The 71,358-nt window shown below is 37.9% G+C and overlaps 7 protein-coding genes and 1 long non-coding RNA gene across 9 annotated transcripts; 3 read left to right on the plus strand and 5 right to left on the minus strand.

Annotated features, from left to right (window-relative positions):
• The first annotated feature begins 946 nt into the window (after window positions 1-946).
• On the plus strand, window positions 947-1,890 carry LOC147481736 (protein DETOXIFICATION 12-like). 2 transcript variants are annotated; one of them, XM_086580644.1, is made up of 4 exons: window positions 947-1,200; window positions 1,284-1,402; window positions 1,540-1,586; window positions 1,674-1,890. In XM_086580644.1, exons 1-4 carry the CDS (start codon window positions 1,143-1,145, stop codon window positions 1,696-1,698), a joined length of 249 nt encoding a protein of 82 aa, XP_086436770.1. In that variant the 5' UTR covers window positions 947-1,142; the 3' UTR covers window positions 1,699-1,890. The 2 variants fall into 2 exon arrangements, with proteins under 2 accessions (XP_086436770.1, XP_086436771.1); XM_086580645.1 differs by having other exon boundaries at window positions 966-1,018.
• Window positions 1,891-7,568: 5,678 nt separating this feature from the next.
• LOC147481737 (uncharacterized) lies at window positions 7,569-8,510 on the minus strand. The gene has a single exon (XM_086579022.1). It carries the CDS (start codon window positions 8,508-8,510, stop codon window positions 7,569-7,571), a length of 942 nt encoding a protein of 313 aa, XP_086435148.1.
• Window positions 8,511-18,776: 10,266 nt separating this feature from the next.
• LOC147481738 (uncharacterized) lies at window positions 18,777-19,301 on the plus strand. The gene has a single exon (XM_086579023.1). The coding sequence runs from the start codon at window positions 18,777-18,779 to the stop codon at window positions 19,299-19,301; it is 525 nt and encodes a 174-aa protein (XP_086435149.1).
• A 20,813-nt stretch (window positions 19,302-40,114) lies between these two features.
• Window positions 40,115-42,902, minus strand: LOC147481739 (uncharacterized). The gene is made up of 2 exons (XR_015206744.1): window positions 42,651-42,902; window positions 40,115-40,871 (listed from the first exon to the last, which is right to left on the minus strand). It is a non-coding gene; the product is annotated as an uncharacterized LOC147481739 (long non-coding RNA).
• A 1,510-nt stretch (window positions 42,903-44,412) lies between these two features.
• On the plus strand, window positions 44,413-47,653 carry LOC147481740 (protein C-terminal S-isoprenylcysteine carboxyl O-methyltransferase). The gene is made up of 2 exons (XM_086580057.1): window positions 44,413-45,705; window positions 46,887-47,653. The coding sequence occupies exons 1-2, from the start codon at window positions 44,611-44,613 to the stop codon at window positions 46,989-46,991; spliced, it is 1,200 nt and encodes a 399-aa protein (XP_086436183.1). The 5' UTR covers window positions 44,413-44,610; the 3' UTR covers window positions 46,992-47,653.
• A 675-nt stretch (window positions 47,654-48,328) lies between these two features.
• Window positions 48,329-49,981, minus strand: WRKY49 (WRKY DNA-binding protein 49). Its single transcript, XM_086580058.1, has 3 exons — window positions 49,501-49,981; window positions 49,247-49,396; window positions 48,329-48,868 (listed from the first exon to the last, which is right to left on the minus strand). The coding sequence occupies exons 1-3, from the start codon at window positions 49,734-49,736 to the stop codon at window positions 48,367-48,369; spliced, it is 888 nt and encodes a 295-aa protein (XP_086436184.1). The 5' UTR covers window positions 49,737-49,981; the 3' UTR covers window positions 48,329-48,366.
• Window positions 49,982-53,638: 3,657 nt separating this feature from the next.
• Window positions 53,639-56,341, minus strand: LOC147481742 (laccase-17-like). The gene is made up of 6 exons (XM_086580055.1): window positions 56,148-56,341; window positions 55,900-56,051; window positions 55,474-55,718; window positions 55,250-55,378; window positions 54,173-55,150; window positions 53,639-54,041 (listed from the first exon to the last, which is right to left on the minus strand). Exons 1-6 carry the CDS (start codon window positions 56,274-56,276, stop codon window positions 53,911-53,913), a joined length of 1,764 nt encoding a protein of 587 aa, XP_086436181.1. The 5' UTR covers window positions 56,277-56,341; the 3' UTR covers window positions 53,639-53,910.
• Window positions 56,342-66,200: 9,859 nt separating this feature from the next.
• On the minus strand, window positions 66,201-66,994 carry LOC147481743 (uncharacterized). Its single transcript, XM_086577390.1, has one exon. It carries the CDS (start codon window positions 66,747-66,749, stop codon window positions 66,462-66,464), a length of 288 nt encoding a protein of 95 aa, XP_086433516.1. The 5' UTR covers window positions 66,750-66,994; the 3' UTR covers window positions 66,201-66,461.
• Window positions 66,995-71,358: the final 4,364 nt, after the last annotated feature.

A 71,358-nucleotide genomic window follows, 5' to 3' on the forward strand; every position in this document is an offset into this window, starting at 1 on the left:
GCTTATTTGTTGACTATGCTTACTGTTTTTTCAAATATTTTGTATATTATTGGAACTGCTTGTTCCTTGTGCAGGTTGTTAACTCCCTCAATAGCTGAGATGTTCAAGAATATCGCCATTGGCATTTAATGTTGGACTTGCTTATGTCTTAGTTTATTGCACTGCTCTTGGTTTCAAGAGAGCAAAGATTATCACCGCTTAGGCTTATCATTGTGGATCTCGGTAATTATGTTAGTTCTATGTGAATTATTCTGAGAAGTTCAAGAATACATGGGAAGGACTTTCGATGGAATGCTTCAAACATGTACTTCCAAGCATGAAGTTGGCAATCCCATCAGCCGTGATGGTCTGGTATGTGACATTGTGATATCTACATTTTTTATCTCACATAGTCATTGTTTACCGAGAAAAAAAAGAAACAAAGAAAAAAAATAAAATAAAATAGTACAGTCATAGGCTTAATAGTCTACTCTGTTGTCACTCTATCAAAGGTTGAGTAATCATATAGCATATGACGAAGTCCATAGTTGACTTCCTTTTAAAAAGCAAGATTCTTTTCGAGATAACAGAGTACTCTATTTATATTTTCATTTTCCACTAGGGATAAGTACAAACTTTGTTTTATTTGGTATTCATACTATCACAGTTTGGAGTACCTGGGCCTTTGAACTTCTGGTGTTATTATCGGGGTTGATGTCGAATTCAGAAAATAGTACCTCATTGATTGCCATGTGGTAAGGTTGCTTCACTCTTCACTCACGAGAACTTGTTGAGCTTAGTTGGATGATCACTTTTGTAACCTCTACAATGTGAACACGTATCGCCACGCTTATGATTACATATGGTTTCATCTTCTTTGTAAGGTATGTTGAGTAGTTTCTTAGGTATATAGCATTTTCAACAGATAAAAACTTACCCTTACTATTAGATAGTGTACTAAAGTATAGACTTACTGTGACAGCACACGAGTTTCAAATGAGTTGGGAGCGGGGAATGCTGATAGAGCGAAGAATGTTGTGTCAGTGACACTCAAGCTTTCAATCTTTCTTGCTCTTGTAGTTGTTCTATCTCTTATCTTTGATCATAATCTCTAGGCCAGTGCTTTTAGTAACAGCCCTGTAATTAAGAAAGACTTCGCTTCAATGACTCCTCTACTAGCGATTTCCATATTATTTGATTCTACACAAGGAGTTTTATCAGGTGAGAGTAATATGCAAGTGGTATATGGTAAATTCTTTTCTTCCACTCTAATTGTTTCTGATGCACAATATTTGACTTTGCAGGGGTGTCAAGAGGATGTGGGTGGCAACACTTGGCCGCATGGACTAATTTGGCAGCCTTCTATGTTATTGGCATGCCAATCGCGATTCTCTTAGGATTCAAGGTCCATCTGTATACTAAGGTCTGCTACTCATCCAATTGATGAGTTTGTTGTAATTTGTTTACATGATTTCTTTAAAACGATCTCCTTCAGCAATTTCATCTTTTGGAATCGCGATTTTAACTTTTGTTATTTCTTGGATCTCATTCTTTTGCAAGGTTGGGGATAATGGCTATGGTTCATATTCATCAAAGCCATATGCAGGGTATGTATTTTATGCTTATTTGTTGACTATGCTTACTATTTTTTCAAATATTTTGTATATTATTGGAACTGCTCGTTCCTTGTTCAGGTTGCTAACTTCCCTCAACAGCTGAGATGTTGATTCCTGCAAATGTTGTTGGTAAAGTGATGGGAAGAGGTGGAGGAAACTTGGCCAATATTCGTAAGGTGAGTTGTTTTATTAACAATTACAAAACATTGCCTCTTTTAAAGGGAGCTCTACTGATGATAGTTCCTCACTTTCAACTATCTCACGCCTCCACTCCAGCGCTCTAAGTCTTCTCTCCACTCTCTTCTTCTCCTGTCTCTCTCCAGTACAGGTGGCCCATATTTTTTTTATACAATGAAAATTAGTTAGTAACGGATACAGACCGTTAGCAACAGAATTTTTTTTATACAAAGAAACTTCATTAGTAACGGATAAATAACCGTTAGTAACAGAATCATTAGTAACGTATAAAAACCGTTAGCAACAATTTTTTTTTTAACAATGACAATTTGTTAGTAACGGATAATTAACCGTTAGCAATAGAAAAACAAAGTGACGCTTAAACAAATTAGGTAATCGTTACTAATAAATTATAACGGTTAGATATCCGTTACTGAAATTAATTTTAGTAACACTTTATAACCGTAGTAAAATTTGTAACGGTTAATAAACGTTACAACTATCTGTTACTAATATTTGTCACGCTTTTGTGTCGACGGAAAATAACCGTTACTAATATTTTTTGTAACGGATGTATATCCGTTACAAATAGGCTATTATGGTATAGTAATAAATCCTACATGACACTAGATTAAGTCTAGGTGCATTCTCTCTCCTTAACTTTTAGTTTATAGACCTCTACTTTATGTCAATGACTGATTTGCCCTTCTCCATTACATTTGAGACACCTCACACTTTACATTATGTTTTTGCTTTTTTCTTTTGCTTTTTGATTTCTTCTTTATCAAGATAGGTTTTAGAGAATGCCATATTTTATGCTAAGGACCTCCATCTCTGGTCTTCTGAGTTAAGGATTTTGACCTTTGACTTTTTCAGCACTTTTTCATAGCAGCTTCTGGTCTTCATAATAAGTGTGATTAAGGCTCCTTTTGGTGCTAAGATGCAGCTTTCATGATAAATGGTCTAAAATTCTCTATAACCTAAAAAAGGCAAAAAAAGTTATGAGTTGTCTTTTCATTAAACATAAGAAGGGTTGTAATGCAATAATATAAGGATAATAAAATGCACATTTGGGAGCTAATCACCACCCCCACATAGCATCTTGTTTGTCCTCGAGCAAGGATGAGAGAAAAAACTAAGATCACAAATGAGTGATTTATTATAAGTTATACTAATCTCGTTTCGCGGAGTGCGATTGCATTGACCATATGCAATAAGGCCTTAAACCACTAGAAATTCCCTAGTGGATGAGCTTAAGCCTCATGAGAGTTTTCCAGCGAAGGTACTCACAAACTTCTTCTATTTAGCACAAAGGATCTTGTTTCCTTATTTATTCTCAGAAGTCTATACATCTCATTAGCGGGGAATAAGGACAAGTTTCTTTGAACTTAGAATAACATATATACAGTAATTTAATCATCTAAAGATAAATGCTCAAAACATGAACAATGAAATGCAAAAGCAGAGTTGTTTCCGAGAATTTTGAAGAGCGTCCTTAAAGTGGGTTCTCACAGGGGGTGTGTTGCAATCACAACTCTCTGATAGATTCACTTAAGGTTCATTCTCTCAAGTGCAGTGGGCACTTATATTCCTCGCATACTCAAATGGCGTCCAAAGAAACTGAGGTCGATTGATCACGCTTGCCACTTACTATTACACCATCCTATTCCTAATTGAGCTAGAGGTCTTTTATCAGGAGTTACAGAGCTAGGGTGATGGTTTAGAAAGAAAAAGAAATGGATAAACAAATTATGATAAGTTGAGAAACTGGGTCTTCAAGATACTTGTTAACTAAAGAAGAACCTCATTTTGTTCTTTGCTTCTGAATTGTGATCTTTTAGCCCTTTGGCTTTATGACTCCATATGATTTTGAATTTTTGGGAGTTCTAACTTTGCTTTTGTTTCTGATATCATCTCCTTTTGATTTTAAACTTTTTGGAGATTTGATTTTTGACTCCTTTGATTTTTTTGGAGTTTTGATTTTTGATGGGTCTTTTTTTTCTTCTCTTTCTTTTCTTTTCAAAGCAACTAACTGATCTGTTTTAGTACAAGGTCTTCTCTTCTCTTTTTTTGATATCCATCCAGTTCTTAACTCATCAGCTGGGTAAGTTTTTTGTTGTGTGTTGTAACGGGTTAGGAATTTATGGCTAAAAATAAAAAGGCTTTTAGAAAATAGTGAAGGCTCAAGGGGGGTAACTAGAGGAAAAACTATCTTTTTAAGTTTTTAGCGTTAATTTGGCTGTATCGATCCAAAAAGGGCCTAAATTCTCTCTTAGGATATGGCGTGGTGATCAAACAAGTGGACGTGTGGTCTTTCTATCTGGATATCTTTTGTGTCATCATTCAATAATCATTCAGATGAGGCTTTCGGCTAGATTCTCACAAGATATGGAACTTAATTGTTATAACCTTGGTCTCGAAAGCTCACTGCTATATACAAACAAATGCTGATGCATGCCATTCATGAAAAGATGCAGAAACTATTGTGCGTATATTAGTCTGAGTTCGAAGAATGAATCTTTACTCTATTGCTATAAAGAGACTTCTAAACTTTTTATTCATCATAGAAAAGAGAAACAAGACTTTTTAATACTAAACAAAAAAATATTTTTGGTCTTTTTCGAAATTTTTAAATCTTGCATGACTCTTAGCATGAATTGTTAACTTTATAACCAAAATATGGTAAATTGAGCTATGGTTTATGATCTTTTTATAGCAAGTTTTACACATTGTCAATCTAATGAGACTGACTTCCCATTGTCAAGGGGAGGAAACCAATAGTTTCTCTAAGGATCGACATGAAGTAACATGGATTGATAATCAATAGTTTTATGATTTTATTCTTTTGAGTCCAAAGTCCGTAAAATGTCCGACTAGTCAAGTTACCTTACTCACGTGGGTTTGTAGCATAGATCTAGTAAGGGATCGTCCAAATCTTAGGACTAAGCAAGGTTCACAACTAAATTACAACTTCAAGAAAATTAGTTAGTAGAATTTTAGGTTATTTCTTAGGTTGCTCAATTAAAACTTGGAATGCAAGTTAACATAACATTACAAGGATTGATTTCTTAGTAAACTAGATAAAGACATACAAGAAAAGGGTTAATCATAATCATGCAAGGTCAGTTACAAATTTTTAGAGTACCTTATCACTACAGCTCTAATCTGTCTCGAGTTCATAGACAAACCCGAAACAGCGTTGAGTATCGATCCCTAGTAAAATGTACTCATCTCTGAGTTAATCTTACTAGCCTGACTAGTTGAATTAACATTCCATCTCTAGAATATCACTTCAACTCCTGGTTTAATTATACACCAGCTGGGCAAACCAGAGGGCTAATGCTACTATAGGGTCTCGCACAAGACTGGACCTAGTGTTAACTGGGTCTCCCACGAGACTGGACCTAGTGTTAACTGGGTCTCCCACGAGACTGGTCTGGAGTATTAGCACTCCAAACTTGGTCAGACTCAGCCATTTTGGGACCGGATGTATAATCAAAACCTATTTTCCTAAGTAGTGATTCTGGACTACTAAAATACAGCCTGATCCTCACATGAGCATCATTAACCCTCCCCTTGGGAGGGTTTTAGCTCATGGTCCTTGGATGGATTTTATGTCTTGCATGTATGAAATGAAAAGGTGAAAAGAAGTAAAGGAAGAACTGTAAATTTAACTTGAAGAAAATAGATTTTATTTGAAGTTCAAGACTTCCTGTACCAACCTAATACAAAAGCTTCAAAGAAAGGAAAATACTATACATGAAATGTAAACACAAAATGGAATGCAAGAAGAGAACCCTCTCCTTTCTCCAACATCCAAAATATATACCCCCCTCTCTCACGTGAAGCCTTCCCCCCATTTATTATAAGTTTGTCTTTTCCTTTTTCAAAACATCCAAACTTTTTTTCACAAAGTTTGTCTTTTTCTTTTCAAAACATCCAAACTTTTTTTCACCCTTTTCTAATCAACAATCTAGTCATGCATTTATTGTTTTGTCTTTTCTTTTCTTGCAAGGTGTCACAAAAGTGTCCATCACTTGCCACTTGTCTATGCATGATGACTCATCATTTCTTGTGAGCCCACAGAGTGGGTCCACGTGCTATGTCCAGTGGCGGCCCGAATTTTGGCATTTTTACAACTTTCTGTCTTTGCATAGATCTCGTTGCCCTAGTCATTCTGGCAGTTCACTTATCAAAATCGGAGTCCAGGTTTGAATGATGTGAGCTTCGGAAGTTTACTGCTTCTTTACACTTGATCCCATTCTGCACTGGTTTTGTCCTTTTGGAATCTTCGGCTCTAGTCAAGCTTTGTTGGGCTTCACTGGGCTAAGTGGGAAGACTTCAAGTATGCACAATATTCTCATACTTTGATGCAGGTTTTATCATCATATTCACGTTAACTGTGAAAACCTGCAAAAGTACAAAAATATAATTATTTCATGATTATTAAACACATAATTAACCAAAATGTTATGTCTCTATAGGGTTTAATATTACAGTTTGGGGTGCTTATCACATCACCCCCCAAATAGCACTTTGCTTGTCCTCAAGCAAAGAAGAGACATTAAAACGATAAGTGGCAAAAAATGTGTTGTCCTAAAAGTCTTATTTCGCAGAGTGTGGTTGCATTGACCATATGCAACAAAGCCTTAAACCACTAGGAATTCCCTAGTGGACGAGATATAGCCTCGTGATAGTTTTCCAGAGAAGATACTCACAAACTTCATCTATACTACAACGACTCAGTAACAAAGGTTTGTTCCCTTAATTAATCTCAAATATCTATATATCTCACTAGTGGAGGAACAAGGATTAATTCCTTTGAAATTCAAATTAATATACATACAATAATCAAAACATCTACATATGAACATGCATGCAGTGATCTTTACAATGAAATTTACGAGCAGGGATGCTTCTGGATCCTTTGGATAGTGTCCTTAAGTAGGTTCTCACAGGTATGTGTCGAATCACAAATTCTCTCATATTTTTCCACTCAAGTTTTGCTAACTCCAGTGTGCAGTGGGCACACGTTTCCTCACATACTCAATGATAGTCAGAGGAGCCGAGGTCGAGAATTCACATTTACTACTTATTATCACACCATCCTACTCCTAATTGAGCTAGAGGTCTTTATTAGGTGTTATGGGGCTTAGGTGGTAATGTAGAAGAAAATGGAATGGAAAATTAAAAAATGATTAGTATGAGAGAATAAGGTCTTCGAGATATTTACACTAGAGAAATCCTTATTTTCTTTCCTACTTCTAACATTTTTTTTTTAAACGATTAGGGGTTCAGCAAACCCCAACCTATATTCACTCAAACTCTTGGATACATCTGACCTTGAGCATCTTCCTCCACTATTACATAAAGATCAACCATTAGTGGGGGGAATGCTATAGAAGGTTACATCTTGATTTAAAAAACTATCCTGATTAGTACTTATTTTGGCTAAGAGGTCAGCTGCTCTATTCCATTCCCTATACACATAGGAAATTCTAATCGACTCAAACTTGGTCATGAGTCCCCAAATAGCCTCAACAAGGTCCAAGCAATACTAAAGACAGAGTCCGACTCCAGCAAGATCTTGATACAATCTACACTGAGTGCTGCAAGCAGTCCCGCCTTAATACCTTTCAACTATTGAATAATCACAGAGCAAAGGTTAGAACGGCCCATATACATGAGTATAGGAGTACCTTCATGGTTTCGCAAGATACCACCATAACCAGCTCCCCTTTCATTCACCGATCCATCAGTATTGATTTTGACCTAGTCTACTGGAGGCTTTGTCCACTATACGAATTCTAAAATTTTTTGCGTTACCTTTAATTCAATACCAAGCCTTGCCATCATGCTTTTGGCCTCAAGGGAATCATCATCAGTCTCTTTGAGAACTCGTTGGAGGTAGGTTCTCATAGAATCAATAATATGTATGCTAATCAAATCGGCAGTGTGAGCTTTATCTCTGAACCTCCTGCTATTACGTTCGTTCCATATCCCATACACAGTAGCACATATCATAGTTCTTGCAATCTCGCTGGTGATGGAGTTCTTTCTGGTGAATCTCAGTATAAACTTCCATTCTGTCGATGACTCATGCACTATAGCACCTAATCTCATCCTATCCTTAACAGATTCATATATCCTCTTAGAGAAGTCACAATTGAAGAAGAGGTGTTGGGAATTTTTTGGGTATGAATCACAAAGACAGCATTTAGAGACAGACAGTACCTTTCTGTGAATTAACCGATCTTGAGTACCAAGGCATCCAACAAACAGTTGCCAGGTGATGAACGAGTGCTTTGGAACATTAAACTTACCCCATAGCATTTTATACCAGCTGACCTTCTCTCTCATTTTCTTGATAGCCATATACGCATACTTTGTAGAGAATTTTCCAGAGCTAGTAACTAACCATACTACCAAATCCTGACCAAGGTTCACATTGATGGGAATATGCAGAATATTCAATTTTAACTCTCCCTCTGGCAGATTGTGAACAAGCTCGTTCCATGCACCATTTGTAATATAGCTACTAACTGTGGCATCATCTAGAACAAGCAGAAGATTTTTAGCTTGGGAATTGTGGATAAGTAACTTTGATGACAGCCAAGGATCATGCCATAAACTTGTTCCTTCCCCATTTGACACCAAGCATTTGATATACTTACGGGCAATCTTCCTATGTTTCAAAATACACCGCCAAACCCAAGAGCAATCAAGAGGCACCTTCATAGTCCAAAAGTGCTTCCCTTTAATGTTATACTCTCAAGTCCATTTTGTCCAGAGGGTATCCTCTTTACTGGCTACCTTGAACATCAACAGTAAGCCGCTTTGTTCCATACCCTAGGATTAATAATACTCAACCCTCCTTCCATTTTATGTAATCTCAGAGTTTCATGACTTGCTTTATGCATCTTAGCTTGCATACTAGCTCCAGCCCAAAAAATTCTGATGCAAAGCTTGGCAACTTTGTCCAATACACCCACAGGAAGGATGAAAGTCTTCGCCCAGTAAATGTGAAACGAAGAGAGTATAGATTGAATAAGTTGTAGCCTTCCTGCATAAGATAAGGACCTATTCTTCCAATTAGACATACGGATAGTGATTCTCTCAAGCAAAGGAAGACAATCCTTGATACTGAGTCTAGCAGCAAAAAGAGGTAGACCCAAATATTTTATCGGGGGAGTAACGAGCTGAATGACTAGTAACCCTGCTAGAGCCATCCCATCATCTCTTGACATATTGCCTATGAGGATCGTAGTCTTCAGGATGTTGATCTTCAGCCCAGTGAGAGAAGAGAAATAATCAAGAACATAATTTACTGCTGCAATAGACCCTGATTCCCCTTTGCAAAACAACAGGACATCATCGGGGAAACTTAGGTGAGTAATAGCAAGTCTCTTGCATTTAGAATGAGGGAGTATGCTTTTGGATTGTAGACCTTTCTTGAGCAATCCACCCATAATTTCCATAACCAGATCAAAAAGGTACGGAGACAGAAGGTCACCTTGCCTTAGCCCCATTTTCCCTTCAAAGTAACCATAGGGGCTCCCATTGACAAGGATAGAATAACTCGGAGAAGTGAAGCACATAGATAGCCATGAAATAAACTTCTCAGGAAACTTGAATCTTTTGAGAACTTGAATAAGAGAATCCCAGTTGACCATGTCATAAGCTTTTTGGATATCTACTTTGATAGTACATCTCTGTGGCCCATGTTTCCTATTGTGGCCTCTGAGAAGTTCATGAGCTAATAGAAGGTTGTCTTGGATACATCTCCCTGGGACAAAAGCTGATTGATTGAGACCAATTAACTGATCCATATAAGGCTTCATCCTATTACTAAGAACCTTGGCAATGCATTTGTAAGTAATATTACAACAAGCAATTGGTCAAAACTCATCAACTTGAGTGACAACAGGCTTTTTAGGAACTAGGCACAGAAACGTAGCGTTTGTACCTTTATGGATTTTGTTGAGTATGAAAATGGCTTTGCCAACTCTCAAAAAATCTCCTCCCATAGTGTCCCAGTAATTTTTGAAAAAGAATGTTATGAACCCATCAGGTCCTGGAGCTTTAGAATCATCCATAGAGAACAAAGCATGAATAATCTCCTCATTCGTAACATCTTCAGAGAGTTTACTACATCTCTAACTGGAATCTCTTCTAGCAAATATGTACTATTGGCTGGAGACTAAACACCTAGCAGCTCTTGGTAAAAACTAATAAAAACATTTGAGACTTGGCCTATTCCTTCATGCTTAACCCCATTAAGATCTGATACAGTCCACACAAAGTTTTTATTCTTCCTTTCTTTTATGGCCTGATGGAAGAAAGCATTACCTTTGTCACCATAGTCCAGCCTAATCATTGTTAGCCTTTGTCTTTAGTTCCATATAGTCCATCTCAATCAGCTTACACAATCTAGTCCTCACTTCTCTTTCCTTTTCACATAATATTCCATCGTTAGGAGCATTCTGCAACTCTTTTTGTACCCTGCTAAGTTCTACCATTGATGCCTCAGTGTTGATGTGAATGTCCGACATATGTACCCGAGCCCATCCTCTCAGCTTGTTCTTAAGTAACTTAAGTTTATGCACCATGATGTATAGCGCACTGCCCATCACTTCTGTGTTCCAGACTTGCTGAACCACCGCTTTATAGTTGTCATGGAGAGCCCAGAAACTACAAAACCGGAAAGAGATTCTACCTCTTTCAGAATCTACCAAATGAACCACCATGGGAGAGTGATCAGATATTCCTTGGGGAAAGAACTCAGCGGAAGCATTGCCAAATACATAAAAGACCACTGAATATTGATAAGGACTCTATCAATCTTTGACCATTTCCTGTTAATACCAACTCCATAGTTTGTCCATGTATAATAGCACCTTGAAGCTTTGAGATCAAACAACCCTGTATCAGCTAGGTAGTCCCCAAAAGGAATCATTTCTCTAGGATGCACCAGCTCACCAATCCTTTAATGAGAATGTAAAACATTATTGAAGTCCCCATGAACATACCAAGGCCCAGAGATGCTTTGGTGGAGGTGTCGGAAATCCATCCATAGCCCCATTCTATCCTAACTACTATTACTAGCATAGATAATAGTAGACAAAAAACTGGTAGACTTCAGGAGCATTGTCACCTTTAAGTGGATAAACTGAGAAGTTTCATGCAGTTTACATACGTCCACAAAACTTGGGTCCCATAGGATCCAGATTCTCCCCCTCGGATTACTATAGTAGTTGCTTTCAAAATTCCAACTCGGAGCACATATACCACTCATGAGTTTACTCTTGGTCTCCTTAACTTTAGTTCCAAAAGGCCCATAAGGCAAACTTTATTCTTCACAATGAACTTATTTATTTCCTTTGCTTTTTTTAGATCATTTAGACCCCTAATGTTCCATGTGCAAAACTTCACCATTACTGATTAATGTTTCTTACTCCCTGACCCCTTAGGCCTACCTCTCTTCTTCTTCTCAGAAACATGAGCATCTTTATTATGCTCTTTCTTTCGGAACCAAGATTCTCCTCAGTGCTAGTTGCTCGCTTTTGTGCCCTTGTTTTAGCTTTGACTACCACTTCCTTCAGGGGCTTATGATCAGTGAAGTATTCGACAGGAACTCCCTCAGAAATGTCATCCTCAATATCTTCCTCACTATCTGCAAAGACCTGAAAAGAATTCTACTTATTGAGGAACTGCTCCTTAAGGTTGTTACCAACATTAGAATGTGTGGTGACTGTTTGGGATGGCTCACTTCCTGGCACTTGTTCTTGAGGAACCACACTAATCTCCAAAGGAGTCAGGACTGAGGTCTTCCTCGGATTCACTGGCAGAAAGCTTCGCAAAGCCACTAGCTGATTTGGTACTGATACACCCTCTATAGAATGAACAAATGGAACTAACTCCATCCCACATGCTTGAATATCCATATACTCCCCATCCTCACATTCTGTGTAATTTGAGCCACCATCTATAACATCATCTTGTCCATGAGCCTCTTCTGGCTCAATATTGGTGTTAATAACAGGTTTGACTCTCCAAACTTGTTTGGGTCCCAAGGGGCAATTTGACACCTTATGCCCAAACTTGTTACACCTAGTACAGGAGCTAGGCACCCAAGGATACTCTAGAGCAGGATCAATAACTTCATCTCCCATCTTCACTAGAATAGAACTCTAATACGAATAGTCTATTGGTACTACCACACAAATCTTAGCAAATGTTAGCCTGGTTCTTGCCCTTGTGGCTTCATCCATATTCAATGGGTTGCCAATTAAACATGCTATATAGCCCAGACCATCATCAGTCCATAACTCCTTTGGCAAATCCATGAGCTTTACCCAGATGGGGATGCTAGTAATTTTATGTCTTTGAGCTTCAACTTCTCGAGACCATTGGCGGACCACAAACAATCACCCAGCAATAAAGATAGGGTCTGCTTCCAACACTTGCTTTCTATCATCATCAAGATGGAATTTAAAATAGAACAGCTCCCTATCAGTGGAAATAGTATAGTTTCCTTTTATCTTCCATGTTTTAGCCAGAGAAGCTTTAACTAGAGGGAATGGAAGCCTTTTCTCTACAAAGAACCCAACTACATAGTCTTTCCACATAGAAATACCTTTCTCCAGGATATTAGCTGGTATTTCTACTACACCATCAACATGGTGAGTTTCAAATCTTCGTAGGGAAGTATTGTTACTGCTCGAGCCATCTTGAAAGAGGGAACTCCAAGATCCTTGAGTCCCAAACCCAGAGGACCCAATTTGATTTGTGGGGGGTGGGGGTGTTATGGAAGAAAATGGAAGGTCAGCCATTTGTCTGGGTAGAAAATGGTGGCTGAAAAGTTGCATGAAAAGGAAAGAAAAATAGGGAACAAACGGATAAGATCTTAGACCCTAGATTTAAAAGCTAAAAAGGGATAGAAATGGAGCACTCGATCATGGAATTAGAATAGTGTTAAGTTACCATGTTGCTCCAAAAAGAGGCCTCCATTTCATACTTAGCTTTTTTAAGCTTTTGTATTCCCTTTTGATTTGATTTTGGGGAAATTCTAACTTTGATTTTTCTTTTGATTTTTGGAAACATATTTCTATTTCTATTTTTCTTTTTCTTTTCTTTCTGAAGCAGGTAACTAATTTTGATTTGTAACAAGTTTTTCTCTTCATTTTTCCACACTTCATCCTATTTCTCATACTCATCATCTAGGTGGGCATATTTATTTGTGGTTAATAGATGGGTAAGGATTTTTTTGGTGAAAATGAAAGGGTTAATGAAATGTTACGTGGGGCAACTAGCGGTAAATTTTTTACAAGTATGAATTTTTGGCTATATCCATCCAAAGAAGGCCTAGATTCTCGCCTAGGATTTGGGTAGTGATCAAGTAAGTAGACGCGTGATTTTCTCTATTTGGAAAAGGAACTCCTCTGTATCATTACTCATATATCACACATGTTGAGGCTTTTTGGTTAGATTCTTACAGGATATGGAAATTAAGTTGTCTAACCGTGGGTCCCAAAAACTTGCTGCTATGTACATTCAATGACAGTCAGTGCATGAATGCTCATGAAAAGATGTAAAAACTATTGCATACCTATTAACTTACGTTTCTAAGATCAAATCCTAATTCTAATGCTAGGGTGAGATTTCTAGATATTTTTCATCACAGAAAAAGAAACGAGACTTTGTCACTAAATACACTTATTTAGACATAAAATAAAACTATATACAACCTATAATTGTTTAATTTTTGCAAAAGGTTTTAACCACCCCCAAATAGTAGAACGTTGTGTCCTCAAAGTGTCAAGAGGAAGAAAGAATATACTTGAGAGGCTTGAGCAAAAATAGAGCTTATATCTTCAACATAAAATTATGCTAACACAACATATGTTATACAAAAATAAAAGGGAAATGGCACATCAAGAACTAAAACAACAAATATGCACATCAACTTACACTGCCCTAATTAAGAATTAGGGGTATGTCCATTCTAGCTTCATCTCTATCAAAGTGTCATTCTTTGGCGTCACGCCAGTTTATCATGGTCTACCGAACTTTGCTCCACTTTCTCTTTTTAGAAGTGTCCAAATGAGCTATCATGTCTTTGTCTTTGGGGACACAACAAACGTACTTTAAGTACTTTGAAGAGCGCCGACGCCAGACCCGAAATCTCAAAGAATGAATTATCCTGTTCACCAGACACATAAAATCTACTTGTATCCAGTCTTGAAAAGTGGCCGAAAACTGTGGGAAGAATGCCCTCATTATCTGGCATGCGGTAACGGGCAAGGTGAAATAATGGTGTCAAAAATGACGAGCCCTTTTCAGGTTCTCAATTACTAGGTTTGTAATGTCGAAGAAGGTATGTTGCTGAGCGAGAGCATGGAAAGTCTTGCAAGTTGATTCAGTAGTAGTGGAAAAATGTCAATCCCTCATGATGTTCAGAAGGATAAATAACATGGCAATCCCGACATTCATTATCATACTTGCTAGGGGAATTGTTTTGTCCGGCCATCAACCAGGTTCTTTACATTCAACGACATATGTGAAGCCATCGCCATAGAGGCCAGTGAAATCTTCCCAAAAGTAGTGGCGATGGCCGGCGAAATCTTCCCAAAAGTAGTGATTAAAAGAGTTATGTATGATGTATTGAATGGTGGGGGTGAGCTCATGATAGGGAAGGTCCAAAGTCATAGCAACTGTTGGCTCATAAAAGAGATGTATGGTGTTACCCATACGGATTGTGAATCTGTTCAAAAAGAAACCATGTGCACCATTAAATGTTGTTGTATCCTCCATATGATCATAAAAATAAGCCGCTAAACGTAGAGAGTATGTCTACTTAGGTTGCAGAATGAGGGATGACTAACCAGCTTGGGTGATAAGGTCTCTAAAATGAAGTCCATACGAAGGAGGATCCAACAAAGCCTGGAAGGATTGTTTAGGGATGATCTTTGGAGGTTCCATTATTGGAGATGCAGAAGATGTGTGATGAAAGACACCACCTGTAGACAAAGATAAACCAATTTTTAGAATATGATAGAAATGACTAAGTAAAAACAAATGACATTGATTACAACAGGAAAATTGCACTATACTTAATTAGGGTTATTAAAGAAAAAACTTAAAAACAAAAAATGACAAAGGACAGAAATTCTAACGAAAATTTGCGAAAATTTAATTTGTGTCATGGCCTGGGTAACGTCGAGGATCCTTAGGTGAGAGAAATCCATTTATAAGATTCTCGATGAAGTCAATCCGTGCAACAGCCCGTTGCAACAGGGCGCTCTGTATCTGGTAAATCTCGGATTGGTTCTCCATTATGAGATTGTGATTTGCCAAGAACTGGTTGTGGATGTGCAAGAATTGTGCATGTTCCTCGTTGTGCATTGTCTGAAGGTCGTGAAATTCAAGAAGACTAGTGATGATGATGTTCTGACGTGTGTATAATGTCATTAGTCCTTGGTGAATTAAACGAAGGTCTGCCATAGGATTAAATACGTTGTGTATTGCATTGTCAGCGAAGATGTTGACAGAGGAAAAAGCTTCGCTGATTTCTGCACCGGCATGGTTCTTTGCAACGTACGGAGTCTAAAAACCATTCAGACAAACGGAGTGAATGGTGAGAATATTAGCTGTTATGAGATGGGTAGTAGGAGTAGTGTCACAATGGTTGGCAAATGAGATAACTTTTTCCTGTCACGTGCAATCGCATTCCAGAGAAATTAAATTATGCACAAATCATTGCTTTTAGTCTGCAGGACCCAGAGTAGATGGAGGAGGTTATTTTGGAAGTCTTAGATGTGTTGAGCACATTATAGGCTAGCCATTGGATCACAGCTAATTGGTTCTTTTGCAAGGATCGCTGATAAATAATGCGGTTTTTCCGATTGTATTCGCCGTAAAGGATAGTTGCAAACATTATATGCCTTATATTGTCGAATGGTGAATCCTGAAAGTGTACCCCAGGGTTCGTTATGGGTATTTGAAGTACCTCAGATATGATTTCCGGAGTCAATTCGCACTCGCATCCGTTTGCACGGACAAAGAATTGTCCGTTTTGGAAATAACCGTGTGTATAGAAATGCAGAACCAACTCTCTGGAATAAACTGCCTCCTTATGATGTAATAGAGGGAACCATCCGCGACGTAAAATTTCAGTGTCAAAATATGGTTGAAATAAACCGCTCTAAAAATTTTCCATAAAGTTTTGCTCGGGCACGAAAATTCGAGTAAGGGCCATTGAAGATGGAAGGAATAGAGTGGCGCAGATAATTCAGTGAAAAAGGGAAGACTGGAATGTAGAGGTGTCTAGCCTAGCTATAAATAGGCACAAATCTGAAAGTTTAGAAAATACAGATCGAGGTGTCACAAGGTAGTTGGACCACGTGTATCTTCTAAAATAATTCTATCAAAGTGCTTGCTCAAAAGATCGTTTAAAGGCAGATCCCTGAGACTGTGAGTCAAACGTGGGAAGAGATAGAATATACGAGAGAAGGTTTCACAGGTTAGTTTGACCAACTTGTATATTCATAAATCAATTAAACAAGGCGCAAAAGGCAAAAGTGGATGTAGTGTGGAGGGGAAAGAATAAGGCATGCGACTACAAGGAGTGGCGCACTTTTCCTTTTTTTTTTTTTAGTGAGATCTCTAGATGTAGCATAAGTAGAAGAACAAGTAATACAAATACGTAGATGGGATCTTACATTAAGTTGTAACAATGTACAGGGATGTGAAAACACACCATAATGACAACCGAAAAAAAAAGATCTAGATATTAGATATGACTATATGCCACATCAACAACATTGCGGTAATAAAACTAACGAGCATGAAGACTTGAGTAGCATATTCAATTTGTTGCTGCTCGAACTTTTCTAGTGCATCCATGAAGCTGAAGATTGGTAAGAACTTAAAAAAAACATAATTGGAATTAAAGAAATAGTGTATAGCTTAGTGTATAATTGGAACTTAAAAAAACATAATTCGACAATGTATTAGCTTCTGCAGCGATAATAGATGTCTGTGGTTTAGCTGGGATGCTGGGATTATGTATTCGACAATGTCTATTACATCTGTGGTTTAGTAATAGATGATAAAGGGTGCATGATAATGAAGGGGATATGAAAATGGGGACCAGTTTAGGGGAGACTTGCAGCGAGATAACTTAGGTTGCATTTCTGATCCAGTGCTCTATTCTCTTTCCCTAAACAGCAAAAAAAATATTAGGTAGAATCTCCTTATCCACAACCCTTACATGTTTCCTTCTACTTTTGGTAAAATCCTCCATTGTTAACAGTGTGAGTTCATTAGTGGAAGCAAACAAGTAAAACTCCTGTGTGTCTTGAGATCTATTAGATGGCGTCTACACCTTTTGGATTTAAGGAAGGCAGGCATCAGTGTCGCTACTCTAGTGAGATATCTTCAAGAGAGGAAACCGCTCAACAACCATTTCGATCTACGGTCTTATGCCATGGCGGCTCAGACCAAGGTGGGTAGAGATATTGATAGCGCAACTCTACCTGCACCAGGTTGGCATGGTGAGTTTCCCACCATCAAGCTTCCTAAAGCAGAAGTTCAGAAAGGCTTGGACTACTGCAAGTTAGCATTGGTGGGCAGAATCGATCTTCAACTTCTGAAGTTTGACAGAGTATGTGAGCTGGTTTCGCAAAAATGGCCAACTAAAGGGGAGGTAAAAATCACACCCTTAGGAAGAGGCTACTTAATGTTTAAATTTTCAGAGGAGGAAGATTTCAAGCTCATTTGGGGACAAGGCTCTTGGCTTTTTGACAAGCAGGTGTTGCGCCTCAACAAATGGAGCCCAAACTTTTCTATCGACAAGCAAACTCAATCTAATGCTTTAGTATGGGTTAAATTCCCTGGGCTAAGCATGGAATATTGGGAGGTCAAAACTCTGATGGCTCTGGGAAAAACGGTGGGTAGACCATTGCATATCGATGATACCACTACAAATAGAACTAATGGGTTCTACACCATGGTCCTTTGTGACATGGATCTATCGAAGCCGGTACCTGAGAGAATCTGGGTGGAAGTAGAGGACTCGGACATCCAGTTCTGGCAAAAAGTGGAAGTAAAAAAGATGCCCAAATTTTGTTCACATTGTAAGGGTATTGGGCATCTCGTCTCAGAGTGCAGACATCTTAAAGTTGCACTGGGTAAAGAGAAAACCAACAACACCAATCCACCAGTCCAAGCTCAGGTTCCCAACAAAGGAAAATCAGCTAAGGAGGCGTCAACTCGGGGTGAGGGGGCTGAGTTTACCCAACATCTCTCAAAAAGCCAGAAGAAAAAACTAAAGAGGAAACAGAGGCAACAAGGAACAAAGGAACATGGTGAGACGTCAGGAGAGCATGAGGAGGTACAAGAAGTTCATCAGGTGCCTGACTCTGAGAGGGATAACGAACAGCAAGAGACGACTCTGGAACACGATGATGATTCTACAGAACACTTTGAAGATGCACGGCCCGAGCCACAACATCGGTCGGCGGGGAAGCTTCAGAGGATCTAGATCACCAGGAATCGAGAGTTAACGAAGAGTTAGTAACTGCCATTGTACCTTTTGTCTCAGAGGTACCGCTAAGGTGTGAAGTGAACATTAGTAACAACTTCAGTACTCTTGATACTGATGACAACGTCCCCAAGATGCAGGATGAGTTGGTGAGAGAAGCTGGCCTCGTGTCAGGGAGGTGGAGTGATCAAGTTGAAACTGACCCAGTCCAGTTACCAGTGAAAAGAGGTAGGGGAAGACCAAAAAAAGGGGAAGGTACTAGTTCACAAGCTCGATCTTTACCGAAAGTACAGGTGCAAAAACCTAAACCAGCCCATTAATGACGCCACTCTATTGGAACATTAGGGGAGCTATAAAGGGTCAAGCCATGGAGAGGATCCGTAGCATGGTGAAGAAATTTCAGTTTGATGTTATTTGTCCGCGAACCTTTGGTAAAGCCGAAGAGCAGGTCAGTTTTGAAAATGGGGTTGCCGGACTATGATGAGTGCTTTTTCCACAATGATGAAGTCGATAGAACAGGCAACCTTTGGATATTGTATAAGAGAGGATTGCAAATAAACCTTGTACATGCCTCAAGGCAGCAAATAACAATTGAGGTAGAAGGAGTTGTCATGTCTTTTGTTCATGCCCACAGCCTAATGCTCCACAGAAGACAACTCTGGGCTGAATTGGTGGCTATGAAGACGGATTTGCCATGGTTGGTTGCAGGCGACTTCAACTGTGTCCTGAGCTACTCAGAGAAAAGGGGAGGGAGACCTCCGATGAGACTGGCAATGGAAGAATTCCACAATATGATCAACGGTTGTTGCCTTATGCAAGCCAATTCCCAGGGCCAAACTTTCACTTGGTGTAATAATCAAGCTGGAGCTGGCAGAATAGTGTCTATGCTTGACCGCATTTTGGTTAATAATGCTTGGAACTGTAAGTTCACGGGCTGGAGGTACAAAGTGCTCAGCAGAGTGGCGTCTGATCACTCCCCCCTTTGATGTGATTTTGTACAGATTCCCAGACTAGGTAACGCTCCTTTTAGATTCAATAAATTTTGGATTACTCACCCAACCTTCCTGCAGACTGTCTTCACCAGCTGGAATCAGTCCCTGCATGGAACCCCGATGGTAGTGCTCATGAAAAAGCTTCAAAGACTCAAAAAAGATCTTAAAATTTGGAACCTTGAAGTGTTCGGGAATGTCGAAATAAATCTCACCAAAGCCCAGGAGGAACTGAGTCAGGCTCAACAAGAAGTGGACATGAACTTGGAGGATAGTCAAGCAGTGAACCAAGTTATGCTTAAAGAAGCCCAACTTTGTCAAGCTATGGCCGACCACCAGCACTTGTGGAGAGCTAAAAGCAAAGACAAATGGGTTGGAGAAGGTGAAAGAAATTCGGCCTACTTTCACGCTCTGTATAAAACTAGACAGAGTAAAGCTATGATTCACGAGCTGCAAAATGAGGAGGGTGTGCTAATGTCTACACAAACTCAAATTCAAGAATATGCGGTGAAATCGTATACACAAAAATTCTTGAAAAATCCGGTGATCCAGGATGATGCTCTACTGGAATCCATCCAGCCTTCTCTTACGGCTATGGATGCAATGTTCTTGTCCCAAACCCCCAATTACGAAGAAATTCAACAAGTGGTGTTTATGATGAACCCGGACAGCTCTCCAGGGCCAGATGGATTCTCAGGTTGCTTCTACCATGCTTGTTGGTCTATTATTAGGATTGATGTGTGTTTTGCTATACAGTCCTTTTTTGTTGATCCAAGAATTCCACAAGGTTTCAACTCTAATTTCTTGTCACTCATCCCGAAGGAGAGAAACGCGGTCAAACTGATCCAATTCAGGCCAATATGTTTGAGTAACTTCAACATGAAGATTATTTCTAAGATCCTCCAAGTCAGACTAAATAAGTTCATTGGGAGGATCATATCTCCACAAAGAAGCGTGTTTTATTCCAGGGAGAAGTGTGCACTCCAATATAGGGCTTGCATCGAAATGGTGAATGAAATTTGGATATAAAAAGATTTGGAGGAATGTGGTGATGAAGATTGATATTTCTCAAGCTTCGATACTTTAAGTTGGGAATTCTTATTTCAAGTTCTCGCCCGATTTGGTTTCCCAATTAGATTCATCAACTGGATTCATTGTATTCTAAAGTCAGCGAAAATGTCGGTCCTTATCAATGGTGGGCCTTGCGGCTTCTTTTCAGTGGAAAGGGGTCTAAGGCAGGGAGACCCCTTATCACCTCTCCTCTTTGCATTAGCTGAAGAGGTACTGAGTAGAAATATCCTAGAATTGAGAAACAAGAGACTGGTTGGATCGATGGTGATTAACAGGGGGCAGATGGGTCCTTCACACCTACTCTTTGCGGACGACATAATCATCTTTGCGAATGGTAAGATCCGAGGGCTGAGACATATTTCAGATTTGCTTTTTAGATACCAACAAGCAGCGGGGCAGTTTCTTAACAAGGCTAAATGCAAGCTCATCTTGGGTGGCATCACACTTGCGCGGAGAAGGGCCATAGCTGAGGAGTTTGGTATAACAGAAGGGGCTCTTCCAGAGAAATATTTGGGCGTACCGTTGTTGAAAGGAAGAGTTACTAGAGCAGGGATTCACATACCGCTTGATAAAATCAGATCGAAAATGGCCAATTGGAGGGGAAGGCTACTGTCCTTTCAAGGGAGAAGCATCATGATCAAGGCAGTGCTTTCCAGTATACCTATACATAACATGGCTCTGTACAAATGGCCAGCGAGTATCATTAAAGAAGCGGAGCGGGCCATGAGAAACTTCTTGTGGTCAGGGGAGTCGAGTAAAAAGATGGCAATCACAGTGAAATGGGAACAGGTCTGTAAACCAGTTGAGGAAGGAGGCTTGGGGATAAAAAAGCTTAAAGAAATTAACCTTGCCATGTTGATGAAACTTGCCTGGAACTTTAAATGTGGTTCGGATGATTTTGCAAAGTTTATGCGACTCAAGTACCTAACGACGGATGGAGCCCAAATTGGTTACCACAAGTACTCTTCTATATGGCCTGGTATCAGGAGAGCCTTGAATGATATCGATTCAAGAAGCCAATGGGTAGTGGGGTCAGGCAATAGGATTGATTTTTGGAGGGACAGATGGGCAGGCACACGCTCGATCCAGGAAGCATTCCATCTTACCGACAGGGAACTCAGAGGCTGTTCCTCTAGAGTAAGCTCTATCATTGGCAACGGTCGCATATATTGCCCATCTGCTATCCTGGAGCTGATCCAAAAAGCTGGTCTAAGCATTAACGACATGAAGAGGGCTGAGGAGGATACACTAATATGGCTACCTGAGTTAAAGGGTGATTTCTCTATAGCCTCGGCTTTTGAAGCTATTAGAAATAAAGGAGTAAGGGTGCATTGGCATGGAGCTGTTTGGAATCGCTTTACTCATCCCAAGCTAGCGGCTAACGCTTGGAAACTTTATAGTGGAAGAGCAGCGACAGATTTAGCAGCTAAGAAAAAGGGCATCCAAATTAAGCGTCAAAATGTAAGCTATGTGGACTGCAAGAAGAGGACCTGAACCATCTCTTGTGGCAATGTGATTTTGCTGATAAGACTTGGAATTGGCTGGCGGGAAAGTTCAAATTCAGAGCATGCTTTAGAAACAGCAGAGATGCAATGAGTCGGTCACGACAAGTGAGTCCCTTTCTGAAACAGTTGTGGACGGTGGCAATTAGTGGTAGCATGGTTGCTATTTGGAAAGTCAGAAATAGGGCACATTTTGAAGGAAGAACTCCCACACTTCAGTATTGTTTCAATCTGATTCAAAAAGAGATTCATAATGCGGCTACTCTCTCGACAGCTCACACCCATAACTCTTTACAAGAACGGGAGATTACTCGAATTTGGGGATTGAGCATGAGACCCACAGCAGCCCCGAGGGTTCAGCAGGGCATTTGGCTGCCGCCGGCCTCTGGTCAAGTCAAAATTAATACCGATGGTGCTGCTAAAGGTAATCAAGGTCAGGCGGGGTATGGGTCATCCTTTAGGGATCATGATGGGAATTTTCTGCTAATTCGTGGAAAAGGGCTGGGCAAAGCTACAAGTTATTGGGCAGAGAGCATGGGTATCTTGGAAAGTGTGGAAATCGCTATTGAGCAAGGATGGCTGAATGTGTGGGTGGAATCAGATGCGGCTGCTGCGGTTTTGGCTTACACTTCCAATTCAATGCCGTAGCAGATGAAGTACAGATGGCAGAATTGCATGAAGAGACTACATTTCTTTTACCTCTCTCACATATGGAGGGAAGGGAATATCGTGGCGGATGCCATAGCCAAAAAAGCCTCAAACCTAGAGAAAGATCAGTTAATTGTTTGTAATGAAAAACCCCCATGGATTCATAAATGGGAGGTGCCTTACCAAACCTTTACGCGATTTGCTTGAACCAAGTAGATTAGGGGGAGTGATGTCCTGTTAATGTACTTGTATAATACTTTCCTTTAATAGAATTCTTAACTTACTTAGCAAAAAAAAAAAGAAATAGTGTATAGGGGAGAAGATGAAAGGAGTAAAAATGAAGGATGTGGTGAACTTTCTATTTATAGAAAGGAAATGGAGCCATTTTCTGACCGTTGTGGTGGTGGTTTTATGAAAATGTAGGAAATATAAGACATACGTAGGTAGAAAATTGAAATGGAAACATGTAAATAAAATATCTGACATAAATAAAATACAAGGCCAGGAAAATAAAACGTCTACTGGGAATCCTCAAGGGCTGCTGAAGAAGAACTAGGAGTCCTACGACGGAGGGCAAGACAAGCTCCCATGGAGACTAACTGCTCTTGGATATCGCCTAGAGTATGCATCACCTAGGCTTGAAACTGGTGCTGGTTTGCCATGAGCATTCGCTATGGCGAGTAGTCAGCTGATCCTGAAATGCATTCATGGAAGTGCACATTTCTTGCTTAAATTCGCACATGGTGTCGGTCAGTGAATCGTGGCGAGTGCTGATATCCTCCCTAAATTCGCCCATGTAATGTTCCATCGATACTTGGCGAGTATACATGTCTCACATGCCACTGTTCATAGTGCGTAGAGCATCTATAGGACGGCTCATCTGGCTCATAGCAGCCTCATCAAAGAAAGGTGGAGGGGGGGGAGGTGGAGTCACGTTATCGTGTTCCGCTGTCATGCGTGTTGTGGGTTCCTATGGGAACTATATGCACTTCTTGAAAACATGCATATTCTCATATTGCAGCATAGGAACTAAAGGTGTAGCAGATAGGAAACCCAAATTTATCATAACTTGCGTGACAAGAACGGCAAGAGGAGTTGACCTGAGTATGGCGTGAGTAATGATGTCGAATAGAAAGGTCACAATGCAGAAGTTTCCCTTTCGCTCCGGGAGGACCCATAGTAGGTGGAGAAATATCTTGTTAATGTCAGATGGCTTAGAGGTGCCAATGACATTCTGACCCAGCCATTGAGTCACGGCAAGTTTGTTCCGACATAGAAAACATTGATAAGCGCATTTCCCAACAAGATTATAATCACCCTCAATTAGCGTGTCGATCAAGAGGTTGTAAGTCCGTGGATACACAGATTGCTATTGCATCAGGACATGGTTGACGAAAGATATGCCAGTAATCCCAGAGATCAAGGCGGGTGTGACTTGGCAGGGCACATCGTCGATAGTGACCCAAAAATAGTCACCATTAAAACCGCCATTGTTGTAGAACTTCAACACCAAATCCATCAAATAAAGACCACCATTGACATACAACAAATACTCTTAACCTCGAGCTTGAATTTCAGTATCAAAAAATGGGGAAAACATCCCATTTCCAAATAGTGATCCAAAATTCCATTCTACTGAAATTCGCCTGTTTCCGGCCATTTGGGGATCTGAGGAAGAGGATGGGTATTGTTTTGAGATGAGAGAAAGAATTTGAAGTTGGTGGCAGAACAAAAATTGAAACGGGGTTGTGGTGGTCTCATGCGAGACTGGATTTGAACTGCGGGCTATCTCGTGCGAGAATTTATTTGAGGGGAGTGAGATTCGGTTTTGTGAGAGAAGAAATAAGGGAATGGTGAGGTGTCTCGGGTTATAAATGGGCCGAGAATCACGAGATTTGGTCGGGCCCAATTTTTTTCCCAAGCCCAAATCAAACCTAAAAAATGTAAACGCTCACACATGACTCGTTTGGACTCCAAATTGGATAAATGAGCTACCGAAATGATCGGCATGAAAAATGTCATCTAATTTGATGTGGCATGCTCAAAGGCCAAAGGAATTTTTGAAAAGAAAGAAGGATGTTTTATTTATAAACAATGGATTTTTTTTATATGGTTTTATTTCTATACAAAGGAGATTAATGTGAACAACACTGGATGGCCAGAAGACTCTCAATCTAAACTCTCAGGCAACTGTCATGTCAACTATGGAGCGAACCCAATCCAGCTAGATTGTGGCTTCACCTTTATGTATTATGGGTCTAGGGTGCAGGACGGTACCATCCTTGACCATGCGTGCTACGGTCTAATAATATTACCCTTATTACATATGGCTAACCTCAAACCGCCCCGAAGGGAACTCAAAGTAACCAATATCTAGAGGTTAGCCTGGTGGAATCCATTACCCGTGTCTCAAGTAGGCAACATCGAGGTTGAACACAAATCTCTTTGTGCACAGCGTTAATGCAAGGGGAATTTTAAAAGACCTTAACATATACATATATATAAGGTGAGTCTTTTAACGTCAAATCCTCAAGACGAATCCCACCTTGTGGGAGGAACGACCTGGCAAAGTTGATCTCGAGTTGCTGGTGTCAAACAAATGTATACGTTAAAATAAACACCATCACCAAAAGGCTGAAAACTGGGGCAGTTAGGGGTTTGACAATGCATACACCACCCCATCCTGCGCGCACGTCGTCGACGAGCAAAAGTACTGCGACCTTGTCCAATTCGAGAGGGGTGAGACTTTGTCCAAATGACAATTTGAACGTGGGCAGGAAAAGAGTAGAAAAGGGTGGAGAAAGAAGGAGGAGAAATTTTTGGAACCCATCGTTTACCAGTAGGAACGTTTGCTCGCATTTCATAAGACATTTATACTCAATTCTAAAATAGAGATTTTGTAGACTACGGCTCCGGCGCTTGCAACCACACAATTCAAAGTAATTTTGAGATCATAAAATAAAAGATGGCCCGACTACCAATATGACGTACCCTCTACAAAAAACAAGATTGAGTACGCCAACTAAACATCTAGTCTATGTAGACTGGATCCTAAAGAAGAGTCTGATCAACAGTTGGGAAGCGTAACTCGTGGTAATGTTTGAGGCGTTGGCCATTTACTTGAAATTCTCTGTTATCTTGTGGATTAAACAAAAAGATTGCCCCATAATAGGTCACAGCTGACGCAATGAAAGGACCAGACCATCGTGTTTTCAATTTACCTGGAAAAATGTGTAATCTGGAGTTGTAAAATAAAACTTTTTATCCAATTTTGAGATCTTTACTCAAAATGTGCTTGTCGTGCACTCTTTTCATATTAGGTTTGTAGGATTTTGAGAGATCATAAGCATCACTCTGAATCTCCTCAAGCTCATTTAATTGTAGTTTTTACTTCTCACCTGCCGCGTTGATATTATAATTAAGGCTTTTGATGGCCCATAGAGCACGATGCTCAAGTTCAACCAGCAGATGACAAGGTTTTCCAAAAACAATACGGTAAGGAGACATCCCTATTGGTGTTTTAAAGGTTGTTCGGTATGCCCACAAGGCATCCGATAAGCAGAGAGACTAGTCTTTCCTTAAGTGATTGATAGTTTTCTCTATAATGGACTTTATCTCTCTGTTGGAGACTTCCACTTGGCCACTCATCTGTGGGTGATACGGAGTAGCAACTTTGTGAGTAACTCCATATTTCTTCATTAAAACCCCAAAAATTTTATAACAAAAATGTATACCCCCATCACTGATGATAGCTTTGGGGACACCAAAACGATAGAAAATGTTTTCTTTTACAAATTTCATGACAGTCTTATGGTCATTTGAGCGACATGTGAGTGCCTCAATCTATTTGGACACATTGTCCACAGCGACTAGAATGTAGAGAAAACCTTGAGAAATAGAGAAGGGTCCCATAAAATCAATGCCCCAAACATCAAAAATTTCCACGATTAAAATGGGATTTAGAGGCATCATATTGCATTGGGTAATGCGACCTAGGTGCTGACAATGAATGCAAGCTTTGCAATGTTCGTGCGCATCGTGAAAAAGGGTAGGCCAGTAAAAACCACATTATAAAACCTTGGCCGTAGTTTCTTTCCCACTGAAATGACCACCGCAAGATTGTTCATGGCTAAAAGATAACACGTCGGTGTGTTCCCAGTCGAGAATGCAGAGATGAATGAGTTGGTCAGAACAATACTTAAAGAGGTAGGGGTCATCCCAAAAATAATATTTTACAGTGGATAAGAATTTTTTATGATCAGGGCGTGACTAATAGGAAGGAACTTCCTTAGTAACTAGGTAGTTAACGATATCTGCGTACCATGGAGAGGAGAAAATGGAGTACAAATGCTCGTCCAGGAAGGAATCACAGATGGCGTCAGAATCACTATCAATGTCACCAACCAGCCTTGATAAATGATCGGCCACCACATTTTCAGTTCCTTTCTTATCTTTGATTTCAGAGGTGAATTCTTGCAAAAGGAGGATCCAGTAGAACAATCTTTGTTTCGCATCCTTTTTCGCGAGTAGGTATCGAAGTGCGGCATGGTCAGTATATACGATGGTTGAAGATCCGACCAAGTAAGGGCAAAACTTATCCAAAGCATAGACAACATCTAGGAACTCTTTCTCAGTTGTCGTGTAATTACGTTGAGCGTTATTGAGTTTTACTAGCGTAGTAAATGACAACAGGTTTGTCATCACGTCGTTGGCCTAGTACGGCGCCAATAGCAAAGTCGCTAGCGTCACACATCAATTCGAATGGTTGAGACCAATCAGGGGGTTGAATGATAGGAGCAGTAGTCAGGGCAATTTTTAAAGTTTCAAAAGCTTGTCTGCAATTGAAATTAAAGTCGAAGACCGCATCCTTAAGCAGGAGATTGGTTAAGGGTCGAGTAACTTTTGGTTAAGGGTCGAGTAACTTTAGAAAAATCCTGAATGAATCGTCTGTAAAACCCGGCGTAGCCTAAAAAGGCACGGATATCGCGAACTGTTCGGGGGATAGGTAGAGAAGTAATTTTAACAATTTTAGCTTTATCAACCTCTATCCCGTCTTTTGAAACAATATGACCTAGAACAATTCCTTTGGTAACCATGAAATGACACTTCTCCCAATTAAGTACCAGATTTTTCTCTTCACAACCACTTAACACTTTAGAATGGTTGGATAGGCAGTCATTAAAGGAGTTTCCATAAATGGAAAAGTTGTCCATGAAGACTTCCATATAACGTTCCACCATATCACTGAAAATGTGAAGCATGCAGCATTGTAAAGTACCAGGGGCATTGCAAAGACCAAAAGGCATTTGTTTGTATGCAAAGGTTCCAAAAGGACATGTGAAAGTTATCTTTTCTTGATCAGCTGGATCGATGATAATTTGGAAGTAGCTGGAATAGCCGTCAAGAAAACAGTAGTAAGCATGACCGGCTAAACATTTCAGCATCTAGTCAACAAATGAAAGAGGGAAGTTATCTTTACGTGTTACGGCATTAAGTTTGCGATAGTTGATAATATGTAAAACACAAGTTTTACCTACGAATAAGCGATTAACCTCGAACGTAAGTAAAACTAGAACTATTTTACGTCTAATGTTATCAAAGTTTTCTACACTCTCAATGCTATTGCACTAAGTAAAGTAGAGAATTCGTTCCACTCCTAGTTCTTCAGAATTCAATGCTAACTAAGATTATCAGTCTATCAAAGTTAATGAGAGTAACACGAAAATCATACTACGATGGAAATTATACTAACAAGATACGAATAATTCAACTACGAAATACTAAATTGATACTATGATAAGGAATTAGGGGGGATTGATTCTACCTTAACTCGACTTAATTTACTAATGAAGAATCATCATAATCCGAATTGAAATGCTTTCACATAACAATTGGGTCTTCCTAATCCCTAGTTGTTCATGGTAATCTCTACCAACTAACAACTAGCATGTGAAACAATCAAACTCATTCTCATGGTGAACTAATTGTTTTCTAGAATGGAATGGATTATTATGTCTATTCTACGCTAATCGAAATCAAGTTTTCATCAAGGCTTCTTCAACCCCCTTTAATGGAGGTTTTAGCCTAAAATCATTATACTATCACTTCTCAAACAAGAACTCATAGAACAACCCATTATTGAATAAATGGTTAACTTATAAATCTAATTTGAACAATAATAATAATGATTTCAATTGAATTAAAAGAAGATTTAAAACTAAATTAGCATTAAGATTATGAATACCAATTATCAAGGAAACAAACTAATTATGAATTTAAGACAACTAAATCTAAATAAGAATTGAATCAATAAACTAAATTGAAATGAAAAACTAATATTTTATTATAAAACTAAATCTGATTCTAAATCATAATCTACTTTATTCTAAAACTAATTAATTGAATGTAAAAACTAGATCTAAAATTATTGGCTAATGGCTAACTAAAAACTAGAATGCTTAAGTGCTAAGTCTTGTGTCTTGAAATGGAGGAGACAAGATCCACTTTTTCGTGCATGGGCTGAGGAGCCATGTTTTGGGCCGGAAAATCGAGCCCAAAACCTAATTTCTTCAGTCCACAGAGGCCTTTTCAACTAGATTTTGCTTCAATAGACTTTTCGTCCACTTCTGCTCCTCTGATTGGGTCAAGGTTTAAACCATTGGAAATCTCTTTCCAATGCAGTTGTTTTGATATAAGGTAGGCCCAATTCTGAGGTCTGAGTCCAAAGATACGGTCTTCGGAAGTTATGTTGACTTTTGTGCGCTGTTTCTACTCGCGTTGATTTTGACTTTTCAGCTTTTACCGGGCTTTAAAAATGCTTTTTATCCTTGAATCTTGGCCTTTAATCACAGAACTTCTTAGCAACCAACCATTGCTCCTTTATCTCGCAAAAGTGACACATTTCTACACATAATTGACTATAATGCCTGAAATACATAAAAACACGTAATCAACATTAACTCTTATTTATTACTCGCATAATTGGTCTAAAGTATTATTGTTAAAGGGTTAAAACTACAGTTTTGGGCTCTTATCAAACCACCCCCAAATAGTATTTTGCTTGTCCTCAAACAAATATGAGATATTAGAATAAGTGACCAAAAATGTAGTTCTAACTATTCTCATTTCGCCGAGTGCGATTGCATTGACCATATGCAATAAGGCCTTAAACCACTAGGAATTCCCTAGTGAACGAGTTATAGCCTCGTGAGAGTTTTCCAGTGAAGGTACTCACAAACTTCATCTATACTACAACGACTAAGAAATAAAACTATTGTTTCCTTATTTATGCTCCCAATTATCTATATATCTCACTAGTAATGAATATAGAATAATCAAGTCGAAACCTAAGCTAATATATGCATAATAATCAATCATCTACGAATAAACATATATGCAATGAGTAATACTATGAAATACACTAACAGGTCCGTTTCTGAAAACTTGGAATAGCGTCCTTAAGTAGGTCCTCACATAAATGTCAAGACAAAAACCACTCTGATTTGTCTGCTCAAGTTTTGCTACTCCAGTGCGCATTGGGCACACTTTACCTTACAATCTCAATGACACACAAGGAAGCCGAAGTCGATCAAACACATCTGCCACTTACTATCACACTAACATGTTCCTAATTGAGCTAGAGGTCCTTATTAGGTGTTGCGGGGATTAGGAGATGGTTTAAGAAGGAAGGAAATGGATATTCAAAAAAGGACAAGTTTGAGATAATAAAGTCTTCATATTATGTAACTAGAGAAAACCTTGTTCTTTACTTTTGCTTCTACACTTTGTTTCCATCCTTAGCCATATTTTTCTTTTTCTTTGGCTTTTGACTCCTTTGATTCTATTTTTGGAGTTCTAACTCTTTATTTTCTTTTATATATATTTTATTTTATTTTATTTTATTTTTTATTTGGATGGAAACTTTCTTTTCTTATTTGAAGCGACTAATCAAATTCTTGATTTCAAAGGTCTTTCTCTTTTCTATTCTTCATCTCTATTCTCAGACTCATTCACAGAATGGGTAGGCTGATTTTTATTTTTATTTTGTTTTGTAAAAGGTTAAAGGATTTGTGGTTTAGGAAAGGCTCAGAGGGACAACTAGCGGAAAATAATTTCATAAGGGTTGAATTTCTGGCTATATCGATCCAAAGAGGGCCTAAATTCTCGCTTAGGATATGGTATAGTGATCAAGCAAGTGGACATGTGATTTCTCTATCCGGATTTTACTTCTCCCTTATGTCATTTCTCAAATGTTTCACTCATATAAGGTTTTAGGCTATATTCTCACAGGATTTGTAGAATAAGTACTCTAGCCTAGATTTCATAAACTTACTGCCAAACAATCATAGATACTCATGTAATATTTTTATAGATAGATGCAAAGATTATTACCTACATATTAACCTAAGTTTCTAGAAACTATTCTAATGCAAAAGCTACGTGAGACTTCTAGATTATTAAGACCATAGAGAAAGAAAACAATACCAATATTCCTAAGTGTATAGCATAAAAAATTTATTTATATTTTTGAATTTTTGAATTTTTACTAGAAAACAAGTGCATATTGTACATACCTTAATTACACGTGTTTCTATGCCACCCCCAAACAAGAAGCATGATTTGTCCTCAAAGTATTGAAATAAAAAGGGTAGAAAAATACCATGGAAATGCGTGAAATTCTGGAATATCTGCAAAACAAGGTTAAAACATACTACTATAGAAAAAGAAAAACAGACGCAACTCTATAGGAGTTCCACCCGTTAGAATTAAATTGCTTGGGACATAAGTAGATACTAACTGAAACTAAAAACTTACCTTAACTCCAGCGTTTAAGCGTCGTCCTCATCCTCTTCTATAAAGAAATGAGGTTTCTTCGCATCCTGCCACGCCATGGTGATTTTTCAGGCTTCACGCTATTTATCATCTACAATCGCTAACCTGTTTAGCGCCACTTGGTCGGAAGGGGTGTAGGGGGCAACCCAATGAGGTTGCACCTACCATCCCGGCCAAGTCATAGCATGGAAAGATCGAATAATATAATTGGTGGATCTCACAATATCGACCCCAACCCAATCCGTGAAACGGGCACAAAAAACAGGGAAGAAACATAGCATAATATGGCAAACTAAAACAGACATAAGAAGGTACTTATGCCTCGTACTCTGGGCTCATGTTAAACTAGACATTAATGTCTTGGGAAGGTCATATAGCAGGCGTCCCTCAGCTAGAGCAAGGAAAACGTCGCAAGTGGCGTCATTCGCAGAAGAAAAATGCCTCCCCTAATATGTTTAGCATGATAAAGAACATGAACGTGCCAACGTTAAGGGACAAGCTACCAAGGGTTACGTTATATGTCCCTTGGTCCTCTACACAGAAAATGCCGGCCCCATAATTCTCATGCAAAAGCTCATAGTTGTAGGCAGAGAAATTATCAACTATGTAGCCCCATGGGTCTTGAATCTCAACAGGCATAGGAAGCTCAACAACAAAAGCCAACAAGAACTTGGTTATTTCCATTGTTTCGTCATCAATGTTGATGGAGAACATGTGTTCTCCATCCATCTGATAAAAGAATTTACAATGGTCATAAAAATACGAGATAAGTGCAGGATAGTAAAGTTCATCAAAACTTACCATTAAAGATTGTCATCCTGCTTGTATGATTACTTCACGAAACCACGCACCATAGGTGTCACTTTGGAACAAGTCTTCAAAAGACTATTCCAGTATGATACAAGGGGATGTCATCACAAAACTACTCTCTAGAACAACTGCAAACGATCCTGGAACAACCCACAAAAAATCAAAATTTTTCGTGCCTATGGATGTCAGAGTGCGGGGGGCACTCAAACTATGCCTTGTATGGGCGCGGGGTGCGCTCTGGTGATGATCGAGTTCTAGGCACTTAGGCGCAGGGCGCGCTCACTTTTTGCCTGGGATGGGCGGGGTGGCTATGATCGAGTGTTTTGAGCGCGGGTCGCGCTCGGATTTTGCCTTGTGAGGGCGCGTGATGCGCTCAGGTCTAAATTGAGTAACAGGCGGTTCAAGTGCAGGGCGCACTCCGTATAGCTTGAGTGCTAAAGTGAAGAAACAAAAGAGAAAAAAAAAATGAGAGTGCAAGGTTTGTAGTATGGGTTGTGAGTGTAAAATGAAGGAAGTATATATAGGATTTTAGTTTCTAAAACGAATTAACAAGTTGCCAAAAAGCTATAAAGCAATTGCCGGAAACAAAATATTTCCAAAACCTAAAACGGAAACAACCTATATTCCTTATTCCAAAACAAACCTAATATCTTTTAGGTTGAATTTAGAATAGCAACTTCCTAACTCATCAAAATTTCATCCTACCACAATATCTAATCATAGTCATACCAATATCGGCAATATTCCCAACAATCATCGCAAAATTACTTCTAAAATTGTGGATCATATAAAAACCATGCTAAAAGAAATAATATCACCCCCAAACAATTTGGGAATGTGGGATTAACACACAAATCAAAGTATAATTTGAAAAGAACCACATTAAATTCAAATTCAAATTCAAATACAATTAACTACCGAATACAAATTTAACTACTAAATTCAAAATTAACATCCGAACTAATAAAAACAATAAAAACAACATCAATCAATAAATTCCCTAAACCACGCGCTACTGGTTGAAGATGGAACATGAGTAGAAGATGGGTCCTGAGATCCCAATGAATATGTAAAACGCAAGTTTTACCTACAAATAAGCAATTAAACTCGAACGTAAGTAAAACTAGAACTATTTTACGTCTAATGTTATCAAAGTTTTCTACACTCTCGATGCTATTGCACTAAGTAGAGTAGAGAATTCGTTCCACTCCTAGTTCTTCAGAATTCAATACTAACTAAGATTATCAATCTATCAAACTTAATGAGAGTAATACGAAAATTATACTACGATGGAAATTATACTAATAAGATACGAATAATTCAACTACGGAATACTAAATTGATACTATGATAAGGAATTAGGGGGGATTGATTCTACCTTAACTCGACTTAATTTACTAATGTAATGAAGAATTGTCGTAATCCGAATTGAAATGCTTTCGCATAACAATTGGGTCTTCCTAATCCCTAGTTGTTCATGATAATCTCTACCAACTAACAACTAGTATGTGAAATAATCAAACCCATTCTCATGGTGAACTAATTGTTTTCTAGAATGGAATGGATTATTACGTCTATTCTACGCTAATCGAAATCAAGTTTTTATCAAGGATTCTTCAACCCTCTAATGGAGGTTTTAGCCTAAAATCATTACACTATCACTTCTCAAACAAGAACTCATATAACAACCCATTATTGAATAAATGGTTAACTTATAAATCTAATTTGAACAATAATAATAATGATTTCAATTGAATTAAAATAAGATTTAAAACTAAATTAGCACTAAGATTATGAATACTAATTATCAAGGAAACAAACTAATTATGAATTTAAGACAACTAAATCTAAATAAGAATTGAATCAATAAACTAAATTGAAATGAAAAACTAATACTTTATTTTAAAACTAAATCTGATTCTAAATCATAATCTACTTTGTTCTAAAACTAATTATTTGAATGTAAAAACTAGATCTAAAATTATTGGCTAATGGCTAACTAAAAACTAGAATGCTTAAGAGCTAAGTCTTGTGTCTTGAAATAGAGGAGACAAGATCCACTTTTTCATGCATGGGCTGAGGAGCTATGTTTTGGGCCGGAAAATTGAGCCCAAAACCCAATTTCTTCAGTCCACAGAGGACTTTTCAGTTGGATTTTGCTTCAATATACTTTTTGCCCACTTTTGGTCCTCTGATTGGGTCAAGGTTTGGACCATTTGAAATCTCTTTCCAATGCGATCGTTTTGACATAAGGTAGGCCTAATTCCGAGGTCTGAGTCTAAAGATACGGTCTTCGGAAGTTCTTTTGACTTTTGTGCGCTATTTCTGCTCGCGTTGACTTTGACTTTTCAGCTTTGACCAGGCTTTAAAATCACTTTTTCTCTTTGAATCTTGGCCTTTAATCACAGAACTTCTTAGCAACCAACTCTTGCTCCTTTATCTCGCAAAAGTGACATATTTTTGCACATAATCGACTCCAATACCTGAAATACATAAAAACACGTAATCAGCATTAACTCTTATTTATTACTCGTATAATTGGTCTAAAAGTATTATTTTTAAGGGGTTAAAACTGTATTTTTGGGCTCTTATCAATAGTCAATGCAAATTCTCTATTTCACTGGAATGCGAATGGAGATGCATTTATCATTTTCATTTCGCACAACTGTAATGCCGGACTTCTTTAGAACAACGTGGACAAAACTAACCCAAACACTATCAGAGATAGGGTATATAATACCTGCATCAAGTAAACATAAAACTTCCTCCCTCACCACCTCTTTCATGGCGAGGTTAAGGCGACATTGTGGTTCCCGCGATGTCTTTGTGTCGTCATATAGATGTATGCAATGCGTGCATACACTAGGGTGTATTCCTTTGATATCATCTAAGGACCAACCAATAGCGGAGCGGTGTTCACTAATGACATGAATCAAATGCGCTTCTTCGTCGGTAGTCAAGTGGGAAGAAATTATTATAAGGTGACTTCCATTGGGATCGAGATGCACGTACTTCAAATCATAGGGTAGAGGTTTTAAATCTGGAGTTGGAGGATTGGGGATCAAGGATTCATGAGGGACCGCCTCTTCAATGGAAAAGAGCAAGTCAAGTTCTTCTAAATCGGTTGGTAACGTAGTAGTAGGGTCAAATAGTGGTACTGACTCTAATAATGCATGGACATCCTTAATGTACGAGTCATCGTCAAACTCAAGATTATCAAAAGAAAGAAATTGGTATACCTCGTCTGCGGGAAAAGAGTTTGTGAAATATTCCTGTGCCAGACTATCAACCACGCTAATCTCACCCTCAATGTCAGAATTGGGAAGTTGTTTCATTAAGTTGAACACATTGACTTTTACAGAAAGGTTCCTGAAAGACATTGTCATTGAACCATCCCGACAATTGATGAGAGCATTAGCAGTTGCAAGAAATGGACATCCTAAAATGATAGGAATGGAGTCACAAGCAACTTCGGTATCTAGAATGATAAAATCAAATAGGTAGTAAAAATCTTGGACCTTAACTAGGACGTTTTCTACTATGCCCTTTAGGTACTTGATGGAGCGGTCCGCGAGTTGCAGGGTCATGCTGGTAGGTTTTAATTCATGAAAACCTAACTACTTGAATAAGTAGTATGGAAGTAAGTTAACACTCGCACCTAGGTCTAAAAGGGCAGTAGCGATATGCTTGTCGCCTAACGTGCATGACACAGTTGGTCGACCTGGGTCTTTGTATTTAACCACACCATTAGTAGCAGTAATAGAGGGAAACTGCTCAGTGAGGAACGCTTGTTGAGGAACATTTGTTCATCGTTTGGTGGTGCACATGTCCTTCAAAAACTTGGCATGCTTGGGCAAATGCTTAAGTGTATCGAGAAAAGGTAGGTTTATGGTCAAATTTTTGAAGGTTTCTCAGATCTCATCAAAATGCTTGTCAGGTTTGTTCTTTACTAAACGGGTAGGGAACGGAGCTTTTAGGTGGAATCGCGCATATGGATCAGTGGCGTCTTTCCCTAGGGACGTGGTTGCCGATTTGGAAGGAATAACTTCATCCGCTATAGGTTACGAGGTAGGAGTTGGAAGGACGTCAGCCGCAGCTTCTGTCGGTTGAATGTCTGGCATGCCTATGTGATTGTTGACAGTTTGGCCAAAACGAAGGGTGGTGATGGCATTTACCTCATCCTGGCTAGGATTACTAGATCATGGTGCATTGGTGAATTCAAAAGCAGTGTTTGTAAGCTTAGGGTTGGGAACTGCTTGGTCAGGGAACATGCCCTTTTGACTTTTATCTTGTGCTAACAGCTGAAGAGACTATTGGATAGATGCTAGGATTTGAGACTATTGATTCATGTAAGTCAGTAAAGTTTCAGCCGTTTTATTGGCAGTGGATTGTACTAGTTGGGCAGCAGGAATAAGTTCACGGTTATTGTTTACGGATTGATTTTGGTACCCATAACCTGGATTAGCGGGAACAAGGTTATGGTTGTTTTGGTACCCTATATTGGTGCTGTTGGGAAACTGACTTTTCCCTTGTGGGAATTGTTGAGGATTCCCTTGATGGTAGGAATTGTAGTTCGTGGATGGCCGTACAGAAAGGTTGTTGAAACCCGGAGGAGCTGGCTATTGGGCAGGGATACGCCAAGCGAAATTCGGATGTTGTCGCCAAGGTGTATTAGGGATGTTGAAAGCACAAGCCTCTTCAGATGGTTGGGGAGGGCACTCGTATGCCAAAGGGCAATATGAATCGGAGTTCTTAGGACTTAAGCAAAGAAGACATGAGGAAGCATTGCCGGCCATGACTTGTTTGAGTTTTTTATTATTCACTTGAACCGAAAAAGCATCGACCTTTTTAGTTAGGGACTCGATCAGAGTTTTTAATTCTGGATCGGGTTTGACCTCGAACATAGACGTAACTTTGGTAGGAGTGTCTTTAGAAAATCTGGAAGAATCAGTGTTACCCCAATGGGTGTTTCGTGAAGTCTGTTTCTCAAGAAAAGTGTATGCCAATAGCGCCTTTGTCCATGAAACAGTCGTTGTTCATGATATCTAGTGTTTCCTTTTGATGGTCAGAGAGGCCATTAAAAAATGACCGGACTAAGACAGTAGTGTCGAGTTAATGATGGGGACATTCGAGAAGCAGATCAGTAAATCTGCTCCATGCTTCCGTAAAGGATTCATGGGAATGCTGGTGAAAGAATTGAATCTTCTAAAGCATCTCTATAGTTTTCTTCTGAGTATAGAACTTTATCATGAGTGCTTGTACAAGCTTGGCCCATGTGTCAAGGGATTACGGCACTTCTCCCGTGAGCCAAACTGATGCTTTATCAGCTAAGGTGAAGGGAAACAACCTAAGCAAGACTTGTTCGTTGGTAACGGTCGGATGGTGGAAAGTGGTGGCCACTTGCTGGATCCTACGAAGGTGATTGTATGGTTTTTCATGGTCTAGACCATGGTAAACAGGTAACAATCTGAAAACATTTGGCGGAATGCGAAAATCACCTGCAATCTCATCGAGTTTAATGCAGGAAGCAGATCCTTCCTGTAAGGCAGTATAGAAATCCAAAAGGGTTTCTCTACTATGGGATTTTCCTGGGCCATAACTATGGGAGGTAATGGCAACTAGGATATTTGACGAGGTTGGTTTACAGATGAAGAACTATGTCTAGGGGTAACTTATGCAGTTGTTTATCGTATTTCCGACAACAATATGTATGTTCTAATTCCTTATTAGTACCAGACCGTAGTCTCATGCAAACACAAATTTTAATTATAAGCTCATAAGGAATGAATTATAACATGAGGATTAGTTATTACGGAAGGAGGGAGGTGAACCACGTCCTCCTGAGTTGTTGCTAACATGAGCAGGTATGCTAGGATAACGTGTTAATATTCCAGCAGCCAGGTCACATGAGAGAATTGAGAGAGGTTTTCCGTGCTAACACGTTCCTTAATTAGAGAACCTCAATCTTTCACGTTTGCTAGACATTGATAGAATAGGATGATGATTGATGATGGTATATTATGATTATTATATAATTATCATGAAATTTTTTTATTTTTTTTTTTTTTTTTTTTTTTTTTTTTACGTAATTAATGTATTATGGAGAAGGGGGGAAAGCACAAGTAATATAATATATTCACACAACCGTATATGTAGCCTCAACATGTGCTTAGATTACGAAACATGCACATAAAGACGAGAAATGCCAAAATAGATGACTAATCATGCAATTAGCACATGCTAGTTATACACAGGAAGGCTACACATGCAACCCTTTATTACTCATACGTGAATAGAAACACGTCCTACGTATGCAATAATATATAGCTACGCATACATAAAATATAACCTATACGTGCAACTAGATGCGAGGTAGAGGAATATCGAGAACGAACTCATGCAAAGTAATGCTGCGTATGTGAATAGATGTAACATACACATACAAAAATAATCTAAACAGGCGGGTTAAAATCATGCAGACATCCAAATATATTTGAATCATATTAACCGTATTAACGTCAATATGCAATGACGAACCACACATACTCAAAAAAAAATTCTATATATACAAAGAGTTATCATGCCAACATACAAATATGCGATGTAAAATAGGTTATAGCAATCAACCAAATAATTTCCTCGACAAAGTTTGAGTGGAAGAATGCGAAATATGGAGCTTCCCACAACTCCACCTATTTAGAATTAAACAACCGAATTAACTCCTGAAACGGGTTGAACTCGTGCACGTACTGGAAGTTAGCTAAACAGGTATAGAGAGTCCAAAACAACACTGAGAAGGGAAGTGACTTTGGTCTAAAACTGGAGTGCTGATACTCCAGGTCAGTCTCATGTGCAACCCTAGAAAGTCTCATCCGAGACTATGAGATAAGTGCAATACTTCAACTTCTTATAGCGTTCATAGAATGTCCTAAGGATGATAATTTCGATATAGTTCAAAGGTACCTGTAAGCAAAAAAATAAAAGTTGGTACAAGCAGTTAAGAGAAATGTTAGAATCGCAAAATAAATGAAAAATCAAAAAGAGGAGAGGGTTGTCCAGTGATGTATTCCAGTTGTTATGTTAAATGTCCAAAGTCCTTAGGTGTGCAGCAACACCATTTGATAATCATTGGTTTTACGATTTTATTCTTTTGAGTCCAAAGTCCGTAAAACGTCCAACTAGTCAAGTTACCTTACTCACGTGGGTTAGTAGCATAGATCGAGTAAAGGATCGTCCAAACCTTAGGACTAGGCAAGGTTCACAACTGAATTACAGCTTCAAAGAAATTAGTGAGTAGGATTTTAGGTTATTTCTTAGGTTGCTCAATTAAAACTTAGAATGCAAGTTAACGTAACATTACAAGGATTGATTTCTTAGTAAACTAGATAGAGAGATACTAGAAAATGGTTAATCATAATCATGCAAGGTCAGTTACAAATTTTTAGAGTACCTTATCACTACAGCTCTAATCCATCTCAAGTTCATAGACAAACCCGAAACGGCATCGAGTATCGATCCCTAGTAGGATGTACTCATCTCTGAGTTCATCTTACTAGCCTGAGGAGTTGAATTAACATTCCATCCATCTCTAGAATATCACTTCAACTCCTGGTTTAATTATACACCAGCTGGGCAAACCAGAGGGCTAACGGCTACCATAGGGTCTCGCACGAGACTGGACCTAGTGTTAACTGGGTCTCGCACGAGACTGGTCTGGAGTATTAACACTCCAAACTTGGTCAGACTCAGTCATTTTGGGACCGAATGTATAATCAAAACCTATTTTCCTAAGTAGTGATTCTGGACTACTAAAATACAGCCTGATCCTCACATGAGCATCATTAACCCTCCCTTTGGGAGGGTTTTAGCTCATGGTCCTTGGATGGATTTTATGTCATGCATGTATGAAATGAAAAGGTGAAAAGAAGTAAAGAAAGAACTGGAAAGTTAACTTGAAAAAAATAGATTTTATTTGAAGTTCAAGACTTTCTGTACCAACCTAATACAAAAGCTTTAAAGAAAGGAAAATACTATGCATGAAATGTAAACACAAAATGGAATGCAAGAAGAGATCCCTCTCCTTTCTCCAACATCCAAAATTTATACCCCCCTCTCTCACGTGAAGCCTTCCCCCCATTTATTATAAGTTTGTCTTTTCTTTTTTCAAAACATGCAAACTTTTTTTCACAAAGTTTGTCTTTTTCTTTTCAAAACATCCAAACTTTTTTTCACATTTTTCTAATCAACAATCTAGTCATGCAATCTAGTCTATGCACTTGCCACTTGTCTATGCATGATGACTCATCATGCACATCCAATCTAGTCCATCACTTGCTACTTGTCTATGCAAGATGACTCATTATTTCTTGTGGGCCCACATAGTAGGTCCACGTGCTGTGTCTAGTGGCGGCCCGGATTTTTGCATTTTTACAACTTTCTGTCTTTGCATAGAGCTCGTTGCCATAGTTGTTCTAGCAGTTCACTTGCCGAAATCGGAGACCAAGTTTGAAAGATGTGAGCTTTGGAAGTTTGCTGCTTCTTTACACGTGGTCCCATTCTACACTGGGTTTGTCCCTTTGGAATCTTTAGCTCTAGTCAGGCTTTATTGGGCTTCACTAGGCTGAGTGGGAAGACTTCAAGTATGCATAGTATTCCCGTACGTTGATGCAAGTTTTATCATCATATTCACATTAACTACGAAAACCTGCAAAAGTACGAAAATATAATTATTTCATGATTATTAAACACATAATTAACCAAAATGTTATATCTCTACGGGGACGTGATCCAAAACTGTAATTGTTTTTATATTTAATGAGATAGTGGACGTGATCCATGATAAACACCCAAAACTGTAATACTAAATCCATGATATTACGTTTTGATATTTCATGATATTTAATGTTATAATTGTTTTGATATTTAATGAGATAGTGGACGTGATCCATGATAAACACCCAAAACTGTAATACTAAACCACATTAGTATTACAGTTTTGGGTGTTTATCATGGATCACGTCCACTATCTCATTAAATATCAAAACAATGAATGTCACTGTGAGATTAGGAGAATGATACACTTGCAAGAGGTTGCAGAGAAAATGCCTAAGCGTTTAGAAGTATAGTAAAGGTAACCATGAATGTGCTAGCCAAAATTAATGTTCTATTTGGACGGGGTCCAAACGTGGTGGAAAATGAATCTACTACACGTTAAAAGAGTGGTAGGCCTATAGGATCCAAAGAGAGTGCTCCTAGGAAGAGGATAACTGAGGAAACATCTTGTCCAAATAATAGCCACGTAATGGCTAGAGCTCCAGAAACAAATAATGAAAATGTGCAAATATCTAAATTCATTTAAATGCCTATGGTTGCTAATGAAGAGGCACATATACCTGAAAATGAAGAGATCTTAATATTCCATGCATGTTCAGGTAAATTGTGAAATAGAAAAGCACTTGTCATGGATGACATATTTAGCTATGTTACAGCTGTTAAAATATCAAAGAACAATGATGATAATAAATGAACCATATGTTTAGTCGACAAAGAAAAGATCGGCCAATCTGGAGTTTGCTATTCAAGCATAATTAAACTCTTCGAAAAATGTGGTGTGGACCTATAGTGAAATTCAAGGTTAGATTCAATATAGTAGCAGTACGTATATATAATCAACTACTGATGACTATATGCAGATTTTTTTTTTAAATGATAGACTAGGAGTTCTAGTCCATCAATCCCGGTACACTGAAAAAGGTCAGAAGGACAAATCACATGGTTGTGCTGAGCTTGGATTTGGATAAGATTCCATTTCGACCAAAGGAAGAACATGATGAAGTTCTTGGTCCTGAAGTACCCTACTTGAATGCTATTGGAGCATTTTTGTATCTAGCACAATACGTGCACAATATCAGACATTGCATGTTCTATTAGTTTCTTATCAAGATATAATTATGCACATACACTTAGACACTGGAATGATGTCAAACACGCATTGAGATATTTTCATAGAATAACTTATATGAAACTATTTTATTCTTGTGATTCTATTAATGACTAGTGCAATTTAAGCGCCAATTAATCGGCGATTAATACGCGATTAGGTAAATGGACTGCTCCAAAAGATGACAGCTACATGCTCAACACAGACGGCTTTGTCCAATATGGAAGCAATGGTTATGGAGGTATGAACAGAGATGCAATGGGTAATGTTATTTTGGCTTATGCAGGCAGCTCACCTAAGTCCTTGGTAATCTACCAGGAATTACAAGCTATTGCAGAAGGCCGAAAACAAGCTATAGGAGTTGGTATTACAAATCTGGAAGTCAACTTAGACTCTTTAGGTCCTATCAACATCCTCAATGACTTAGAACAAAGCCCTTGATACTGCTCCAATTTGGTAGCATTAATTGTAACTCTCATAAGTTCTTTTGTCATTTGTAACTTCAAAAACATCTTTGGAGAGGGTAATCAGGTAGCGGATTACCTTTCAAAGTTGTATGGATCACCGTGATCACTTTATTTCTTTTCTCCCTCCTATGGATCTTGAGCAGGGCGATTTCTTTTGATTAACAGGACGATTTCTGAGAAATCGGTTTTGATAAAGCGCCGCTTAGCAGCTTCGATTCTCACTACTGCCTTTCCATCGTGTTATGTGTGAATAATTATGTTGTCACTTCTTCTTATTGCATATATCTATATACGGGAGTTGTTCTGTGAAAAATCAGATATGTTAGAGGTATACTTAAGTCCTATTGAGCCACGTATTAATAATATCATTTACAAAATCTAATATATATCCCCATTTCAATTTTCATAAATATTTATAAAAAAATGTTAATTATCTAATATATTTTTTGTAAAAACAAAGACTAGCTTTTCTTTATTTTGTTAACTAGTTTTTTTTCCAAAAAAAGGATGTGATTTTTATTCAATTAAATTTGTTATATATATTTTTTTTAATTATAGAAAGTTAGATCTTGATTTATCCCCGATTAATAGGATTAATTGCTATAAGCTTTTGGAGTGATTTGCTGCCGATTGATGCTAGCTTAAACTGCACAGCTAACAACTATGATCTAGTTGGTTATGCAATTTTGGGTTATCTACTGACCCTGAAAAGGTCACTCGCTCTCAAACATGTTATTAATGGAGCATATTCGTAGTTCTTGTCAATTACTTTCTATGACAAATAATCCTAGCATTATATATGAGGACAATGCAGCTTGTATAGCCCATATTCAAAAAGAATTTATGAAGGGAAACATGACTAAACACATTGCGTCAAAATATTCTTTTACACTCACTAGCTTCAGAAGAAGAACCATATTAAAGTAAAGCAAGTTCATTCCAGTGACAACCTTGCTGCCTCTTCACTAAATCACTACCGAAATATACATTTCAAAAGCATGTCTATGGGATCGGCATGCGCAGAGTTCACCACCAAGCTATGTAAAGACTTGTCTTTATCAGGAGGAGTAATAGAAAGAATAGGGGGAGCATCCTGAAGAATGTATCCCAGGACATATGTACTATACTATTTTTTCCTTATCTAGGTTTTATCCCACTTGGTTTTCCTAGTAAAATTTTTAATGATCCAGTATTATGCAAGTCCCAATACTATTCAACAATCTTGGAGAATGTTGTACTTTTTTTTTTTTGCTTTGGTTTTTCTTAGCAAGGTTTTAACGAAACAACTGTCATTGAATGGTGATAGAGCATCCAAAAGAATGCTACAGAAGATAGTTACACATTGTACTCTTTTTTCCTTCACTTAGTTTTTCCCACAGGGTTTTCCAATCAAGGTTTTAACGAGGAAACTATTATTGAATAGTGATATAGCATCCAGAAGAACGCTGCATAAGATAGCTGCACATTGTACTCTTTTTCTTTCGACTTGGTTTTTCCCACAGGGGTTTTCTAATCAAAATTTTAATAAGGCAATATCTAAGGGAGAGTGTTATAAAGGCATGGGCCTTAGGTAGATGCCCACCATGAACAAACTCATTAAGGCTTAACGAGGTTACTTATCTAGGAAATAACTCCTCTATATAAAGGATACAAAGGATTGTAATCTTCTATATTCTACACATCAATAAGATTTCTTCTACTTTGTTACGTATTCTCTCTAAAGCTAGTTAATTGTAACACATATGTCCTTTTTAGTTATAAAATTTCAAAATTTGGGTTTCCTAATAAGTATAGTATCAAATTATGTCCTAACCAGTGATTTTGGAATTGAGCTGAAAAAAAAAACGGACGGCTCGGCTTCGTTATGGCTCTTTCTAGTATGTTGTGGCTACACATAGCAGCAGTAATTAGAAACAGGGTCGCGCCCATATCCAATCCTTTTCTTTCATCTCATTTCCCTCGCAACTCAAAAAGTCCACTCTATTTTCGTTAATGAAAATAATTTTCTGCATCTCGTCATTCTCTATCACTTCGCAATGGTAATCACCACGTCATTATTCCTTCACTCACCACCTATAATAAATCCAATATCACTCAGCACTCGAAAATGCTCTCTCAGACATTTCGTCAGACACCATAATGTGCATCCCAATGTTGCTAGTTTCAACAAACTATTTTCAGTTTCACCATCTCCTCATTTCTTCAAATGCTCATATTCATCCAACACTTCCTCACTTCCTGAATTCGAAAACCCAGTTACTAAAACTTTCACTTCAGTGAAAGAGGCCCTGAAGGATTCTAAGTTGACTCCCTTTGATGTGTGTAAATGGACTGGAGTGTTTTGTGTTGTTATTGCAGCAATAAAATGGGCTGTGGGTGTTTTCTTGAACCCATTTTTTTGGATGTATTTTAGTTGGACTTGGTTATTTTGGCCTTATTTTCTTGCTATAGCTCTTGGAGTATATGGTATTTATTGTCAACGGAAACATTCTGTTAGGGAAGCTAATGTTTTTGAACAACTTGTTATAGTGACTTCTGCGTTTACTTGGCTTACACTTGTTCCACCTGCACATTTCAATGGTTACCTTCAAGGTTGGCCGTGCGTGTTCTTTTTCGTGTACCATTATTTCTTCTTTTTCAATGTAAGTGTTCGGAAACGTCTTTATGGTGACTATTATGCTCGTGATCATGATCCCAAATGGGATGTGAAAACTTCCAGTTTTTCTCGCCTCTTGTTTTGTGTTGGGGTCATGGTTGGTCACTGGCTTGCTGCATTTGAAGGGCCCGAGTTGCATCTCACTCCGGGTGGATGGAGCAATGTTGGTATTTTGGTTTTGATAATGACAACACTGTTTATGCAATATCATTCGACGTTGTATCTTGCAAAGTATTCGGAGAAGGTGGTGGTGCCGACTTCAGTTGTGCAGTTTGGCCCATATAGATGGGTTCGGCATCCGATATATGCATCTGTGATGCTTCTGTTTGCTACGTACTGCATTGCGCTCCGTGCACTTCTCAGTTTCCTTTTTGTTGTTGCTATTTGTGTTGTGTATTTTGAGCAGAAGGTGAAATTGGAGGAGCATTTGATGATTGAAACTTTTGGTGAAAGATACACAGAATACATGAACAAGGTAAGGTACAAGTTCATTCCTTTTTTGTATTAGTCTGCTTCTCAGTATGATATTTTTGTTTGAACTATGTCAAAGATTTGTAGGATTCATTTGTGTAAACCTTTGGAATGAAACTTTGTTGGACCTGATTGAGCTGATTTTGGAATCTTCGGTCATTTACTGCACTTATTAACCTGAAGTTTATTTTAATTCAAAGTTGTGTTTCTGGTTCTTTCTTTTACGCTTTATTTTCTTCAATATGTACAGGTCATTAATGATAAATAAAATCCATCAATTAGTTCACCGTTCATTAGACAATTAAAAATCTTTATTAGATGATGCTGATAGGAAAATTCTGATAAATTAAAAAGTGAAGAGCCCGTCTTCTTTTAGCAAAATTCTGCTATCATCAGCTTAAAGGAGTTTGCTTGAATTGGACTTGCTAATAAAGGAGAAGTCCTGAGATTGAAATCTGCCTTTACCTCTCATAAGTACACCCTAAAACTCTAATTGAAAATTATTTAAGAGAGAATCGTTTTCACCCTAAAACCCTACAACTTCTCAGTTTAGTTGTGATTATTCTTTAGTTGTGATCACACTACCTGACTTGGTGAATGACTTTGGCCAATGATATCAGTGTGTTCGGGGCCAGTCTTAGTATTGTGGATCTTGCAAGTTTGTTCATAGCCTTTGGATTACCTCGAGGAGTGTTTCAACCTGAAAATTCGCCCACACCACGTTTCCAAAGAGTGATTCCATATGCTATGCATGGCGTGGTGATGCACCATTTATTAGTTTCATGCCCCCACTTATCTGTAACTGCCATATACCCGCCCAAGGTGTTCCTCTTTGTATATCTCCACAGCCATTTGACATGGAGGACTTCATTAGTTCAGGATATCTATAGTTAAGGCCACCAAGCTTTTAGGAAGTAGAAGTCTATCCCATTTCACGAAATGAATTTTAGATGTTTCGCCATTACGACCCCAAATCAATTCTTGAGGATCACTTAATACGCCTTGCCAATTGATTAGAAAGGGTGAAAAGGAAAGAAAGTAGTGAGTAGTAGTGTTCAGAGTGGAGTTGAGCACAGTGAGCTTTCTACCTTTAGATAATCATGTTGCCTTCCTTTATGCCATCTTGTTGGGGTCTTTTCTATCACCTTGTCTCCAATATCTGTGTATTTGCATTTTGTTCTCCAGGTGTGCCGCAAAGTGGTAATAGGATATTACTGGACACCGCTCCTCCAAGATGTTGGTAATGGTTGGGTTATTACCAATGTGGCAACCCAATTGTATACAGTTTAGACTTAGCCAAGTTCATGTGGGAAAACACCAACTCAAACCTAAGAAGCATCGTACTATGAGATTGTTAACGCTATCCATGGAAGAGTCGAGAAAGAAATAGAAGTGCTCACAGATATTTGGTTGTACTCTATTTGATTAAATAAGAAAACTATATTTGAGCCTAGAACGGATTACAGAACAACGAGTGGATAAAGGGATTTCTCATGCTTCTTTTCCTCAATGATTTAACACCTAAAAGAACTAACCCTAAAGGTCAAATGACTAATGAAGCTTCTTGAAATGCTTTGCCATGTGAACGAAATGGCACATATAGGTTGAGTATCCTGGTTGACTACTATTCTATCTTGATTGTATAGTTTCAAGGAATGCTTAGAAGACATTTAGGGTTTAAGCCTTGAAGCTTGGCTTTATGCAACCAAATCACGCTAGGCTTTTGGGGAGGCGCTTCCCTCAAGGAGGTATTAGACTATTAGTTACTCAGTGATGGCTGTGTAATATGGTTACACAGGGGATGTCATCTTTTTTGCGCCTTTTCACCAGGGTTCGTTCTTTCTGGTATGTAATGTTTTTTCTCTCAGTTTCCGTGTTATGATAATATAAAATCCATTGGATATGATCTTTGTATTGTTTATAATGCTTTCAGAGTAGAGAATTTTTAGACTTATTACGAAAGTGCTTTCTCTTGAGGCTTATGCTTTACACTTTGAGGTTACACTTCACGTTTTGTTTAATACTGCGTGCTTCACGCCTTGGCATTTAGAAACAGTGCTTTCAAGCAGTTTTTTTCTTCTGCCTATACATGCTATAGACTGCATAAGTAGTTAGACTCTGGCCAACCTCCTAACGTAGTTAAGCCATGGTAGGAAAGCTGGATAAGTACATTGGGAATGGAGATAGAACTGGGGTTAAGTGCTCAATTTACCCTGCTATATTTCTTATTTGAATGAAATGAATGTGCAGCTTGCACTTTGAAAGTTGATGTTGTGCTTGTAAGTTGTAAGCTGGGTAGAGTTTCAACTGTATTGAGTTGGAATTGATTGAAATGCTTTGAGAGTATGTATACCTGAGATGAAGGTAATGTCAGGTACTGTCTTATCGTAGTAAGATTAATAGATCACACGAAAATTAGACTTTAACTCCTTTCATGACAAACTCAAATTTTCAGACCATTTCCTACTTAGAATATACTTACAAATACATATTTCATTTTACAGTGTTGTCTTTATCAATTATAGAACACCTGTTATGATGATATCATATATGAATGCCACCAATCCAATCTTCCATCCTTTGAAGTACTCTGGATTATTTGGTTTTGCCTAAGTAACTCTGTCCAATAATAATATATATGTATAAACGAACACCCTTTCTACCTTCATATTGTACTGGAATTAACACTAGCATATTGGGTAAAAATGTTCGGAGACCAACTTAGGGAAGAAGAAGAGGAAGATGGAGGAGAAGATGGGTAAGAAGATGTACAAGAAGTTGAGCTGGACAAAGTGGTGCTATTATATGGTCTGCGGACCATCAGGGGTACCATATCTTCAAGCAGCCCTTGTGGGCCCACATCACACAACTTATCTTGGTGATTAAACCTGGCTGCGGCTAGTGTTGTTTGGCTGAACAGTGCAGGAATTTGTTGTGTTTGGGCTGCTTCAGTTTCTTGAAATTGTCGATCTTGGACTTGGTTAATGTTCGTTTTGGACCTTTTAGTGGGTGGTTGTATGAGTTGTGGTTGGTTTAGGAGGAAGTTCGTGTAGGTGAAGTGGAGGTGGAGTCCTTCATAGGTGATGACGAGAGTGTCTGAATCCTGGCTTGACCTTTCTACTTGCTTCTTTGCGCTACACCTTGGATTTGTGCACCTATAGTAACTCCTGTTTCACAAAATCAAAGTCTAATAGTAATTAGATTCTAACACTTAGTGGATGAGATGCTTCTTTATATTATCAGGACCTCCTGTCCTCCACCACTAAATGCGTGAGAGTTTGCTACTTCTTTTCTTATATGACTATATAATGAAATATATATTGTACATGGAGATACGGTTTTAGGATATATTGACCAGTATACTGGATTTCACACTAGAAATGAAAGTATAATTATCGTTAGATTCAAGCTGTTAAAGGTTTTCTTAGATAAACCTTGAGGATCTTCATCAGAATTAGCACGTTACGTATGATTATTGAGAACACTATAATTCAATGACTGGAAGAGTAAAACCACATAAAAGAGGAATGACAGAAAGGAACTACCTTGGATGTGGACTGTTCTTGATAGATTTCTGACCATATTTCCTCCATTTATAACCGTCGTCAGACATTTCATTCCCACAACTTCTGATCTTCAGAGTGTACTTATTATCAATTTTACTCATCAACTTCTCTTCAAGTACTGCTGCATTTCTGCAAAACGTAGTATATATTCAAAACACTTGTTCGGAACCTAGCTAATTGTTTGGAAACAACTGAAAACATGTACACATAAGAAGGTAGTGAACGTTACGAACCTGGAATGGAAACCATTACTCTGGTCAGTTAGGCCAGTGTTTGCTGCTGTTGATTCTGTATACACTTCTGAGACAAGATTTGTTCTAGGTTTTGATAAGTGAGCTTCTTCAGTTTCAAATGTCTGAGGCAATACAAAGAAAGGAGACTCATTGTCAAGAAGCTCTCTAATGAGATCATCGTCAGATTCGTTGAACCATGTAGTACCATGATCCTCTGTTATCTCCATCGAAAACATTAAGGTTGTTTCTGCATTACCAGTAGGTACGACCCAAAGAAGGAATAAAAATGAGAGGTTTTTAAAAAGAGAGGGAAGGAGAGAGTGGAGCAGATGGAGTGGAGGTTGTGATGTTTACGTGTTTACTTCCTAACACACTTTTCGAGTTACTATAATCTTGAAGATGAGAAGCTTTGGATTTATAGATAATAGGTTGACTTTTGAGAAAGCTCCAAATCTCATAATATTAATCTTCTTACAGTACCCAGTGTCCATTTCTTGTTTTGTTTCACGTCTCCATGGTTGTCTTTTCTCTCAAGGTTTTAATGGGTTAAGGTGGACCAAAACCACCTGACTCGTGACCCTAATTGAACTAAAGTAAAGTCAACCACTAAAGTAATCAGAAGATATACCTTTTCATTCTTGTTTAATCTTGTTCTTTGGTTAATCTAGTTGTTAGTTTGTTATACAAATTCCCTTTGCAGTTGATACTGCACAAGTGGCTATGTTATGTATTAGTTGAAACTGCACGACTGTACCATCGGTTGTTGTACATACTTTAGGACGTTAAACATCCATTGTGAAGAAATTTGATATAACGCGATTGTCTTTCATTTATTTATTTTTAACTCCATCCTCTTAGACTTAGAGAGTAACTCTCCTGCCGTTAATTGTGTGCAATCTTTCGTAAAATGCAATTGCTTCAAGTCCTTCAATGTTGGGGAATGGACTATGTGACTTTGACTTTTGGTGAGATGGAAAAGGTGACTGTCAGAAAGAGACTAGGATCTATGTTGAAGAAAACAAAAGAAAAAATATGGACACATTTGCAAGAGTCAATGCTTAGAAAGGTGGGGTCAAATTGCAGCATTATTAGAGAGGATGCAGACAAGGCCCAAAGATTGGCGAGAATGGGCCAACATTTTTGTGAAGTTATCACGTGTAATGATATGGACCTGTGTTTTCTTGATAAGTTGTCACATGCTCCGTGGTTGCTAAAGTGCTAAACACTCTCTTCGTAGATGGTGAAAAGAAAGAGAGGACAGGGCAGGACTTGATGCATGTTCATCCATGGACCTGTCTTTACCTGGAATTGCATTTCGAGGTACAAGCTGCAGTGGGTTCACAACGGTTTCGGGGCAACAGTTGGAAGGCAAAATGCAACATTTGTAAGGATTAGAAATAAAATATCATTAGTAACAAAATTCCTGTTCAGTAGAATTTCACCGAGTCTAATACCGCGATCCTCTTAAATTCAGAAGCAAAGCATATCCAGCCTTAAAGTCCATAGCTGTTATTCTTCACGCTTTTGTAGTTCCCCCATTAGGTGTCAATGTGAACATCGAGTTATATGCACTAATGTTTAATCTGAATTTCATTAACTTAGGCATTCCCTATGTTTGTAATGTGTTTTAGTATTAGCAGTTTCACCATCCTGTTATTGCTTACTCATATATTTATCTTAAACCGCAGCTCTTTTCAACACTAATGTCTTTTCCTACGCTCTTGATTCCTTCTTCACTGTTACTCTTAGCCACTTTTGATTGTTTCCAGAAAAATCAGGATTTGACTTGGAAAAATCGAAAAATAGTTGGGAAGGTAGGATATCTGAGAAAATGAACTCTAACTTACATGCGTGAAATGTGAATGAACCATTCTTACTTTAACCACACTAAACCTGTTATTCTTTCTCAATAATGAATGCCATAGCGGTATCAGATATTACTGTGGCTATAAGGGTAAAGTATTCTTATCACTAGCAGGTAGAAGAACTACCACATCTGCAGTCTCCATTGATGCTATCAGAGTAACCTATTAACCTATTCCCAGTTTTAGCACACCTAGAGAAGTGAATTGTATGCTTTGATAACTAGTTCTCACCTGTTCCTTTACACTAGTTAGCCTGAAACTGCTGAACATGCCATCTTTCTAGTGCCGGCCCTGAGTACAGTCCACACAGGCCGCTGGCTGGAACCACCAAATTTTCAGCCCAAAATAGGGCCCCCAGTCAGCCAAACTTGCCCAGATCCAACTATATCCTACTCAAAGCCCGTTTTAAGTCTATCCAACTCAAAGCCTGTTTCAAGTCTACTCAATATTTTAAATATTTTTAGGCCCAAAATTGGTCCCTCTGCCATGCCATGCCATGCCCCATTAACTCTCTAGTCTCTACTCTGTGCCATATGTCCACATGTAATAAGTCAGACCACAAACAATTTTGACTGGATATTTAGTTGTGATTATTTTTGCAGCTACATTTATTTGTACTGTCCTCCAATTTTCATGGTTGACTAAAAGTTACCCATAGTGCTTATGTTATATTTTCAAACCATAAATAAAGTTTTTTTTTTAACAGTGCAAAAACAACTAGATCATTTTCTCCATCAAATTGAGACGTGTTTTTTTTTTTTTTTCCTTTTTTTTTATATTACATAGGCTCCAGAACTCATCTAGGGCCCCTTGAAAGTCAAGGCCGCCCCTTCATCTTTCTTTGTACTTATATGACTAGAATTTGGTGCACTTGTTCATTTTACACCAAAAATCGGATATCATTGAAGCCTTGATTATTCCTTTGTGCTTCGGAATTACTCTGCTTTCAGTTGCTCGAATTGAACCCTGCGCGACTTGAAAATTCTAAGGGAGCAACCAATTATATCACATACCATTCAAAAATCCCAGAAGATCATTTATCACTTCTCATCACTTCACAAAAACAAATCTTCGTTTTATATTGTTGGATGGTTCTGGAAATCATGCCAAAAACTGCATGATGGTGTTGTTACCATATTGTTCATTTGAAGAAATTGCCTTTTTGCACAAAAGAGGCTGAATGTGTAGCTCTTCTCATGGGTCTAAAAAAAGCTCTGGAGCATGGTGTTAATGAAGAGATACCTGTATGTGATAATAGTAATGTGGTTTCGGGCGTTGTCTGGAATGATGTAGATGTTACTTTGCTACATTAATAATTAACTGATCTGACGGACATTCTTAGGATGATTTCTTTTTGAAGAGTCCTTTATGTTCAAATTATAATTTGAAATTTCAGTTATTCTAGAATGTGTTTGATCGGTCTTTGAATTCTAAAGACCATGAATAGTTTTACTAGGTGATTACTTGGAGTCCAAGTTTGGTTGGTATGCAAGGTTATGATTATTCCATATAGAGGTTTCATAGTCAGCTATAACTAAACCTGAGTCATGGACATGTAACAACACATCAAGTCAATTCAATAGATACAAAGTTGCTCTCATCAACATATATTTTTACGTAGTTTATACATCTTATGTATCTTAATCAGGAGCTCTGCACAATGCCGTCGAGCTGTGCATCTCCACTTCATCGTTTAATTAATCCTTTTGAATAAAATCCTTATGCTTGCTTCTCCTATCACGCTTGATTTCTAACGGTTCCCACTTACTTAACGGTTAGGGAAGGTCTGTTGCTGATAGCCCAGTTGGTATCGAGTCCATTTGTCCGTTGAGTCTGCTTTAAAGACATGTATTAAGATCTATGCGTGATTTTTTGGCTGAATCTTATTAAAATCTAGTTTTTGGGAAAATAGAAGAATCAAAGCGATTTGTAGGCTTACAACAGTTCAGTGCAAACAGACAAAGTATGTAAGGTGTTAGACCTGTTGCTAATGTTAGTGTAGAAAACCTCCATGGATCTTTAGAGAATTAGAGTGGTAATTAAGTAGGACTAGTATCATGCACGTGCTAAAAATAACACCATATTAGTGGGACTCCAGTTGGTGATGACTTACATTTTTTTTGGTTCCATATTTATCTCTCCATTTCAACTATTATTATTATATATTATAGTGACTATTATTGGTATTTAAAAAATATATAGAGGCAAAATAGTAAGATTGAAGAGATTTAGAATTACATTAAGAAAAAAAAATTACTGATGCAGGAACTGTAGATAAAAATCGTGATTTTTATAATAGTTTAGATAAATAAAGTGGAGAAATTAAATAAAACTCTTGAATTATTGCACTAAGAGCCGTACAGTATACAATGAATTTCAGCAGTACAAAGTGTCCTCCACCCAAAAATCATGAATTGGTCAAAAGAAGCTTTGCTACTCTTTAAAAGGACAAGACAACCGAGTCGAAGCAAAACACGCACGATTAAATAAGCAAATCAGGTTAGAGAAAAGTCATGGTTGAAGTCCTCCAGATCGAGGGTCAAAGTCAACATTTTGGTAAATCGGACGGTGGAGGTGGCAACTTTTGATTGGGTAGCTTTCCATCCAAAACCAACCAAGCCATCTTCAAACCCCAGCTTGTGTGTATTTCCAAGTGGCAATGCATAAACCATACTCCTGTTCAGGATCAAAATAGTTAGAAAGAGACAACATTAGTGTATTTGCGTAATTATGATTTTCACTTTGTTAAGTACGTTACTTAATTTATGAAGAAGGTTGTGCTACATTCTCTTATGAGTTGTGCTCACCAGGGTTATCAGCAAGAAATCGAATAGCGATCCAACCACCAGAAGGTACACCAACTGTGTTTCTTTCTACAGGATCAACGAGGTTGAAACTGGCAGGATCCTTGTTGGGGTTGTAGTTGCCAAAGCCTTGTCCGACTACAAAGAAGTTGAAGCCATGCAGGTGGAAAGGATGGCTTTCAGCACCTAAAATACTGGTGTCTTGCATAACCAACTCCACATTGCTGTTAAATGGAAGCACCACAACCTTGGTGCCATTACTCACATTGGTATTGTTAGGTGGAGTTCCAGTGTAATTGAATGGAATGAGTGGTTTGGTGGGTAAGTCAGATGTATATACACCACTGGACTGTCCAAAGAAGTGAGATTGGAGAAGTGCTGTTGTTGGCATGACAAAAGATACATTATTCACCGACGCTGAAAACATGGTGTTGTTAGTGGGACCTTGGCAAGTTTGGCTTTTAGGACATGGATTCGTACCCAAACCAATGGTGAAAAAGAACTGTTTATCGACTTTCTGTGGGACTTGAGCGGGAAACTGAGTAGTAGCTAAGCTGCGTAACCTCTTTGAGTAATTTGTGACGAAGGATGTGTCGTTGAGAGTGGGAAGTTTTGGCTTGAAGAGTTGAAGCTTCTTCATTGAGTTGGTGGTGAATGTAGATGACTGAAGTGGCAGTTCATATTCAAGAGTGCCAGCGGTAGTCGAATTGTCGAAGGTGCCTAGGCCAGTAACGTAAGGCCTTGCTAACATGAAGAAAGTGGCATTGGGATATTTAGGTTTGGTCTTGAGGAGAACATTAGTTGTCTGCCCTGGAGTGATTACAATTGTATCAGTCTGAAATGGTTTAACATAAACCGCATCTGCTTCAACTACGGTGAAAGTGTGGTTGGCAATGCTGAAGAAGAGCTCATCATTCATTGCGGCATTGATCAAACGTAGAAGGTATGTCTTTCCTGGCTTGACCTTCAGCTTGAAAAAATCTGTCAAAACAGAACAAAAAAATGTGTCATTTTCTCAACCGCATGCACGAGATTGGTGCGAGTTTCATTTTAATACACTAATCCCATTGCATTAGCTACCTTTTGCTGAGCAGTTATACAAAGGCCCAGGAAGTCCATTCAATGTATAGGCATCAGAAACATTTGGTCCTCCTCCTGTTTGCAAAGCCTGGTTGATAATTGCTTCAGTGTCGGCATTGTACCACTCTCCTGCATACCGAATTCCAGTCATTAGTACGTAACATTTACATGTTTAAAATGAAAACATATACCATAATTTGACGTTGATCATCTCATTTTTTTACCAAAGATGATGGGGACTTCCTTGTATGGTTTTACAAACGGGTAAGGGACAGAGCGCTTAGGAAGAATGATGATCGATCCATAAACCGTGGACCTCAGCCAAGAACTGTGGGCATGCCACCAGAGAGTTCCTCTCTGCCCTGTAATTGTGAAATTATAGACATAGGTCTGGCCTGTCTGAATAGGACATTGAGTCACATAGGCAGGTCCATCAGCCCATCCACTCTGAAGCTGCCGAATTCCATGCCTGTTATGTATTTCACCAAACAATTTTTATTACAGGGATAATAAGGTTGTTAATATACACGCAACAGAAGCCAATATATTAACAGACGAAAAACACAATTTATAATAAGTTTGGACAAAAGTCACGAGTCAAATTAAGTTATAACTTAATATGAATAACAATAAGACTGCGCATTCCATACCAATGGATAGTAATATTGTTCTGAACATGGTTAACGACTTTGATAACCAACCGATCTCCTTCCCTTGCTACAACTCTTGGCCCCGGAAATTGGCCACTTACAGTCACAATGCTCTTGGTATGACACAAACGCGTAACATTCTGCATCACAATCTGCCCAAGAAGTACGTTTCAAAGACAAAGTTAAAAATTGAGACTATAATGCTGTTTACTATATCAAAAGAACAAGTTCATCCATGCAAGACATACATCAAATTTGTAGTGTCTCGTAATGCCTGCATCTGTAGCAAGTGTGGGGTTGGAGAAGAGCAGAAAGATGCACAATCCGAAGATTGTAGCTGTCATTGGAAGTGCTGATATAAGGCAAGAAGAACCCATGTCTCTCTATGCCTCTTTGGTGATGATGAAAGACGAGATAGCTAAAAGAATTCAGAGTACATATATGTCATGAAAGGCAGAACGTAGTTTTTATAGGAAATGATGTAGCATGTAGCGTGTATTTCAGTTGATTAGGTGATGAGATAATCATTCTCAAAATAAAAATGAGACAGTCCTAAGCTAATTTAGTTGGATTAAAGTTGGTCAAGCTTAACTTTCGAGTGCTAGCAAAGTCAATCCACTGGACTCCCTTTCCTTCGATCTCAACTCTTCTCCTACAGTGATGGTAATTCAAATTACCATATTTATCGTTTTACTTATATTACTGGAAGTCTAGATCGAACGTCTGTTTAATTCTGACTTATATGCATGTATGGAAAGATTAAATGAGACTTTTGTTGGAATGTGGTAGTTTTAAGTCTAAATCAATTCACATAAGCACATCAACATATATATGTTCGCCAAGCTACTGGAATCAAATTTGATTTAATATGCATATATTTGTTTCCTGCTTTAATGCACAAATAGTTTTAGTGTTGCCTTCCTAAAAGTCTACAAGATATTGACAACTTTATCATGGGGGTGCTTCCACAAAAAAGTTATTCTTGATAACCAAGCCAACCCTGCCCATCAGACGACAAACCTGTTGGTGATTAGACCTAGAAGTTCCTATAATAAACAAGATATGAGAAGGACTCCTGATCTGACTTTCTTATAGCAGGAGATCGTATTTGTTTTTTAGACCGTGCTTTTACACAAAGAATAACAAGTTCAATGCAAATTAAGCTGTATGCATGGTTCTCTTAATACATACGTAATTTTAAATTGTAGTTGTATAGTACCAAGTCACCAACTACTACTTCTGTATGTATTCTTAAAGACACAGGTATATCGCTTAGCTTTCCCATATATCTCCTAGTTCACAGTTCAATGTTGCAACTTTTTTTTTTTTTTTTAATTTCCAAATTGAAAAGCACTTCTAAAATTGGTATCAACAACAACAAACGAACAAACTTTCCACAGCGTGCCCTGAAGGGGCGTCAAAATGTCCCTCAGCCCAGCCCGCCAGACCCAACCCAGTCCATGGGCCAAAAAAGCCTTCAAAATTAGGCCCTCACACATTCGTAGGGCGAGCCAACCAAGTACTCAAACTTGTGAGGGAAGGGTAAAGGGTCTAGACTTTGAAGCTTAGCCCTCCCTATAAACCTGGCCCTCCTAAGCCCTCATTAGACCCGTAGACCCTCAACATTTATCAAATAGATTTTAATGAATTTTTTTGCAATATATTTTGGGTGATCTTGGACACACCCAACAAAACACTCCCATACCCCATAACTAACATAAATTTTTACTATACCCCAATAACTGCCTAAATCCAATAATATCTTCCATATATTTTTGGGGTATTTTCCATAAGGGCAAAAGGATTTTTTAAAAAAAAACAAAATAACGACACGTCTATTTGTACCCTTTTATTATTGAAAGTTTCTTTTCGCATTCTTCTTCATCTTTCGCTATATCTTCGTGAAAAACAAAAAACAAAAAACAAAACCTTTCGAGCCTTGCAACACGTTAACAAAAAATTAGTGAATATTGTGTGAATTGCCCCTCCTTTCAGCTACAACGGTAGATCTGTATAGATCGATATCTGGATAGCTTTGTTCTAGGTGCATATATTAATGTCCAATGTTTTGAGGGAACTTGTTCTTTTGTACCCAGATTTGATATTTTCATCTCTGTGCTTCCCTTCAATGGTACATCTCTATATTTTCATTCTTTAAAAAGGATCTTTTGAATCCTTGATTGAAACTGGTTTTAAGATGTTCCCATCAAATGGGTATTTGTTTTGTATCTGAAGTTAAATGTAGTTGAAGAGAACAATCTGTTGTTTTAATTTAATAATCGTCTAAATGTAATCCTTTGTATTCTGGTCACCACCCTATGATTAACTTTGGAACGAACGAATCATATTATATAATCGAATTACAACACTTAAATATCTAAGAAACACTCTGGTGATTGGTGGACCATTAGAACCAGACGTCAATTAGTGACACCTTAACAATGATCATATCCAATGCAGATGATCGTGGTCTTCCATTTTGAGGACTTTAACCATGCTGAACCCAAGTAATGTAGATATAATGAATCAAGAAAAAAGCTTGCGTTGGTAATAGACTGCTCTTGTTAAAATTAAAATCTGAAAGAAAAAGAATGGAGAGATGCAGCCGCTGATCAATGATCATTCAGGGTAAATGGGTTCTGTTGGAAATTGAAACCCCTGGGCAGAGTAGAAAGGTTTGGGGTCAAACCAGACGTATTTGATTTTGCGTGGTTCATAAGTGGATCTATAATCTGACTTACAATTCTAAAGTGAGGCTTACAACTTACTACCGTTTGTCAATAAGATTATGTAAAATACATAGTCCATCGCAACAGCAGCATAAGAGGTTATTGGAAAAGAAGAAGAAAAAAAAAACTTTGTCTTTTTCTTTTACAACACGTAGAGTAAATGACTTAGTCCATAAATATTTTGGGTACGACTAATAAAAAAGAAGGGTAATTTAGAAAACTAAATATGTCTAAAATCATTTTATTTATTTATTTATGTTAAAGTTGGGGTACGGGAGTGTTTTGTTGGGTATGTCCAAGATCACCCTATATTTTATTTTAGCATTAAGACACATCATTTAAAATAACGCTTATCTTTTAAGTTTGCCAACCTTATAATTTCATAATAATGTTTTATGAAATAAATTTAGTTGATTTTAATTGACTAATACAACTTTAATGAGTTTTTTTCGTAGTTTGAAGTTTTAGTTGTGAAATGCGTACAATTTTATATTTTTTAACTATTGTTTCTAAATTCATTTTGCAAATCAATTATATAACATAGTACCTGACCCTCAAGCCCGGCTCTTAAAGCCCTCAAGAGGGTTGAGGGACGAGTAAGAGCTTCGAGATTTAAACATTGGCCCAACCCGACCCGACACTCAAAGCATGAGGGCTTCGTTGTTTGAGGGTAGGGCCATTTAACACACCAATAATTCTACACTGACACAGAAAATTGACACGTTCATCCGACACAGTGATGTGACGGATGATACATGTCATGTATCATCATGATATATGACATGTATCACCCTCTTACACAATAATACATGACATGTAGCACAATGATACAAGACATATATCATCTGTTATATCACTGTGTCAGATAAACGTGTCAATTTTTTGTGTCAATGTAGCAGCACTCAGTGTAGACTCTTTGGGTTTGTATTTTGTTAACTTTACACCCATTGCAAAAAAAACACTTCCCTTATATTATAGCTATGAGCGTCTAAATTGGAATGAGAATTCTTGCCCCAGATTACACACCGGTTAGAAAACGCAGTGGGAGATTAAACACGAATGTCATTTGTAATGTACCCATTCCAAGTTGTTCGAGTTTGAATCATATGCTTCCATCCATGACAATGGAAACGTAACAATTTGAGAACAACGACATCGTTTGAAATGATTTATGGAAGTGGACAAGGGTCCATCTGATTTTCAATTATGAATGTAAACCGAAAACTGATTGAAAAGACTGGGGAAGATTACACCAGATCTTAGTCACAAAAACCGTGTGAAGTGCCTATCGCTCCCACTCTAAAACCTCGCTCTCGCGGTTTAAGTGCCAATCCGCCATAAAACCGCGCTCTGAGATTTTTAAAACCGCGCTCTCAATTTTTGCAACTGCACTCTCTGAAATCTCAACGAAAATCGCCTCTTTCCTTCAACAAAAAAAATTGAGAACTACCTTAAAACTTATTTTAGGTCTATCTACAAGAAGTTTCAGTTGAAAGGAGTAGTATTTGGGTTGAGATGATAAAAAAATCAAGCTTGACGTGTGTGTGCTCACTGGTTTACATGACTTTTGGCACTGTGTTCTTGGCAGACAAAGAAAGGAAGGAGAGTGTTGGCGTTATCCCTCACATGAGGAGAGAAAAGGAGTTGATTTCTGCTTAGATAAGTCTGAGCGCGACCTGCGCTCAGATTGGTCTTGACCCAAGCTAATTCCCCGCTTAAAGCGCTGGACATCGATCGCCCAAGGCAAGAGCCCTAAGCCATGCCTATTTTGGCGGGATTCTATTTTTCGAAAACGCGAGAAGTTTTGCTTATATGTTTGGGTTTTGGCAAAACCAAACACAGAGAGAAAGACAAAAGTCAGAGAAAACCCAATCTTGAAAGCTATCAAGATTGAGAGATAACATTTACAGAGAAACAACCCTGTAAAGAGATAAGAGTGATCTAGTAAGGTGAGAGACTGAAAGGAGAGATTATAATCTTCCTTCCCACTTTATAAAGAACTAGCTCTTGTGAAAGTAAGCACTATTGGCCGAACCACAGTATATCTTTGTGTTGTGGTATGCGTTTAATTCTGCTTTACATTATTATATGTTGTTAATATTTGTTTAGCAAGTTGGGCATGTTAGCATAGGTTGTAGTTGATATTTAGAATTTGTCTGGAGTTGAATTGTGTTCAAATACAAGTTATCTGTATAGTGGGGAATCGATTGGTATTGGTATAAACCCCAACAAGTGGTATCAGAGCCAGGTTAGATTAGCCTAGGGTGTTATCCAAATCTTGGTCGGAAGGTGTTTGACAAAATTCCTGAGAGAAGATTTAAGTTTAAATAACTTGTAGAAATGGACCATTCCATGAACACTCACATGACGAGTCTGAATAGGAAGAACTACACCATTTGGAAAGCCAAGATGGAAGACTTACTTTATTGCAAGGACTTGGCACAACCCATTGAGAATGGAGGAGAAAGACCGAAAACGGTTGTTGCAGCTGAGTGGAGCAAGTTTGATAGAAAAGCAATTGGGTACATTCGACAGTGGATTGACAACAGTGTTTTTCACCATGTATCCCAAGAGACTACAGCTTTTGGCTTATGGAAGAAACTCGAAGACCTTTATGAGAGGAAGTCGGGCGGAAACAAAGTGCTAGTCGTTAAGAAGTTTGCCGACACGAAGTACCAAGAAGGTTCTTCAATGTCTGAGCATCTTAACGAATTACAGAATACCATCAATCAGATGCATTTAATGAAGATTAATTTGGGGGACAAAATTGAGGCTTTGTTTCTATTAGGCTCTCTACCCGAAAGTTGGGAGACATTAGCAGTCTCTCTACCCGGAGCAGCCAAGGATGGAATAGTTACCATGGAGATGGCTACCGCGTCTTTGTTGAATGAGGAGACTAGAAGGAGTTCAAAAGGCAACTCCTCTTGCTCAGAGATCCTTATCATAGATAAATGGGAAAGAGGTAGATACAGAAAACCATCTCGTTCTAAAGGTGATGACAGAAGTAAATCTAGGGATGAAGCTAGAACTCCTAAGGCAGAGAGGCAATGTTACTATTGTGCCACCAAGGTCCACTTTAGATATGAGTGTAGAACACTGAAGAGGGATGAGAAGAATAACTGTGTACATAAAGACATGGTGCAGAGGAACGAAAACACAAGCAGAGATACTAACGCACTAGTCGACGACCTAGTAGGAATTGTGTCAGATTGTAGTGTGTGCTGTCTTAGTACCTCATGTCAGGATACAGAGTGGGTGATAGATACAGGAGCATCCTATCACATCACACCGCACAGGGAATTCTTCATTACCTACAGCTGTGGTGAATATGGTAAAGTGAAGATGGGTAACAGTGGTGTCTCGAAGATTATAGGCATTGGAGATGTTCATGTAAAAACTAATGTCGGCTACATTTTGACACTCAAGGATGTAAGACATGTCCCTGACATACAGCTAAGCCTAATTTCGGCTGGAAAATTAGATGACGATGGCTTTGTAAACTCGTTTGGTAACGGGGTATGGAAACTGAGCAGAGGTTCTATTGTAGCAGCCAGAGGGATTCCACATCATGGTGGAAAGAGAGATTGGGAAGTTGTTGAAGTGTATTCGCTCAGATAATGGGGGTGAGTACATTGGGCCGTTTGAAGAGTATTGCCAGAGTCATAGGATTCATCATGAGCAGACTGTTCTCATGACACCGCAACAAAATAGAATAGCAGAGAGAATGAACCGTACCATTGTAGAAAGGATGAGATGTATGCTATCTCACTCTAAGCTATCTAGAACCTACTGGATAGAAGCAATGCGTACAGCTGTACATGTGATCAACCTATCGCCATCAAAGCCTCTGAATAGTGATTATTCAGAGAGAGTATGGTTAGGCAGATATGTTGATTATTGATACTTGAGTGTATTTGGGTGCAGGGCATTTGTGCACATTTCGAAGGATGAGAGATACAAGCTTGATGACAAAGCAAAGCAGTGTATTTTTCTGGGTTATGGAGATGAAAAGTTTGGTTACAAACTCTATGATTCGATTAACAAAAAGGTAATCCGAAGTCGAGATGTTGTGTTCCTCGAAGACCAAACCATAGCAGACTTTAAAAAGGGTGAGAAGCTACAGGCTTTCACCAATGATCTTGTTAATTAAGAACCAGAAGTTCCTATTATGGAACGTGCAGAAAGCATTGAGAATGCAGAGAACCATGAGTTTGAAGCTCATTATGAGAATCCTATTGCTCATGATGGGATAGAACCTATTGGTATAGAAGATGCAGATGAAGTGCATGAACCACTACCAGAGCAAGCAGAAGTGTATCCTCCTGAGGCACCAGCAGATGGGGCAAGGAGGTCAAATAGAGAGAGACTAGCTTCAACTAGGTATCTACCACATACGTACGTTCTACTATCGGATGGTGGAGAACCTATGTACTATCAAGAGGCACTTGAAAGTACAGACAAAGAGAAGTGGTTGAAGGCCATGCATGACGAGATGGATTCTTTGCATAAGAATCACACTTATGAGTTAGTTGAGAAACCGCAAGGACGAAAAATTCTCAAGAATAAGTGGATATACAAAGTTAAGCATGAGAAGAACAATCCTCACCCAAGGCACAAAGCTCGCCTTGTTGTGAAGGGATTTGGTCAAAGGAAAGGGATTGACTTTGATGAGATTTTTTCTCCTGTAGTGAAGATATCCGGGTGGTATTGGGTATGACCGCAAGTATGAACCTAGAGGTTGAGCAGCTAGATGTTAAGACAATTTTTCTTCATGGAGACCTTGAAGAAGATGTCTACATAGACCAGCCAGAGGGGTTTGAGGTCAAAGGCAAGGAGCACTTAGTATGCAAGCTAATAAAAAGCTTGTATGGGTTGAAGCAAGCTCCGAGGTAGTGGTACATAAAGTTTGATTCCTTTATGGTGAAGCAAGGATACAAGAAGTCTACTTCCGATCATTGTGTGTTTGGTCAGAGATTTCTAGATGGGGATTTCATAATGTTATTGCTGTATGTGGATGATATGTTGATAGTTGGCCCAAACATCAACAAGATATCCAAACTAAAGAAATACTTGAGTAAGTCCTTTGAGATGAAGGATTTGGGTCAAGCAAAGCAGATACTTGGGATGCGAATCACTCATGACAGAAAGAGTGGGAAATTGTGGCTTTCTCAAGAAAGCTACATTGAGAAGGTGTTGAAGAGATTCAACATGGATCAAGCGAAGCCAATCAGTTGTCCGCTTGGTGGCCAGTTCCACATGACCAAAGAGATGTGTCCAAAAGGTGAGCATGAGCAGAGTCAGATGGAAAAGATTCCTTATGCATCCACAATGGGCATCTTGATGTACGCAATGGTGTGTATAAGACCGAATATAGCTTTCGCCGTGGGCTTTGTAAGCTGTTTTCTATCAACTCCGGGTAAGGAGCATTGGGAAGGTGTTAAGTGGATATTGAGATATCTCAAAGGCACTTCCAAATCATGTTTGTGCTTTGGTGGAAGTAAGTCTTTACTTCAAGGCTATACTAATGCAGACATGGCAGGTGATATTGACTCGATGAAGTCTACCTCCGGTTATCTGGTTACTTTTGCAGGGGGAGCAGTTTCTTGGCATTCAAAGTTGCAAAAGTGTGGTGCCCTTTCCACTACATAAGCCGAGTATATTGCAACCACTGAGTGTTGCAAAGAGTTGCTATGGATGAAGAGATTTTTCGACAAACTAGGGCTAAAGCAAAAACAGTTTGTAGTTCTATGTGACAATCAGAGCGCCATCCATTTAAGCAAGAATCCGAGTTTTTGTTCTAGATCCAAGCACATACACGTGCGTTATCATTAGATTAGAGAAGTACTCAAAGACAAGCATTTGTGTATTGAGAAGATCCATACCGACAAGAACGGGTCGGATATGATGACCAAAGTCTTACAGAAAGGTAAGTTTGATGTTTGTTGTGCTATTGCGAGAATGGCAGCACACTCCTCCTGTTGATTTGGAAATTGCATGGAGGAAGCCCCCCTCACTGTTCGAGAGGGGGAGATTGTTGGCGTTATCCCTCACATGAGGAGAGAAAATGAGTTGATTTCTGCTTGGAGAAGTCTGAGTGCGACCACGCTCAGATTGGTCTTGACCCAAGCGCACCCTGCGCCCGAGTGCCTAGACATCGTCCAAGGCAAGAGCGCGCCCCGCGCTCATTCCAGCACAATTTCGAACGCACCCCGCACCCATGCCTATTTTGGCAGGATTCTATTTTTCCGGAACCGCGAGTTTTGGCTTATATGTTTGGGGTTTTGGCAAAACTAAACACACGAGAGGCAGCACAAAAATCAGAGAAAACCCAATCTTGAAAGCTATCAAGATTGAGAGATAACCTTTACAGAGAGACAACCCTGTAAAGAGATAAGAGTGATCTAGTAAGATGAGAGACTGAAAGGAGAGATTGTAATTTTCCTTCCCACTTTATAAAGAACTAGCTCTTGTGGAAGTAGGCACCATTAGCCGAACCACAGTAGATCTTTGTGTTGTGGTATGCGTTTAATTCTGCTTTACATTATTATCTGTTGTTAATGGTTGTTTAGCGAGTTTGGCATATTAGCATATGTTGTAGTTGATATTTAGAATTTGTCTGGAGTTAAATTGTGTTCAAATACAAATTATCTGTGTAGTAGGGAATTAATTGGTATTAGTATAAACCCCAACAGAGAGAAGAGAGTGGAATTGGATATTTTATATTAAAAAAAATGATAAAGAACTAAGGATATTGAGTTGATAGTAATCTGGACTAAGAAATTTCATATGTTTATTTTCATATATTTATTTTCTTTTTCTTTTTTTGTAACTATATTTTCTTTCATTTTGAATATCTAAGTTTTATTTTGTTTGAATAATTTTTTTTTATTACTTTGCTTTACAAATATGTGTATTATTTGCTCTAAAACACAGAGCTTCTCAAATTAGACGCTCTTGTGCTCCCTTCCGCTCCCGCTCCCGCTCCCGCTCCCGCTCAGCGTTCTGGTGACTAAGCACCAGATACAAGCCATATGAAAACTCGTCACAAAAAATATCTAGCAAATTCATGTGTAAACCTGGTCATTATCGAAAAAAAAATGAGGTGTAAACCTGGGCAATTGCAGAGCCAAGATAGTTGCCAAGTTGTATAATGTCGATGGCACATATGTGGAGTTGCAAATTTACGCCCCCACCAGAGATGTCAAATGAAAACCGATTGTACGGATAACCCACTAGGCAATTAATATATGCGTAATATTAACAACCGCGAACGTGCTCTGTTTCAGTTCGGACTTCATACTCCCAGAGGCCACACTGTAGACAGAACCTTAAAGCACGTTGTTTCATTCAAGTGTAAATACTTTACATCATTTTTTAATCATTTTTCCACATCTCGATTTTCAATTAAATAACCAACTATCAATTTTTAATAGCATAATTCACGTCATCCTAGCACATCGGTTTCAGTTTTTCAATAACGCAGCTGTTAATAATGCTACGGGCCTGAAAACGAATCTCACATATCCATCACTTCAATAGTTCAATTCAGTCCATAAGAAATATAAACAAGAATTGAAGCCACTCAAAAGGATTGCTATTAACGAAATTTTGATATTTCACTTGATTTTGTGTAGATGTGTATACATGTTACAGACTAACAGTAACTGAAATCCAACTTCAACAACGTTAGACTGAAAAAATAAACAAGAAAATCAAATCTATACACAGCCACAAAAGAAGTATGTCCTCTTTTCTTCTCGGATGGCAAGCAACGCAATACATCACGAATAAAGAAAGGTGGGGGGGGGAATGCAAAATTGACACTGAATGGTATCAAGATTCACCATAGTCACGCCAGCAGACAAGCATAGTAACGCAACGCCTCATGATATAGAACTTGGCCCTTTGTTCCTTAACTAAAGTAGCACACTTCCTTGTAAAAGCACATCTTCTTTTTGACGATGATGAGGAGGATGATAGTGATGAGCTTCTTATAAATGGAGTTGCTGCTGAGTTAGGAGTTGTTGATGAACGGCTTCTTGATAAACTCTTGCTCTTTGATAGTTTCCACTTTTCGTCCATGTAAAAGTGTGGTGAAGTTGCAGTAGCTGCTACACCCATCCCTACTTTGCTTTACTCCTGCTGATCGACAACCAAAAGGAGGAGAGAGTGGAATTGATGAGGGAGTGTGGCGGTGAAGATGTTAATAATAAGTGTTTGAGGAGATCGGGATATGAGGGGGTATTTATAGGGGATTTAAAGTTTGCAGATAGCAAGTGGTATGTATGGTACCAAGTGCTGGGTGTGGTGACTGGTGAGTATCACCTGGGTTTGGTTTTTGGTTTCTCTCTATTTTTCTATTTATGTAATTATTTTGGTTAGTAAAAACAATGATTTAAAGTTCCAAAATAAGAAAACAAAGGTGTTATCAATGCATACGTCATTTTACTACTTAAAATAGTGAGGGTCTCAAACTTTCAGTACCCGAATATAAATGGTCAATAGGAATTGCATGTGATCCGACAATGTTCTCACATGCGGGAATTGAGTACCTTCTGCATAGGTGAAAATGTGAAATTGGTTTTACACTTTTACACCCCTTTGTAGTTTGTACCACGATTTTTATTCTCAATGCGTGCATACATTGATACACATTCACTTTCGCATTAGCTACTTTTTTTTTAGGGTTCAATACCCAGTCTACTTCAGTGCGTTACAAGTTTACAACTCTGCAATGCACAGACTACTTTGCATTATTGACAATTTTTTAGAAGAATAAAAGAGTTAATTTTTTTTTATATATATTCAAGTTTGCGTGCAGTATGTAACTTTCCATGAGCAGTCTACATAGGCGGATTCAGGATTTCAAGAGGGGCTGCTAGAATAAGTTTTAGCTATTTTTTTTGTGTGAAATTAATAGCGTATTATATAACTAGAATTTTTTTTTTGACAGAAACGTTGCCCAATCCGGCCCTGGCAGTAGTGCTTAGTGCTTTCGTCAATCAGCTTTTTATATATATATATAGCCAAGGTGGAGGAAGTTCTATCCATTCCACACCCCTAGCTATAGATTTTTCCAAAACTAGCAATCTGGTGTGCTGCCTATATTACCACTTCTAGCTATAGATTTTTCAAAACTAGCAATCAGCCCATGTCTTTAATATGTTCGTTAGGTCTTTTTCAACGTTCAAATCAGAAACTCTAGGAAATAAAAATAATTTGTATGTTTATTTATGCATTCCATAGTTTACCGGAATTCCGATATATTTTGAAATTTGTAATTTTTCGACTCTTAACATATAATTCTGAATTTTTCAAAAACCAAAATATTAGGCAGAATTCTGAGATTTTGTTCAAAATCATTAACTATGGTTCTACCATGAGTTGTGCATTCATTTGTTTATTTAAGAAATAATAATAATAATAATAATAATAAGATAACAAATTTTGCCCGAAAATTCAATTGGGGTATGTAACAAACTCTTTTTTCGTCAATTGGGTAATGGCCTGCGAATTAGTCAATAAAGGGACTTCGTTAGCACACCGGTAAAAGTTAACGCTTATTTTAAACTTATAATTCTTTTAAATTCTAAAAAAACTTGGAAAATAGTGACACCTCATTTGTTTTTGGTTAAAATTGAAATTTTCTTGTCTTCCCATACTCCAACTGAAATTCTATGTAATTTCTGTCGTGATGAATCAAATTGGGAATTTTCAATTCTTGACGAACAAAAGTTAAATATTTGATTTTGATGAATCTAATCCCTTTGTACATTCAAAGGGAATCAATCTAAGAATTAAGAGGTTCTAATCAAGTTGTTTGGATATGTTTGAAGTTTCTTTACTAATAAATCTGTTCTCCTAAACTTCTTTTGAACAATGCAACGAGTTAACTCGGTGTTTCTATTTGATAAATAGTTAATTTTGGTCTTTTTAACTCATTAAACTATACAAAACACAGTGAGTTCATTTGAATATATTTCTTTTGCGCATTTATTTATTTGTTTAAGGAGTATAACATAGTTGGACTACTTAGCAGGACTATGCCAGTTGAATTGTAACTTTTGTAGTTATTGGTGACCTCCACTAGATTATCTAGATTATCATTGGAATGTAATAGTGGAGGAAGATGTTTTTGGGAAATTGTACGTACATATGACATAATATATTTTGTCTTTATGATTATGACCCTTATTAACCAATTTGCTAAATTCATTACCCCAATTGTCGACAAAAAAATTATTTGTTACCCCTATTGAATTTCTAGGCAAGGTTTGTTAACAATTTTATCTTTATTCTATATATGGTACGAGTCATGGTACAAAATATCAGGATATAGCAAAATATCGACTCTTGATTTATGGATATGTATCGTGGATAGATCCTCCTCTTTGGGGATATTTGACATTGTTTTATATATAAACTAGCTTTCGAACCCGTCCTACGAACGGGTGCCTTTATATTAAATTATTCTAAAAAAATATTAGCAACTATGCATATATGCATAGTTAATTAACTATGCATATATGCATAGTTGCTAATATTTTTTTATGCATAGCTATGAGATATGAAAATTATATTAATCACTCATTCAAATTTCTTGCACCACTCTCTATAAAAAGGAAACACCATACCTTGATAAAACATATCGACTTCTTTTTGTTGTTAGGTTTAATAATAGAAGTTTCATTGAAGTTTTGTGAGAATGTCAAATGTGGCGAAAATAATATTGAAGCTACTTGAAGAGCAAAACATTCTCAATCATAATAAAATAATTATGATAAACACTACTTATAATACAAAACTATATTTGTCGAGACATTCCCCTACATGTAATACAAACATGTTTTTAGGGTTATTAGTTCAATGCATATGCATCAAGTTTCTTTATTATTTTAAGTTCAATGTAGTACATTCCATCCAGTTTCCAATTTCTCATTAATTATTCTTTGAGGTTAGTTCAATGCAATAATTGCATCAAGTTTCCGATTTTCCATTAATTATTATTTGAGGTTAGTTCAGTGCAATTGCATCCACTTTATGATTTCCCATTTGTTATTCATTAAGGTTAATTCAATACAGGTTGATCCAATGTTTCATTAATTAGTCTTTTAGATTAGTTCATTGCATTTGCATCCGTTTCTAATCTCCTATTAATTACTCTTTAAGGTTAGTTCAATACATTTTCTAATTTTCTCAACCAATTATTTTTCTAGGTTAGTTCGATAGTTTACAATTTCTAGTTATTTATACTTTAAGGTCAACTTCCCATTTCCAATTCTTTAAGGTTATTTTAATGCATTTGCATCCAATTTCTGATTTCTGTTAGTTAATCTCGATTTTAGTTTAATGCAGCTTGCATCCAGTTTTGATTTTCAGTTAATTATTATTTGAGGTTAGTTCAATACAATTTGCATCCAATTTCGTTTTTATGCTAATTGTTATTTGATGTTAGTTCAATGTTTTTGCATTAAGTTTTCAATTTTCAATTATTTTTTGAGGTTAGTTCATTTTTGAGGTTAGTTCAATCAACATCAAATTTATAATTTCCCCGTTAATTGTTCATTTAGGTTAGTTCAAAAGTCGCGGTTTCATTCATTTTTCAATGTTTCACATTTAGTCTTTGAGATTAGTTAATTGCATTTGCATCCAGTTTTTTATTTCCGCTAATAACTCTTTAAAGGTTAGTTCAATACATCTGCATCTAGTTTATGATTATTTATGTTTTGAGGTTAGTTCGCTACAATTACATCCGATTCCCCGATTTCTAACTATTCTTTTGAGGTTATTTCAATGCATTTGTATTTAGTTTATGATTTCCCACCAATTATTCTATGGGGTTAGTTCAATGCGTTTGCATTTGGTTTTTGATTTTTGTTAATTATTTTTGAGTTTAATTCAATGCATTTTGCATCCAGTTTCTCATTAGCTATTATTTGAGGTTTGTTTGATGTATTTGCATACTATTTCCAATTTCCCGTTAAATATTTTTCAAGGATTTGCATCCAATTTCTAATTTTCCGTTAGTTATTCTCTGACATTAGTTTAATGCAATCGCATCCAGTTTCCGATTTATAGTTAATTACTTTTTGAGTTTAGTTTATTGCATTTGTATAAAGTTTCCAATTTCTCGTTAATTACTCTTTGAGCTTAGTTATGTATTTGAATTCAGTTTCCGATTTTCTTTTAATTATCCAATGTAGTGTGTAATACCAACTTCTAATGATCCATCTGTAGTGTCATTGCAAACATGACATAAAAATTAAATTATGCTTGATTTACTATGTCGGATCATCGAAGATTATCCAATTTCCGTCAATTATTCTTTAAATTATATGCATGACTCACTATGTAGAATCTTCAAAGATTATCTACGAATGGGTGTTGTTATATTAATTATTCTGAAAAATATTTGCAAATATACCAACTATTATATATTAATATTATATTGATCACTTTCGTCCAAATTTCTTATAATGTGAAAACCTCACTCTCCATTAAAAAAAACTCACCTTTGATAAAAACCCTTCAATTCAACTTCATTTTGTTGTTTAATAATAGAAGTTTGATTGAAGTTTTGTGAGATTATCTAATAAGGCTTAAGTTTATATATATTGAAGCTACTTGAATAGCAAGGAGTTCTCAATCATATGGAAAGAGATAAGATAAACACTATTTTAAATGCAAAATTGTACTTATCGAGATATTCCCACAACATATATATAACCCA

Source organism: Coptis chinensis, chromosome 8, assembly GCF_015680905.1.
Source record: "Coptis chinensis isolate HL-2020 chromosome 8, ASM1568090v1, whole genome shotgun sequence".
NCBI lineage: Eukaryota > Viridiplantae > Streptophyta > Magnoliopsida > Ranunculales > Ranunculaceae > Coptis > Coptis chinensis.

Coding starts and splice junctions, on each gene's coding strand:
- LOC147481742 (XM_086580055.1), bottom strand. CDS start 56,276: ATGGGTTCTTCTTGCCTTATATCAGCACTTCCAATGACAGCTACAATC. Junction 55,379..55,473: donor GGAAGTCCCCATCATCTTTG/GTAAAAAAATGA, acceptor TTCGGTATGCAG/GAGAGTGGTACAATGCCGAC. Junction 55,151..55,249: donor GTATAACTGCTCAGCAAAAG/GTAGCTAATGCA, acceptor CTGTTTTGACAG/ATTTTTTCAAGCTGAAGGTC.
- LOC147481738 (XM_086579023.1), top strand. CDS start 18,777: ATGGGGTTGCCGGACTATGATGAGTGCTTTTTCCACAATGATGAAGTC.
- LOC147481743 (XM_086577390.1), bottom strand. CDS start 66,749: ATGGGTGTAGCAGCTACTGCAACTTCACCACACTTTTACATGGACGAA.
- WRKY49 (XM_086580058.1), bottom strand. CDS start 49,736: ATGTTTTCGATGGAGATAACAGAGGATCATGGTACTACATGGTTCAAC. Junction 49,397..49,500: donor AGTAATGGTTTCCATTCCAG/GTTCGTAACGTT, acceptor TACGTTTTGCAG/AAATGCAGCAGTACTTGAAG. Junction 48,869..49,246: donor AAGAACAGTCCACATCCAAG/GTAGTTCCTTTC, acceptor TTTGTGAAACAG/GAGTTACTATAGGTGCACAA.
- LOC147481737 (XM_086579022.1), bottom strand. CDS start 8,510: ATGAAGGTGCCTCTTGATTGCTCTTGGGTTTGGCGGTGTATTTTGAAA.
- LOC147481736 (XM_086580644.1), top strand. CDS start 1,143: ATGACTCCTCTACTAGCGATTTCCATATTATTTGATTCTACACAAGGA. Junction 1,201..1,283: donor TACACAAGGAGTTTTATCAG/GTGAGAGTAATA, acceptor TTGACTTTGCAG/GGGTGTCAAGAGGATGTGGG. Junction 1,587..1,673: donor TCATCAAAGCCATATGCAGG/GTATGTATTTTA, acceptor TTCCTTGTTCAG/GTTGCTAACTTCCCTCAACA.
- LOC147481740 (XM_086580057.1), top strand. CDS start 44,611: ATGGTAATCACCACGTCATTATTCCTTCACTCACCACCTATAATAAAT. Junction 45,706..46,886: donor ACACAGAATACATGAACAAG/GTAAGGTACAAG, acceptor TTTGTTCTCCAG/GTGTGCCGCAAAGTGGTAAT.